Raw genomic sequence first — 72,089 nt, forward strand, 5'->3', positions numbered from 1 at the left:
AAAGGGAGACTGTTATTTGCCCACAAAATGTGTCCAGCCTTCTATCCTCGACTCCCAAGAGATTTTATAGTTTGAAAATATAAACTAAAGCTGTTAAAAATAGTTAAAGCAACAAAAGCATGTCATCAATAGGTTAATGACTATTACAATTATAAATTAATAGAGGTACCTTCTTTTGACCTGCCCCAGATGTCATGTCAATTGAGTAAATGCTCTGAGACAATGAAATGGAAAAGAGACAACTTCCTCATAATGCTTCAGGCAGGAAATATTTTCATTTTGCTATTAGGAGCTCATCTTTATGTCAGTGATCAATTTCATATGGAAAAAAGACACTTTGGGGGGGATGTGGACAATTAGGAAATATCTGCAAGGTGAATGTTAGGTCTGAACTAACCACCCATGTTATTTTCAGTGTTAAGCAGTAGGAACCATAAAATATAGCATTTTCAGCTTATTTTTGTGCAGGCAGAAGAGTTGTTGGTTCCATCTCTCAGGTGTCATGGGCTGGCAAGGTCCTGCTGGGCCAGCATCCACAGTAGACATTGCTAGGAGCAAGTCCTGCAGTGGGTCTTTGCACTTCCACAACAGGGAATACATTGGAAAAGGTGTCAGGGAACTAGCAGATTTTCAGCTACGTTCTCTTGCTTTCCATACTGAGTGTGCAGGGGTGGCTGTCTTCTTGTGGGTGACTTGGCAGCCGTGGACCAGCCTTCTGGGACAGCTGTTTGAGCCTCAGCTTTTCTGTGGTGATGGGTGAATGGGAAAAGGATAATTTCCCCGTTTATTGGAAAAGTACCTTGCCATAAAAATAATAGAACTTACTGTGATAACCTCTAGATAGGAGATGAGAAACCCTGGATGAAAGCAAGGAATACTTTATGTTTGGGTAATAGCTGGCGATAAACTGAAATTGACCACATGCTATAATTTGATCAGATATACAAAAACTGTTTGTCTGGCAGGCAGAACTAAATCCCTAGTCACTTGAAAAATGGACTGTTGAGTGGACCCATAGACATACAATCTCACATCTCATAGCCTGTTAGGTCAGGAAGCTCTTACTTACGGGATCTAAACAACTTTACAGTGGCTCGTGGCTCTGTCCATTCAAGGAGCAGGCAGCACTTTTTTTCGTGTCCCTGGGGATCACAATTAATGTGATATTTAGCACATATGTTTTAGGTCAAGCAGTCATATTTCTCTGAACTTGTCTGGATTTCTGTTCTAGTCATTTCTCATTTTTATTATTTTCTCTATTACATTTTTTGTTGAAATGTGTTCCTGTTAAAGTATGGGAGATCTAAATAGAGCATAATGTTTAAAAGTGTAATGCTGATCATGAGAAAGGAGTACAGAAAGGCATGACTTTTGAATGTCCTACTTTGTAAAACAGACTAATTCACCATCATTTTTTTTTTAGTGATCAGTTTATTGCTGGATCATACAACTAAGATGCTTTGTGCTCACTTATATTAATCAGGTTTAAAAACCAGGAACATCATTTACTTGCAAATACATTATGTCCCAGGCATTTGTTTGACTCTGGAGTCAGCATGTGGTGGTCCTCACCATCCTGGAGTCCAGGGTCAATGAGGGTTGTGAATGTTAATCAGGCAATTAGAATCCAATTGTATTTGTTTTTGTAGTGGAGGGAGATTAGGATGGTAAGGAGTCCTGTAGAAGGGGTATCTGTGGTCAGAGATGCCTTCCTGCAGGAAGTGTTATCTACATTGAGGACTTCAAGGACCCCTCTAGAGTCCAGGGGATCAACGAGAAGTAGCTGACGCAATGGCAGTGTGCCACACAGTCACCCCCACACTGCGTGCCGTACTTTGTTATAACTTTAAAACAGGCGCTCAGTAAGATACCACGTGTTGAGAGACGATATGATCTCCTGGATCTCACTTACTTTATATTTTGCCCTTTAAAAAATTACATTTGGATATTTGTTGTTTTACCTTACTTATTTGTAATTTTAAAAAGGATTTATCATTTTTTAACTCATTACAACAGCTGCAATTGTTCTTTTAGGGATAAGTCAGTTCTTTTTCAACAAATAGGCTTGTTAATAAGCAATTTTCTATTACTATTTTTTTGCTATTACTTTTTTTAATATTTGTACCAGTATGAGGTTCCTTAGGAGAACTTTTAAAAATTATTTTTATCTAGAGATCACAATGTAGAAAAGTACATTATTTGCCAAAGAATTTGAAGCACATGGGCAGAGGTGCAAGGATTAACTGCATTTATAAACTTCATTATGACTCTATAAAATGCACTATCATTTGTCAGTAAATCAAAGCTTATAAAAGTGGCAATTGTACATGCAGTTGGTTGCAACATTAAGAGAATGGGGATTAGGAGTGTAGCTGAGATTCCTTTTATGATAAATTATCTAGCTCCTGGCTACTGTGTATGAGCTCTATTAACTGCCTATAAATTGTTCATCATAAAATCTAGTTCATTCTTGTTAATTAGGCCAAGGCTTTTATGAAGATTTTTTCCTCTTATTTCTGAAAGCCTAAGCTGACAGAAGAGTAGCAACACCAGAACACTGAGGAAGAAAGGCATTCTCTGCTAAGCATGATGTTATGTTCCTTAAAAACTAATTATTAAAAAAGAAGTCCCTGAATTAAAATTAATTAAAATTACTTTGGCTTCTTAAGTGTGAGAATGGAATCTTCTATTGTAGTCACAGAAGAAAGTTAAATACAGCCAAAATAATTGTCTTCTAACTTCAAATTCTCTCAATCAATAACATGCAAGAAAGGATGTATGTCTAAAAAGGACTAGATATACCCATTAGAAATGATTAATGCCAAGCAAGTTCCAAAAAGACAAATAGACACATCAAATTTTTCTGGCATATCATTCCATGTCATTTTATTATGCATTTTTTTCCCATGAAATTGAACTTTTATGCAAAATTATCCTTGAAGAAATCTTGTATTTGTTGCTGATCCCCAGTTTTTTTCCATTGTATTTTGTTGTTTGTGGTGCTCACATAAGTGATCAACTAGCAGTGAATGTTATGTTTATATTATCTCATATTTTGCATTGTTAACCGACTCCCTTGATACCGTTTAAGGTGCATCCCTAATCAGCTATCACATTTCACACTTCCCTTGCCATCTCTGAATTTTATGAGGAATAGACATACTGTGCCCCAGTTCTAGACACCAAAGTGGTTGTGACTTCAGGAAGTCCCAACAGTCAGAGCCACAGGCTGAGTCAAGCCGTGTGATTGCTCCCCTGAGATGCAGTTAGCAAGCCTCTCTGACAGAGGCCAGAGGCAAGAAGCAGTCAAAGAGTAGAAAAGGTGGGTCTGTTTGCATACACTCCCGTGCTTAACACCCATTACCTTGCAATTAAGAATGGTCAGAAGCACTATTAAAATTTGGAAGCCCCAAATAACAGTGCAGGTTGGTGATAAAGGAGAAAATCAGCCCAAACCAAGGAAAAGCAGTGCATTTATATTTTTTAAAAATTGGGTGTTTGCTAAAGCTACTTTCTGTTTTCCCTTGTAAATGCTTCTGCTAGTTAACAATCAAAGAAACTGTAGAACAATTTGGTAAAGTGTGTTTCATTTCCAAGATCTTATGGACACAATGTGTTTATCTCACTCCTTTGCACTTATGGGACCCTAACTTTACAGTCCCCCCCCCACCCCCACCCAGCTTCTGGGTAATGTTGTGGCTCCACAAGACTGCAGTGCATAAGAGCTCATGTAAGTTCATTCTAAATTAGATAGGAAGACAATGCAATTCTTGACACTGAGTAACAGTAGGGGCTCTGCAGGGGGCTTCCTTGGATGGACTGTGGTTTGAAGCAGTCATTTCAACATAAGGCTACTGCAATGCCCTATAGGTTTACCAATGAATGCCTCAGGGGGAATAAATTGCAGCAGGCCTAAACATCTTCCCTTTTTGATAACTATAAAGAGAATTCTTAAGCTGCCTAGTTCAGTTTTAATTGAAATAATAATTATTTTCCCTTTTAAAAGACTAAAAAGGAAAGTCTTTAGAACATGGTATTTATTTTAACAAATTGTTTTAAAGAACTTTTTCTATAAACAAACAACCATTTGCTTTTCATTGTTATTATCACAATCATTATTAGTAGTTTTGTTATAATTTATTATTATATATTGAATTATGATTCATATATATTGCTCTCGGTTTTTACCAGATAATTGAGCTCTATTCTAAGCCCGCCTTTAAGCTTTAGGTAGGCAAATAGAAATTAATAAATATCAGGTTTTGGTGAAAGAATCTTGCTCCATGAACTGAATGTTTATGTTCCCTCAGATACATATATGTTGAAGTCCCAAACCCTGATATGGTGGTATTAGGAGTTGGGGCCTTTGGGAGATTATTAGGTTTAGAGGGGTTCATGACAATGAAGCTCCCATGATTGGATTAGTGTTCTAACAAGAAGAGACAGCAGAACTTCCTCTTTTCTGCCATCCACGGATACAGCAAAATGTTAGCCTTTTGCAAGCCAGGAGGAGGTTGCTTACTAAGAGCCAAATTTGTGGGAAGCTTGATCTTGGACTCCTCCACCTCCAGAACCATGATTGGTAAATGTCTGTTGTTGAAGCCATCCAGTCTATGGCATTGCGTTATAAGAGCCTAGTACACTTAGCTTATGAGAAAATATTCCCCAACCACAAGGAACAGAATACAGCAATGATGAAAGCATGCAAAGGAGAAGAGCCTGGGCAGAGAGGGGAAGAGGAGTTGTGGAGAAGGTGCAAATGCTTTCTAACCATTTCATTCCCCAGATAGCCCATGCCAGTCAGGTTTGGTTTTGTTTTTTAAACAAGAACTAGTTATGTGGCCTCACCCTAATGAAGGTTGATTGGGAAATGGAGTCCCTGACTAGTCATCATTTTTAAGAAAAAACTCTGCACTATGGAGGGGAACACACTTCTTTGAGAAGCAACTGCTTGCCTGTGACACGACATTTTGTATGTTATTTTAAGCTTAGAAAATGATTTTTATAGCTATAAACTCTTTGAATTCTAAGGCCATTCTAAATTATAAGCAACGTTTTTTGATGCCTAAACATTTAGTCAGTTCAACTGGCCAGCAATTAATTAAATGAAGTCAGTACACTTGGTTGTTTATTGAATGTAAAATCATTTGGTTGAATGGGCTGGTTACTTTGGCATAACAGGTTTGTGCTACAGTCCTATATAGAGATAATCAATCACATTGCAGCTGGTAAAAACTTTGTCTTTGTCACTGAATTTATTTTTCTAGACACTCTCAACTTCCTTAATTTACTTTCCCAACTTCCTCTTAGAATGCTCCATTGTCCTACGTTGTTCAGAAGAATGCTACTTTTAGAGCTTAGCTGAGAGAATAATTAGACAGACCAGGTTTGTCTCAGCATCTTTTCAACACAACCTACTTTGCATGTTTTATTTTTGCTGTTAATACCTGATGGGGTTAGTACTAAAGACCTCTCTTTATTTAAAAAAAAAATCTAAAATCCTGCAGATCCCTTGTTTTTAAAAAAACTCTTGTGTAATACTCAATGATCAAACTATTAGCTACATTGAAAAGATGTTTTAAAAACCATAGCACATTGCTGCAGATTTTTCAAGGAATTTTAAAAGTTTATCTCTACTTTATTTCTTAAGCTTTCAATCTGTATTTTTCCAACTTAGATTTTAAGGTGTTATCTCAGGCTTGCATTAATGCCTCGCAATATGCTTTGACAAAGCCAGACTCAATTTGGCAAAAGTATCTACAGTTAGAGAAATCTGGCATTGAACATTTCACATTGATTATGCACTTATAAAAATGTAGGAATTCAATAAAATGATCCATTGATAAATATGAGTGCCTTTTCTAAGCTCTGTAAAGGTTACACATAGAGCTGAGTGATCGCCTCCAAGGAACTTACATGCTGGGACTCAAGCACAGCACCTGGCACATTAGAATTTGGTATGAGGGATAGGAACGTATGTAAAAATGTTACTGAGTAACCAAAGACAGGGCAGATAAGAGCCTAACAGGTCGTGTGAGAGATCAGCTCTCAAGTGATCAGAGGAGACAGGTTTGGTGGTCTGCAGCAGCTGAGAGGGAAACAATTGACCTGTCTTTAGGATGCAGTTAAATTAGGGAGGATGTTGCTTAGATAAGCTCTGAGGTGAGGAGGTGGATGTCTGAGAAAGAGAACTTGGGATCCATATAACGTTTTTCAGTAACAACGAATAGATTTTTCTAAGGGGAACTGATGGTTAGTGAATGATAACAACAGTTTACATGTTGGAAAGATAGGCGGCTGTCAACTTGTGGAAAGCTCTCAATGACAATTTGATGTTTGGCCTTTATTTTAACTCACTGCAGAACCATTGGGGATTTTGAGGTGGTCTGTTTATTGATAGTAACTTGGGTCCTATATTTTTACTAGCTTCAGATTTATCTCCCAAGATAGGATTTTGGAAGTTGTTACAATTTAAAACACACTGCTATTGGTCTCTCCCTGGATCCCACCTTCTGTTTCACATGCAAGACAGAGAATTGAGAAGAATTGAGCTTCTCCGGGGAGATTGGTTTCTCCTAGTTTATCAAGACCAGAGTGATGTTCATTCACTTTTTCTTTGGGGGCTTGTGTTCCAAAAAGAAGCAGAATCCAGGTACAAAATTGAAGCTGAGAGCTGTGAGTAGTGTACAGGTATCTCTCCTTTGAACTTTGAAGGAAATTGTTTGTTATTAACATAAAAATAAGACTTCCAACAGATCATTAGCTTTTGAGAAGAATAACCTAAACATTGTGAAATACTCTGCCTCTTGGACAAATATAAAAAACTGTTTGTGGCCTAGCTCTTGATGAAATAGTGCCCATGGATAACCACCTGCCGAGCTTCTTATACCTGAGTTGTCAGGTATATAGTTGTGTATATAGTTTACAATCGCAGCCATGCGGCAAATGCAGGGGGTTGACCATGCTAATGCTGAGTTTATCTCCCCATCTGCTGTCATCTTGACATCTACTTTCTGGAACGTACCACCCTATTTTTCTTAAGCATGTTCTGTTATTTCTTCCTTTTTCTTTTCATTTCAAGTTAGTCCCACTGATATCTGCATTATTTCATAATATCCAAAAAGGAGACTTTCAGTGGAAAGAGTGGTGAATGGCAGAGATGAATTGTTGAAGAACTCAATAGAAAAATGTCATAATTCATGGACCCTGAAAACTATGTAAAAAGGTAAGGCTTGGAGTAAGAAAGGATGTGGAGAAAGCATGAAAGACAAGGGAGGGTTTAATTTACTATTAATAAAATTATCGAAGGAACTGGCCAAAAGGAGAGGAGAGAGAGGACTGTTTCTGTATAGGATAATGACAGAGCAGTTCACAGAGATTAAGATGGCATTAATATGATCATTAGAAATATACTTCAAATTTTTGGCAACACATTTAAGCAGCAGTAACTTCCATTAGCCCTCTGAAATCAGGAGCTGATAGGCGAGTTAAGGACTTCCTTTAACTTTATTCTTGAATTGCAATCGAGATTCACTTGTATAACCCCCCTTTTTTTTAATTTAGTTGGTTTCCAAAGCACTGTTCCAGTTCCTTTTTTCACTTATCCTCACAAAGTAGCTGTGAGTTAGCTTCTCAGCATCATCAGGCAAATCTCCTGGCTCCCAACCCTTCGCTAATTCCATTAGAAAATACTGACTATAATTGTGTGTGAAAGGTGAAAAAAATTCTTTTAAATAGTCACTAGATTTTTAGAACAGTGGCTAAATATCAGGATGGACTTGGAGTTCCAATAAATAGAAAGCAATGACAAAGAGCAAAAGTATATAATCAGTCTAAGGCAACAGAATTAATCCAGGCATTATTTGAGCTTTCTGTCCCTGCAGCCGTGGGCCAACGATACAGGAATAGACACTGACCTCTGATGAAAGAAAAAAAGCATGGATACTGGTATGGGAGGGCATGGCTCTTTTTCTTTCCATCCCAGATCAAATTTAAACCTGTGATTTGGAGCTTACTCATCAGAAGAGAAATATCATGAGCTATTTGCTCTCTCTGCTTTAACACAGCTCTGGCAAGCCTGGAAGTTGTGTTGAGATCGTCAAATCTATAGTCAAGGACCATCTTTGTGAATCATGAAACCATATGGCACTGGTTGTCTGAATTGGAAAAAAAACAAAAACAAAAAACAAAAACCCCTTAACTCTACACCAATGAAACCAGTGATATGATCGGACAATGACAAAGGCCATTTGACCATCTTACATCTTCTTGATCTATGCATTTTAAAAAACCGCTGCTACTGCCTGAACCATGTAAAATACCAGAACTCCTGTAGTGCTAACAAGGAATAAAGATCTTGTACCAGATGGTGCCTCTTGTCTCCATCTATCTCTAGCCCAAACAATCTGCCAGAGTTTTGAAGAAAAATGCGATGTGATCGTGTTGCAAAGTATATGAAGAAACAGTAAGAAAAGTAATCTGGCTCAAGCAATGGAACCCGGAAAAGAGGGATATTATTATGACTCTCTGAACCTATGATGAGAGAGTATTATTAACCCTGCATTTTAGTCCATAAGACAAATGGATTACACAGGCCCAGCTGGAAGGTATCTCACTGAGATATCTCTTTGTATCTCTGAAACATATTCACATCAGTCAATATGGTCAAAATTTGAGAAATTCATGTGGATATTTTGTTTATATAACATGAAGTGAACAGTTTGATGATTTTTTTTTTTAAAAACTCACTAGCTGTAAAGGGATAGTGCACAGGAAAACTTTATTATTTAAACTTTTGTATTCTCTTTCAGTGCTGAATTTGGCCATCATAGTGATATGAACTTAGATACAGTTTTAGGTCCCTTTTGCAGGATATTCTTAAAATTTTCTCTAATAAGCTAGGGTGAGATTTTGGGGGGGTCATATTTCTGCCTCTCTGTAAGATTTCTGTGGCCACATCTTTTCTAGAATCCTCTTGTCTCCTCATGCTTTGATCGAGGTACTGGTGCCTCTTTGCAATAAGATCTTTGACAACTTTAATACAAGATTCTAGAGGGCTTTCTAATCAGAGGACATTTAATGGGAGAGAAACATATTTCCAGGTTTTTTCTAGGTGCAACTTATCTGAATAGACAATTTAGTTTTATGTTTACGTTTGCTGCTTGAAATGAAATAATGTAAATGGCAAGCCTAGGAAATAATGTGATTTGATAGAAAGTAGCTTATTGGTACTACTCAGAATTGGTCTGCAGACTGATTTAGATCAGCAGACTGATAAAAGTCTATGATAAACATTTATAGAAATTGAGACTCAAAATTTATAAATTTCTATAGCAATTTGGCATAGCTCTGATATACAGGCATGTAATCATTTTTCCAAAAGTTCACTTTATTTTAGTTTACCAAAGTAGCAGTCCATGATCGATTGGATGAAATAAAAACCACATTCACTGAACACATTCAGACGATTTAAGAAGTCTCACTTCAGAGTCCATGATCTCATCATTTTATGAAAGATAGATTGAAACAGAGACCATGGATCCACCCATGAAGAGGAGGTTACAGCAATTGTCTTGTTACATGTTCACCATGACTCGGGAGCTTTAATGGTAGTTGCAGAAGGAGAGGAACACATCACAGGGATGCTACACAGAAGAAGGAATAGGATGTTGCCTTGACTTGAGCAGGCTGTGTGACAAGGAGTCACGTGTGGCCCCAAGCCTGATATCGGCCTGGATGGTGTTGCTATCAGTAGACACAGGGAGGCTTCTCCAGAAAGAGAGCCTCGAAACACTAGGAGCTTTTCATTTTTAGTTTTGACTTCGTGATGACCAAATATCTATTTAGAATTTTGTTGGGAGCTATGGAAAACTGTAGACCTCAACAGAAATGTTCAGGATTAGAAATTTAAAACAAATGGGAAATTCTTTCTGGTAGTTTTTCTGAGAAAGAAACATTCTCCTTTTTGCATTTTCTGATGTTTCAGATGCCACTATTTGTAACTTTTTCCACTCATTATTTTTCTCCTCCATCTCCTTCTTCTCCCTCTCCTCCTTCTTCTTCACAAGGCAGATGTAGTACCTGCAGGCGGGTGAAGGACACGTGCTTACGCCACTCCTACCTTGGCAGGGTGTGGTGGTATATTCCAAGCACTGAAAAATGCTATAACTAGGTAGCCCACAGACAAGTGGCATCATCACTGTTTACTGATGATCTATCCAAGTGATATGCCAAGTAAAAGTTTCTTTGTGCCTCAGATTTGAATTTTGTCAAAGAAATAATATTAAAAATTAGTAATGGTTAGCTTTCTCCAAGCTATCTCCATTAAAGCTTTTCCTTTTTTCTTCTTTAACCTCTTAGGAAAGTTGAAATAATGCTTTTATTGCCAGCAGAAATGATTATCACTTCTAATTTCTAATTATACTATTATTAGTGATATTGTTCAATTTATATTACACTTTTTGTCAGTTTATAGGATTTTTATTAACTGTGATAATGATTCATGTGGACAACCATTTATGTTGTAGCTTCTACAGAAATCCTATTGCAGAGTTATGGCTATAGGAAAGGATGGCACTCCATCTTATTCATAGCACACACACCCCCACACACATAACTTCTATAGCATCTCTTTTGACTCCTTGGTGCAGGTAGCAAAGGAAATGTTGAGACTCAGGTAAAGAGTCATCTCTCTAGGTGTACGAGACATTGGAGTTCACCTGAAATATAACATGGATTCTTTGTTTTTAAAGTATATATTATAGATTTGTTGTTGAAAGAAGATTTTGTCTTTTTGTAGTCTTTTATCAAATACCTAACCTGTTCCCATTTTAGCTCTGCTGCCAAAGGGAGAGGCACAATTTTACTTGCTATTGGACTCAGAGGGGGGTGGGGAGTAGAATGGCATCACTTTCTGAGACTTGGGAAGTATGTTGCTTGCTAAGTGTGAACCTGACATTGAACAAATGGCAGAGGCCAAGACACAGTGTCTGCTACATAATCTCCCTTTTAGCTCATTAATATGTACAAAATATATAGGCAAATTTATAATGTCCATTTTCTTTTTCTTTCTTGACCATCTTTCTAAAACTTCCCATTGCCTCTCCTTTTTGTGTCTTTGTGTTCTTCCCTTTGCATGGGCTTTGTTTGATGGGCAAAGAGTGCCTGCTTACACATTGCAGTCATTTGGGCTGTCTTCTACTGTGCAGCTTATTTCAATGCAATTGTATCTCTATTCATCTACTGACAGAAGTGGCAATGTTGCAGGCAGGGATATTTGTTATCGAAACAAACAAAGCGTGTGGTGTTATAGATTTGTATGCAAAACCTTCACAACAAAACTAAATAGCTATTTACTTTAAATATGCCAATTAACTGTTACTAATGTACAGTGCAATTCTAGGTTAAGGATGATTGATAGGACCACGCAGTGAAATGTTCTTAAACTACAGTCAGGAAATGTAAATGTACAAAATGGAAAGAACCAGCAGCTGACAGCACTAGTTACATGTTTCAAAACAACACTTTCAAATTGTTCCTTTTATTGTTCTTTCACCCTTTCTCTATTCTCTCTTCTGCAGTCTGGTAGCCAACAGTATACTAAGAAAGTTTTGGAAAAGGAAAAATGTTTTAGTACTCAGTAAACATCATGGGCCTCATCTCATTTGTTTCACTCAGGCAGAACTCTTAGGAGCCACAGTGGGAGTTTTGCTTGACTGAAGAGAATAGTCTTGTCTCTTTTAAGTGTCTGACATCAAATCTGTCGCCATTACAAAACTAATTAAAAGGAGAAATGACTTCTCCTTTAGTCACTATATCCTGTCTCCACAGACACTTCTTCATTTGCTGTAGACCAGGACCATCCTAAAGAAATAAAAAAAAAAAGCCACACATGCCAGCCACATATGCATCTTTAAATTTTTAGGAGCCCAATTTAAAAAGAAACAAGTGGTATTAATTGTAATAACATTTTATTGAACCCGATATATGTAAACTATTATAATTTTAACATATAATCAATATAAAAGATGAATAAGGTATTTTGCATTCTTTTCTTCATACTGTCTTTGAAATTTTGTGTATATTTTACATTTACAACTTGTGCAAATTCAGAAGAACCACATCTCAAGTTGTTGCTAGCTTTCCATGGCCAATTTTGACTGTATGGGATGGCAAGTGTTTTGTGCCACCATTTGAGGATCAGTCTACTGTCCTGCAAACATTAAAATGTTTACTTTGGACAGCCAGAAAAAGCTGGATATGCATCCCGAATCAACACAATGATGCAGTTACTATTCAATGCTGCTAATTATTGTTAAAACCTGCCATTTTTGGGGGGGAAAGATTACATTCATAAGCTCAGACAGCTGAATGATGATTTTATAAAGCTACCTGGCAGTTAACTGCTAAAATGTTTGTGTCAGGATACTATATAAATATTATTTTAGTAAAACATCAAAAGAAACAACTATTTAAAATAAAAATACATCAAAGACCATTTAATATGTGCCATTTAAATGTCAGTTGAACATTTTCATGATGGATTTCATGTTCCTCACAACAGCCAAAGTTGTGTGTGGGTTGTTAGAAAAGCAAGCAGTGAAGTGTGGATGTTGTCCATGAACCCTGCAGGAAAGAGACTTAGATCTACCTAACTCCAGTTAAGTTCTTATTAATACCAACTGTAAACTAAAACACATAAAGCAAACATGATGAAGCAGAAATTGTACATCAAACAAGGAGGAGATAATAAAAGAGGAGCTATTTGAGGGAAATAATGGGTTTTTCCCAACTCAACCAATTTGTATTAATTTAGTGTTCTGTGTGCAACACATGGAATTAGTGCCATGGAGGCAAAAGACAAAAGCAATAACAGCAATGGCAACAGTGGTGTCATACTTGTTCAGATTTGGAGACATTTGTGTGAGGAACAACCTCCTAGAACAAAGCATAATAAAGCAAGTGCTATAATGGAGGTAGTCAACAGACTGATATATTCCTTAAGTGTGTGATATTTGAAGACTATATGGAGTTGCCAAAAGGCACTCCACCCCTTCTTGCCCTGCTCCAGCTCCCCTGCGGGCTGCATTTCCCAGATTTCAGCGTCAGCTGTCTCTCCGTGGGTCTAGCCAGTGGGAAACCCCAGTGGGAGAGTAAAGGACTGGAGGATGGGGAAAGCAGGTTATTTTCCATGTTTCTCTGTGTCTAAGGTGGCATCTCTGGAAATGTCCCAAGTAGTGTCTTCTCTGTACTGCAATTCCTACTTACTGAGTATATTCCTCTCACAGTTCTGCTCCCTCTAGGTGACCCCAGCTTCTGGCCCTGGTATCACAGGCTCCTCCCTTTTCTCCTCTGGTCTAGAAAGCCTAGTGACTTCCTGCTGTTTCCAATTGCTGAGTTGTCTCACCACTCCCTCCCTGTTCTGTGAGCCTTTCTGCTTCTGTGTAACCAATTCCCTGCATAAATTCACCCCTCCCCCCATTTTAAATACTTACAGCCCCCTCTCCGCATTTGAATTGTGACTGATAACAGAATGAAATACAGATTATGAAAACACAAACGAGCATAGTTCCAAACAAATTATTAAGCAGATTACTTATTTCTACCCCAAAGTAGACAGTGATCACTAACAGCCAACATGGATTTCTTAAAAACAATTACAATCAATTCACTTTGCCTATTTAATTAGTGATTGAAGAAATGCTGGCTTTAAGGAAGACCTTTGAAGTGATCTCTCATGATGTCCTTGTGGTTAATAGACACCTGTGTGCTGGATGATACAGATTTAGTCAGGTTTATAGGCTGTACTGGAAAATACCTAGAGGGAACCATGTCTGCCTTTCAATATTTGAAGAAGGATTAGATTAAATCTTTCAAACACTAGAGGCGAGAGCCAGGATCAATGTTTGAAGTTCAGGGAATTTGATTTTGGCTCAGTTAAAGGAAGTGCATTCTAAGAATTAGACCCTTTAGAAGTGGAAGGAGTTCTCAGAGAGGAAGATGATCTGTGCCTCTGGTTGTATCTAAACAGATATTACCTGTGAGGAATGGGAGGAAAAGGATTCTTGTATTGAGCTCGAAATAGATTATTCATAGTACCTTCCAATTCTGAAAGCTAAGAATTGATCAGTATGGTCATCCATGCTTGATACTAGTATGGCACAAAAGATAATTCTGTCATTTGGGGTACCTTCTGAAGTCTTAGAAGGAGCCCCAAAACTTAGCTGCCTCTAGGTGATCATTGTTAATATAAATGATAACTGTATTGGTGAAGAACCAATGGAATTTCCTGATTTATAGAATCACAAATATACTAGTTTTTAGTTCAAGTAGAAAAATATTCTCTTATTTTAAAAAATCAGCATAAAAAGGATGGGGCATAAAGTACAAATGAATACTATATAAATATCATCACCAATGGATATACATTTAAAATATAAGATATGCATGCAAGATATATTAAAGATTTTAGTAAGGAATGACATTAGTCTTGTGTGGCTTAGTTATTAGGACAAAAAGACTTAATGGAAAGTTTTTTGTAGAAGATGACAGTTTTAGAAAATATTTTTTATCACTTGTGTTGAGAGAAAACAGCTGAAATTCAGCTATACTCAATCAATCATTCAACAAGTTTTCATCAAACACATGCTATATGTTTAGAGTCAGAGATAGCCATAGACAAAATTTTTAAGCAGAAGTGGTTTTCTTGTCTCTTATTCTCTGTTCCTGTCCATTGCATGATGCCATGTATTTGAAAGATTTCCGATGGTCTCTAGGTTTCTACCCTCTACTTCTCAGGAATGGATCTAAGGAAATATTTTGCAAATAAGACACAAAATATACACTAAGTAATACTACTTGTTGAATAGAGTTGTGAATGAATCAGTATACTCATGTGAGTATACTTGTATTAAGAGGATTTTATTCATCTGTTTCTAATGAGTACCTGGAATAAACAAAGCACTGAATGAATTGCACCTTGTTCCCACTTTCAAAGTCTCCAGGATTATGAAGCTACACCAAGGTACACAGAGCTAATTCTAATACAACATGATAAGTGCTGTGTTACAGCTGTTAGCACAATGCTATGGTAACAGCATACCAAGAGTGTGTGATTAATTTGTCAGTTCTGTTGCAGTGGGGGTAGGGCAAAATTCTGATGGGAGGGAAAGCTTCAGAGAAGCAATGACATTTATTTTATTATTATTTTTAGTTGTTATTGTATTTTTCCATTACCATTTAGTCTCCTTAGACACCCTTCCCCCCGCAATCACCACACTGCTATCCGTGTCTATGAGTCCTTTTTCTTTTTTGCCCCATCCCTCCACCTCCTAACATCCCACTCCCCACTAGCTGTCATTCTCCTCTCCATCTAAGAGTCTGCCCCCATTTTCCTTGTTAGTTCATGTTCATTAGATTCCACATATGAGTGAAATCATGTGTCTTTCTCTGACTGGCTTATTTCACTTAGCACCATGTTTTCCAGGTCCATCCATACTGTTGCAAAGGGCAAAGTTTGTCCATCAGTAGATGAATGGATAAACCAACTATGGGACATTTGCACAATGAAATACTACTCAACAGTAAAAAAAAAAGAGAAGCAATGACATTTAAACTTAGAATAAAAGAAAATAATACTTCATCCCATAGAAGAAAGTACAGAGAAGGGTCCTGTAAGCAGCAGAGCATTTGTGTGGAAGTTCAAAGTTATTTGCATTTTAATGGCTACAGATTTCCACTAGCATCAACCAGGGGTTAAAGTACCATTTTGTGGGAATTTAAGGAGATATTATCTTTAATAGACTTCATGGAAAGTTACTTATTCTTCAGTGTATGGCCAGCCTGGTCCATTACTCTGTTGTACACTAATATATTAACAATGCCTAATAATTACTCTTAGAGGTCTGATAAATTCAATAAGTAATGTACACTGAATTTTTAGGTTTCAAACAAAAATATTCAATATAAGCCTTATACATTAATTCTTCCTTTCAAAAGCAGCCTCTGCTGGCTCATTTTTTAGCAAGGTATTCACTTTATAAAAGTAAATTCATCTATAGCATGACATACATTAATATTAATATGCTACTAATGAGATTTTTTCCTCTAAAAACATGTATTTATAACTTCAGCTGTGGTCTTGTAGCACTCCAATCTTTTAGCACCTGCCAACTTTTATGGCAGCTCACAAAACAAGGGCACCTCCCACAGCTCTAGAGTTGCCTTTCCTCTCTTGGGTAGACACATTGAAAAGAACAACTTTCAGGGAGAAAGAATTGAAGTCAAGAGACTGGTTACTCAGGCCCATGTGGATGTGCTACCCAAAATCAACTTGGAGGATCAAACTGCAGGTTTCAATAGCTATAGCCTAAGGAATTTTTGTAATAAACTAGAAACAATCATTAAAAGCAAGCACTTAGGAAAATATTAATTTCAGCTAGGAAGATATTATAGTCAGAATTTTCCTAGGATTATTAAATCTGCAAATAATTTACACCAAGTTTTAATTTAGCTTTCAATTTTACTAGTGGATCTACTGATTTTTCCATTCCAGAGTCAGTGCCATTTTTAAAGGGTGGTTTTAAAACCAATAATTTAATCCACATTCTGCTAAAACATTTAAGTATGAGTGCTTTACTTAGATGTATTTTTACTTGCTTGAAAAAAATCTGATTTTAATTGCCAAACTCATTTTTAAAAATCAATTCAATGAAAAAATGCTATGGTTTCCCATTGTTTTTCTCCCCACTACTTTTCTCTTAAACCCAAGGGAAAACATGGATGAACAACAACAGAAAGTGCTCTGAGTAGAGCCTTCTTTAATGTCTCACTTTGGTGATGTATGAAATCAAAACCAAATTGTTTGAACCAGCTATAAGGCTTAGTTTGAACTGTAAAGAGTGCTTGTGTTTTGTGGTAATTTCTTGTGATGATTTTATTTTGTTCCTCTCATATGTACCATCATATTAACATATGCTAAGTAATATATATGCTTTGGTTGCTAAATTTGCCTCTTCTTTTGACTGATCAAAAATTATTCTAGAGTTTCTACTAAGAATGTTTAAAGCAGGATGAATAGAAGGAGCAACTAAAGGGGCCAGATGAGACAAATAGGTTTAGTGGATAACTAAAGGCCATCTTTCTTGATTCTGTTTTTTAGAGAAGAATGTAATATTTTCTCACTTGAATATCTTTATAATACAAAATATTTGGACAATTTATTGAAAGCCATCAAAGAACATGAGTCATTTATCTTTGTATGTTAATCGTATATACTGCAATGCAATCAAATGGACTAGTTTCTAGCAGTAACTCCAGTCACCTGTCATATCATCACTACCAGTGAATGAATGATCAGAATAATCTGAATGGTTCAGGGCTACTCACTAGGAAGTGTTTTTAAGGAGAAATATCTTTCCAATATTGTGACTATATTACTTAACTCTGTTTTGGTTATAATAACAGAGATCCATGTCAGATTAGCTTAATTAAAAAATAAGAATTTATTGTAAGGATACTTCACAGAGCACAAGGGTAGGGGATGCGTAACTGGGGCTCCTGAGAAGCTGTAACTAGGAATCCAGGTTAGTTCTCTCTTGCTCTCTCTTTCTCTCTCTCTCTCTCCTCTGTTTCATCTCAAGGCCTGGTTCTCTGGTTCCAGGTACATTTCTGTGTCAGTCTTCTCCTTCTTCTCTACCCCATCTACTGTCCCATAGCTTCTGAATTTACTTGTCCTCTAGTCACCAAAGTAGTTCTTTGTCCAGATTTCCAGGAAAAACAAATCAATCAGAGTGACTCTGACTGAGGAGAAGTGGCAGTCCCTAGCTGACCAGGACAAGATGGACCCTCTGGTATAAATCTAATTGCCAGCTTCTCATTTCCATGGGAAAGAGGAGGGGGCTGGCTTCAGAGAAAAGCAGATGTAGTGACTTGGCAGACCTCTCAAAGGCAACTCATAGGAAAATACAATAAATTCAATTCACTTAAAGACAAACATACCCAGTAATAGGTTATAGTTTTTCTAAAACTACAATATACTCACTGAAACTTTGCTGTCAAGACATTGTGAAGTCTTTTATGTAATATATTTTAGGGAATTTAGTACAGGAAGGCAAGGTATATTGGAAAAAGAATAAGCACTTTAGGGAATGATGTATCTGAGTTTGATATTTGGCTCCCATATTTAGTAAGTTAAGGGGCTGTTAGGTAATTACTGCATTTTCAGGGTCTCAGTTTGTATATCTATACATTGGACATAATGACACCTACCCCATAGAAGTTCTCATAATTAATAATGGTATATGTACAATAGCTAGAAGGGTGTGTGATTCATATGTAAATCAATAAATGGAGCTGTTGTTACTATATGTATATTTAGTGTGATTGGGAGTTCCATAGTCAGCAGTGTAATTTCAGATGATACACGTATATGTTGCTGGCCCAATAGGGGCTAGTTTGAGGTAGCCTCTGAAAAGCTTGAAAACAGAAGCAAATATTTTTTCTTGAAAGCCAAACTATAAAAACACTCAAAATAAGACAGAGAGAGGCCAATCAACTTAAAGCAATCTTTCTCCAACTGCACTTGTTATTCTTTCCACAAATTGGTGATAATCTACACACAACCAAAACTATTGTTTCATGTTTTTCATTAAATGAACTTTATATCAATTCCTTGTTTTAAATTACTTAACCTCATCTTTGTAATGCCATTTTTAAGATTAGGATTTGATATATGGGTTATATATTTTTTCTAATAACCATGATCATAAACACATAACTGTTTATATAAGTACTCATCCTTTTATCAAATAAAATAGAGAAATATTGACTTTATAAGGTAAAATGACTCCAGAGCTTATAAGACTGACATGAACCTGAATGAAGACTTAACCAGATTTAAAGAAAAAAAATAAGGAAAGAAATATGTCAACCAAAAAAAGGGAGAGAGAATGAGTCCCCTCGGTGAAACACCCGCCCCCCTGGCCTCAGCACTCAGTGATCAGCCCACACTGTCAGGTCTTTCCCTCTTGAAGATACACGCCTATCAGGCTGTGGCAGAAAGCCACTTAACTTCCCTATGATTCAGTTTACTCATTTGTAAAATAGGGATATAATATAGTAGTCAAAGTATTGTTATGAGAAAACGTTAAAATAATGTCCTCAATAAAAGTTTTTTTTTAAATTAAAAACCAGATCTCCTGGCTCTTACTCTCATTCATGTTGGGTAGTCAACATGACATGTCAGGCTACCTGCATTATTTTTCTCCTGGAAAACTAGTGAATAATTTGGGAAGGAGGCCTTACATGTCTACTTTATAAAGCGTTGTTAGACAACACACAGCAGTTTCATTAAGTTTAATCAATTCTGATAGTTTATTAACCTTCAACTCCTAGAGAAGACCCTGGTTCATGGTAAATTCACCCAAAGTAAATTCTACATTGTTGTGGATTTCTGGTGACTAACTGACTTTCTCTAAGTATCAGGTACAAATACTTCCAAGTCTTCTGCTGTCTAGTATATTAAACAACTGTTTACTGAAATCCAGTTATCAAATGACATTACCAACAGGGAAATTATCAAAAAAATCCCAGGATCTCAAAGATTTTATCACTTAAGTACGGAACTCATAAGTACATGTGTGAATATTTTTATCTCATAGGTATGAGGACTTCTGCATGTATTTCTTCACAATAATAGCATTTTAAAGTTGAAACAACTGAGTCACAGAGATTAAATGACTGGCTGAAAGTCTGCAACAGATGTTCAATAGTGAAACTAGGACCAGAGTTCAAAGTTCAAGGTTCTTTAGCCAGTGAATCTGACTCAGTTACTGTCTCTAACAATGCAGATGCCCAGGCCCATAGATGTTTCACATTCAGCAATTCCAGGCATGGGCTCAGGAATCTGCCTTTTAATAAAACTCCAGGTGATTCTGATGCAGATCATCTGCTTTGATAAACACTGCATTAGATTATGCAATGTTTCCACTAAGGAACTCGAGAGCATTTCAAAACAACACGCCAATCTGTGTAGTATGCTAGAGTATTGAGTTATGTTGGGATTCAGAAGCTAAGGGTGAGGGCTGGGGGAGGGCTGAGATCTCTTGTACAGGCCAGTCCTGGCTAGGTACCCAGAGGGGACATTTAGGTTATCCTGGGGGTTCCTTCAGTGACTTGGACAAAGTCTGCTCATCGCTACATTCAGTTCACACAAGAAATCCCAGGAGCATTTGCCCTGGAATCCTTCTTACTCCTCTTTTTATTTTTAAATAAAAACTGGACTCAAAATGTCTTAAATTAGGAAAGAATTCAGCATCAAATGTTTCTTTTTTCCCTTATATGGATTTTTCTGAAAGCTCTGTCTAAAATACCATGTTCTTTCTATGTCATATTCATTGTGAACACAGGCAATGGGATTCGGCCCTTGGATGGCTTTCAGGGGAAAAGACAGAACAAAACAACAAAACACTTTATGTTTCTTTTCAATGGCACAGATTTTTATCATGTTAAGGTCACGGTTGAGTTCAAAATGTTGCTCATTTGGGAGTGAAGGATTTCTGTTTCTCAGATGACATGAAAAATCATGGCGTTAACAAAGCATAGGAAAACATTCACAGCAATTTATAATGATTGTGAATTGAAAAACTATACAGATTGCATTACATTTGAATGGACAGTTAAACATGAATACTTACCTTCAATTCATGTCTAAACCCCTATGAAGGGTTTAGGCCTATGCCTCCACAAGGCAAGCCTTTGTTTGGAAGCTTGACTTTCCACACAGCCATCACTGTGCACTGGGAGCCAGCCTGGGACTGCCCCTCAGGGATATGGCAAGTGGCAGGAAGTGACCTTTCAATCAAGCCATTGTCTAAGGAAATATCCCAACCATCTTTCCCTCAGCCCACTTGGTTTCACGTAATCAACACATTTGTGCAGCAAGGAGGGACCCCCAGTAAGGGTTGTCCTTTGCCTCACAGCTCCTCCTCCTTTGTTACTCTCATTGCCTAGCATTCCCATAGCTTTATGAAGTCTCTGTGATTCAGCACTTATGTGAATGGTTATTCCCATTTCCCAAATCATAGTTTCCTTTGCCCACCTCCCAGCATATCTAAGCTTATTTGGCAAGACACAGGTAGGGACGTTTGCTATGCATGGCCTGTGTTATCCTTTATGTATTCCCTAGTTTTAATAAACATGCTACTTTTCTCTTAAGTAGAGTGTATGTTTCTGGAGGGTATACACCATTTTCATAATTTTGAAATGGTTTTTAATTCAGAATTCTATACTTAGTGACCCTTCAGTAAATGAACACATAAATATGTTTGGCAGTATCAGTAATTATCATCAGTGTCTTCCTGCTTTTCCTCTGTTCTGTCCTCCAGGAGGACTTTTGAGAGACTTGTCCTTGAAATGAGTCTGGCTTAAGCCTCGTGTCTTTATTTCTAGCATAACTGCCATGATATTCCTTATATACATAGTTACCTTGTCACAAGATAGAGAGACAAAAGTGCTTGAACTAAGACAAAGCCAAGATGCTGGTCAGAATTATGAAGAAGGCAAGTTTTATATTCATTATCATCCAACATTTCTGCCTAAGGTCATAGAATCCCTCCAGGTGGTCTCTGCTTTGTCAGGGTAAAGCTTTTACCATATTTACCAAAATACTCACTGATGTTAAGAATAGACCATATCCAAAATTTTCCTTATCTGTAATTTTCAGAACTTACTTACCTTGTATTTCAAATACCCTCTTACCTTGCTGTTTGTTAGGTGCAGTGCTTGGTGAAAGAAGCATGAAATAGACAAACCTTTGCTCATGTAAGACTAGCCAATATGGTGACTTTCTCAAGAATCAAAGTGCCTTAACTCTGCACCACATCATATGTTATCAGGAAAATGCAAAACAACAATATGACACTACTACACACCTATCAGAATGACCAAAATCCAGGACACTGGCAACACCAGATGCTGGTGAAGATATGGAACAATAGGAACTTTCATTCATTGGTGGTGGGAATGTAACATAGTACAGCCACCTTGGAGAACAAGTTGTTGGTTTCTTACCAAATGAAACATATTCTTATCATGTGATTTAACAATTGCACTCCTTGGTAACTTACTCAAAAGGAGAAAAAATTTATGTCCACAGAAATACCTGAACATGGATATTTGTAGTGGCTTTATTCAAACTGCCAAAACTTGGAAGCAAATGAGATGCCCTGTAGTATAAATGAATGGAAAAATAAACTGTGGTACATCCAGACAATGGAATATTATACAGCCTTACAAAGACATAAGCTAGCAAGCTCATTCCAGTAGAGGAAAATGAAATTCATATTTCTAAGTGGAAGAAGCTAATCTGAAAAGCTACATACTATATGATTCAAACTATATGACATTCTGGAAAAGAAAAAACTTATGGAGACAGTAAAAAGATCAATGGTTGCCTGGGGTTAGAGAGGAAGGAATAGGCAGAGCACAGATTTTTAGAGCAGGGAAACTGCTCTGTATAAAACTACAATGGTGGATACATGTCATTATACACTTGTCCAAACTCATAGAATGTACAGCTTAAACAGTGAATCCTAATGTCAGTTACGGACTTTGGGAGATTGTGATGTGTCAATGTTGGTTCATCAGTTGTAACAAATGTTCCATTCTGGTAGGGGATGTTGAAAATGAGGGAGGCTTTGCATATGTGGGGGCAGGGGGTGTATGAGAAACCCCTCTCCTTCTGCTCTATATTGCTGTGAACTTCAAACTGCTCTAAAAAACAAAGTCTATTAAGAACACCCTACCTCAGTCTAAAGGCTCTTTAGAGGTCATGCTAAGTATATCGATTTGTTCTTACAATCTCTTAAATGTATCCCTTTTTTAATGTTTGTATTGGTACTGTCCTTTTTTCAGCAAAAGCCTCCAAAGTGGTTTTTTTGCCGCCTCTCTTCAGCAGCCTATCCTATGATCTGTTGCCAAATTAAACTTTTAAAACTTCTCTTTTACAGTGTCACTCTTTGGATAAAATTGCCCTCTTAGATCTCCATTGTTTACATTGCTGGGATGGCAGACATATACCATGTAAGCCACCTCTCTCTTTCCTCCTGGCAGACATTAATAATCATGCTCTGTTTTCCTGAGAACCAGTGGCCTCAGAATCCTCAATGGAGAGTTCTAATGAATCACTGTCAATTGCTAGGAGATAGTTTTCCAGATGAAACTTCGTTGTCATACCTGGGTTATAATAAGAAATTCAAAGTGAAAATGCACATTCAGTGAAGTCAACATAAGCTGACGCTTTGTCTTTCACGGGATGTTGGTGTAAAATATTCCTGCTTTGCTCCAGCAAAATTCAGAACCTGTCTACTGAACATGCTCTATTCTGTCCAGACTTGGACCACTGTTTCTGAAATTTCTCTGCTGATGATATGCAGTCCACTGCTCTTGTCTAGTCCAAGTATGCCCAGGTTTTAAGGCTCAGCTTTCATCCTCCTTGCTCCAGGAATTCATAGAGCATGCCAGGTCATAGTTCTCTTACCTCGCAGTGACTGTGCCACTCATTTAATCACCAACTAATAAAGATTTGGGAAATGGCTCTTATGTGGCTGGTGTTTTCTTGCTGAGAGCGTGTCTTCTCTTCCAGCTAGCTTTCAGAGCACAGAAAGCAGATTCCTGCCTCCTCCTACCTTTCATAGTGCTGGTTGACAGCATCTCACAAAATGCAGGCACTTACTGCTTGATTTCCCGGTGGCAGATTAGTAAAAGAGAAATTCAAAAAAGTATATGAGGTCAGTCCAGAAATAATCCAGCCACATAATATGAAAAATAGAGACATTTATTGAAGAAGATACAAGATACAAGAAACACTACACAGGACTATGATGCCTCTGTCCCCTTCTAACTAGACACCTTGGGACCTCACACAGTTCCACTAATCACCATCAGATTTTCCTGGATCTCATCAAAGTTCTGAATTCTGTTCCCTTTCAAAGGTGATTTTAGTTTTCAGAAAAGCCAGAAGTCACGGGGCTCCAAATCTGGGCTATGGAGGCTGAGTCACCTGTGTTATTTGATGTTTTGCAAAAAAACTCTGTGTGAGATGTGATACATGAGTGGGCTTCTTGCCATGATGAAACTGCCAATCACCAGTGGTCAATAGCTGCAGTCGTTTTGGGCATATTGTAACAGGGTGCATCCAGGGCCCCCCTAAAGGGGGATTTGTGACAGGGTCCAGAACTCGGGGTGTCCAAGAATATAGAATATCTCCACCCCAACAAGTCTGGCTGGGGGATGGGACACATGGAGCAGGGCCATTGAGACTTATTTTGCATATTAATAATAACAGGCCAGCTTCATACCTGATATGCAAAAACCGCTATTTTGTATCTCAATAACGGCAGACTTATCTTCCAGCCTGAATGAAGTCAGACGGTATGCATAACTGTGACCCATGACATAACTGAGAGATAGCTTTCCCTGGTTACAATGCCTTCCTGAGAGCTTGGAGATGGTTTGCTCAATGCCAAGGGGCTATGCCTCCCTGGACTTACCATGAGAGCTATGAAGTGGGAAAATTGTGGGAGTGCTGGCAGGTGCAGCTGATTGTGGGGGGAGTGGGAAATGGGGTTACGGAGGACATTCCTGGTATTTACATTACAGGCAGGCCAACACCAGGAGAGAAACAACAGAGACATGCAGGACTACACAAGAGGACGATGTGAGACTATGAGAGCGGGAAAGGGGTGAAAGGACTCTTGGTGCTGGGCCATAAGAAGGTGCCACATGCTTTAGGATTAAAAACTGGAGATCATGGTGACACTGCTGATGGTGCTGGGGACTTTGGGAGACCTGCCCCAATGAGCATGGATTACTGAGGGGAACTGGGAGACGTAAGCTGCAGACTTCTGTTCTTTTTGTTCTGGAGGGCTGTACTTTTCTGATTGGCATGTTCTGAGACTGGCCTGACTGGGCAAAGGGGGGAGAAAGGACTGTGTGGGTTTGTGGGTGTTTTAAGGGACTTTGGGATTTTTAATGGTGACATTCTGCCATTACTCTAAATCTGTATAACTTTTGAATAAATAGTTCCTTTTCTTTTCACCCAACACTGGCATTGAGAGCCACAATTCTTAACCTGGTAGCAGGCAAAGAACCTATAGTGACAGAAAGACCCCTGGGGAGGTAGCTTGTTTTGGTAACCGCATCTGGGCTCTCTCCCATACCCTATGGATTTCTTTCGGTAACAATATTGTATCTCTCAACTGATGAAGACCATTGTGGTAGTACTCCTTATTAATTGTTTGACCTGTAGGGGTATACTTGTGATGGACAACACCTTCCCAATCAAAAACTACACTTAACATGGTTGTGATCTTGCTGCAACTTTGAAGTGTCTGTGCCAAACTTTTATTTGTGCTGCACTCATTCCATCATCCCTGAAAACCTTCTGAATCATCTAAATGGTTTCCGCAGAGGAATGTTCAAGCTTAACTTAAAATTTGATGCAGATTTGTTGCTCTACTCAGTCATTTTGAATGTGATGGCCACACAGTGCACATGCTCACTCAACAGCATCTACCTCCCCCACTGACTAGTACAGTGAAGTCTTCATTGTTTGGCCATGAACATTCCAGTCCACTCTCCTTGGCTGCCAGGTTACATTGGTATCATGCAAACAGTTCTCTTTATATTAACAATGGCTGGACTTTTTCTGGAGAGACCTTGCATGTGTATGTGTGTATGTGTGTGTGTACCTGTCCATGTTCCATGTGCAGTAAAATAAAACATTCCTGAAAATGAAATGGTTTAATGTGATAATAATCCTTGAACTGCAAGTGAAGCCTGGGGATGTAACCCTCAGTTAATCAGTTGTGCATGTTTTTGGTTTGTAGCTAATATTTGTTAAGATTCCATTTACCAGGCACTGTGTTAAGGGTTAATTATACCCAGGCTCTTGTTTAATCTTTACAACTACCCTGTGAAGTAAAGACGATCCGATCTTCAATTCGTATGTGGGAAAAATGAGGCACAGGAAGATTGTGTAGCACACCCAAGGACACTGAGCTGGAATGTGGCAGAACTGAGATTTCCACCTCACTGTCTGCAGTCTGATCATGAGATCTTTATTCTTCACCACCAGAAATCCAGCCTTTTGTCTGGAGAGCCTTTTTTTTTCTTTTTCAAGACTGAACTGGCCTCTGCTTTTATAATTTTTGTAAGTAACATAAAATTTCAGAGGAAAGTGATAAATGTCAGGATGATTCAAAAGAAAAAATATGATTGTTTGGTTTGTCATAAGTGGGTAGATAAATACTTACAGATTGGGTTAGTATTTTGTCAGTAGAAATATGAAGTAATGGCAACAAACTAAAAGGGTAGAGTAGAGAAAGGAAGAGAGGGTCTTAAAGGTTATCAATGGTAGTTTTGAGGAAAATAAGGAGAAGAGGCTCAAAGCCTTCTAAAATAAGCTATCACAGAGAAAGGAAGGAAGAAGGATAGAATAGACAGCCTGTTTTAAATGAGAACATGCTAAGGAGAGAGCAGAGTGTGAAAATGGGGGATGTGAAATGACCTTCTCGGCTTAAACAAAAAGAGTGTAGTTCATACCTCCTGTCTTCTACACTAATAAAGCTGCTGTTTCCTAAACTGCTTTTGCTAAATGGCAGTGGCTGAGAAGACAGAGAGTTGGGGAGAGATCAGAAACTGTGAGCCCTCCCTTTGGTGGGAGAGATTTCTTTCAGTTTTAAATTTTAGACATTTGCACTTCTGAGAGAATGCTGATGTGAACCAGCAGTTGTCAAACGAGAGAGTGACAGTTGAACCTCCCAGTTTAGTCTTAGACCACAAGCCCTCAAAAGTCCTCCTATACAGATATTACTGGGGAGGAAAAGGTGAAGACATGCCTCTTCTTTGTACCCCGTAGTTTTAATTGAGCCTCAAGTGAATTTCCTTAGAAGTCAATGGTGGCTCCATGTCCCAGAAGGGACAGGGGATGTGTGTGAAACAGGATGAGAGGTGGAATCATTATTTCCCAGAACTCTTCTGACTTCTTTTTAGACCCTGGTCAAGGATAGAGCTGTTTGTTGTAATAGAATAGCCAGTAACAGGAAGTTGAAATGAAGGTTATACTAAAAAAAAAAAACAAAACAAAACAACAAAACAAACCCAAAATAAAAAACAAAAATCTAAAATGAAACAAAACAAAAACCATGCTAATTTTAGCTCCATTCAAAACCCAGGAAAAAAACTAATGTTTACAAAATTAAGATTAATCAACTGCCAAAATTCAATTCATTAGTTAGCAATACTACAAGGTAGGGATAATGTTTGTGCTGGTTGGACTTAAAGGGAATTAAAACTTTATCATTGGGAATGCTTGTCCTCTCGCATTTGGCTTAGTAATTATGTACTTTTGTACTGCAAGCCACCAGTTCATCCGCTTCATTTGACATGGGGGGAGGGGGTTGATCTTGTTAGAATATATTGAATGCTGAAGATCATGGTTATTATAGCTTAAGAGCTTTTGCAGGGATTGATTTAACCACTCCTCATGTAGATGAAATAATCCCAGATACTGGAAGGAGGTGCACCAGGAAAAAACAAACACTGAGACTTCTTTTCTCTTTGACAAATGTGAAGCCCTTTTCCTCCCATCAGGAAGTGATGTGTTAACATGAAGGCCGTGGAAGCCCTGAGGGTATGGTTGGACTAGTTGGGTCTGCTTGTGCATAAAGGTCTTGCCTTGTACAGAACTCTTCGCGGGAGGGACAGGAGGTGGGCATATGCAAGCCGGCCCGAGGGGATAATTCAAGAACAGAATGAAAGGCCAGAGTGTGTTTACAATGCTAAACCAAGATAACACATGTAGAAATCCTGAGCTGAGTGTCTGGAACAAACTAAGGACAAAAGTGTTCATTTGGTGTTTCTGTCATGGTAATTATATTTATTTATTTTAGTTCAACTTTTAGAATTGCTTTATACCTTTGCAAAGGAATTTTAATTTAACCTTCTGACTGGTGGTCAATATATCAGAAAAATGATATTTTATTTCATGTAAATTTTATAACCAGCATTGACCTACAAGATCTCTCTTGATTTCAGAAGAAAAGTAGTAAACATGTGTCTTTGAGAATTCCTGTGATGTCCTGTGAAGTGTAAATCTGGGTATCCTTGGGTCGGATTCCTCTACCTTATATCTGCCCAGAAGTTCGCAGTTGGTTTTCAGAGGAGCAAGTAGGAGAATTTGATCCTTTGCAGAATCTTTATAGGTGTATGGAGTCTTGAAGATCCTTTGACTTAATGTTCGTAAGAAGAAACTGTTTTCTCCTAAATCATGAACTAGTTAATGGCAGAGAAGTGATTAGAGGCCATTTTTTTAATTTCTGGGCCAATATTCTCTTTCCTTACTAAACAAAGATTTTTATTTCTTATCTGAGTCTATTGAGTATTCTTTTCAGACCATGTATACTGGAAACTGGATGACGTAGGTTCTGAAAGGATGCCTCCCCTTACAGGCTGGTGGGAGAGAAGCCAGTAGGAATGAGTGTGCTTTTATTGCAACTTCCAGGCCCGCTTGCTGACTGTCATAGGCTAACCCAGAAACATGGACAGCTGTGCAGTACTGAAGCACCTATAACTGGTCCCTCCTGGAGCTGTCATAAAACTACAGGTGTGGTTTTCCTTATACTGCAGACTAGCTACCAAGACACCACTCTGAGTGCAAACACCATTCCCTTGAGAAGTTTCAGAAAGGTTGGGGAGGACAGCTTAGGAGTTCTCAGAGACAGCACAGTCACAGTGCTTCTCCTGTCTTTGCCCATCACCAGTCTGCCCTGGCTTCCAAGACTGATACACATAGGATGCAAAAGGAAGGTCATTCCCCACAATCACCCCTCCGTGTGATTTTTCCTATTATTCCTATGGATAAAATTCCTATATTTAAAGCAAAGGTTGGAGGGTTTGGCTGGGAGAAAGTGAAGAATTCATAAATAGAGAGGGGAGAAAAGTAAATAGCTCTAGAGCTAAAAATAAGTTCAGGTTGCTAATCACTATAAAGTTGATTAATTTAAAAGAAGTTAAAAGAACACACAAGATCGTGGGTAGTTACGTTGTCACAGAATCTTTGAGACCATAGTTTCCAGTCACTAGATGTTACCAGAAGAGTTAATTAGCCCAAACCGTGGCTGCTAGTTGCTTTAGCTGTCTTCAACTTGAAGTTTTGTGCTTTTTTTTTTTTACGTGTAAGTTTTAAAGCTAATTAGGATACACCTGGGATTCGTGGCTAAAGCCAATAATTTCCCCCAGGGGGTTATATTTTTATATAACAAAATTTTTTAAAAAGGAAAAATGTGAGAGGTAAAACATAATCTTTAGGTTCAGGGGAAAATGGCATAACCATTTCAGTTCAGCAGACAGTAAGGCCAAACAAGCTTTGGCTGGAATTGGATGCTGTGTGCTTCTGTTGAGAGAAGAGGATGCTTCCCAGATGTGCCTGGGGGACTACCTGCCTCATTCCTATTTATCATCAGCTCTAACACAGGATGTGGTGTCACTGGCTGGTAATCTGGAAATGGCCTGTTTATTTTTACAGATCTGTAGAAGAGATTCAATAGTTGTAAAGGATGGAAGGGTACAAAGCAGCTTGGAACTCACAACAAAGGAAACCAGGAGGCAAAAAATTAGATAAAACAACTTGTGACCATGAGATCTGCTCCTTGTGTCTGTTGAACAAAGGTACCAAATAGATTTTCTAGTTTCAAAGAAAAGCCAGTTCTTCCCAACCCTGCAGACCATGGTCTTAAAACATCCACATTTTTTCTTTTTTTTAAATTGAGAGAACGTTTGTGTGTTTTCAGATATGAGGACTGGCTCCTTTATGTGTTGCACAAAAGAGAGAGATTTTGCTCAGCAGCTGTGGTTCTCTGTTTCCATCGGTCCTTTCCGGATAACATGGCTCAAAAGAAAGCCCTGCAGTGGGCTGGAGAGGGGATTCTCCAGTACGTGATGGGGACAGTGGTGCTGCTTTTCTGACTCTGCTGAAAAGTTATCCTCAGGGTAAGTCTCCTCTCTCCTGAGAAGAGGTATGTCTACGTTTTCCCAGGGACCTCTTGTCTGCCTTCTAGAAGCTGTGAAAACTGATTTCTAGTTGAATTCTTTTAAGGACTGAAAATTGCTTGCTACAAATTATTGTCTTCTAATAAAGTCAGGGCTGCAGAAATTTGGGAGAATTACTTTATATTTTTTGCATCTTCAGGAAACAAACAAATAAGTTCCAGTGCCTTATACCCAGAGAACTACAAGATGAAGAACATGGATGGGCAAAGAGAGCTAAAACTTTGGGCTTGTGAGATACAGACCTGGAATCAAAACTTGGGTCTCTTTGATTCCAATTTCATGATCTTCCCTACACCCATGAGGTGCCGTGTGGCCTCCCATGTTGGTACATGGTAGTCAAAAAAGAAAAATTCTAGGCAAAGCAGGACAGAGCTGTACTGTTGAGAAGCTTTGCCTTGTGTAAGCACAGTTGGCTTATATATGGTTGACTTTCCCCAAGAGGGAATTGGGGGAAGCCAGGGTGTATTTATCAGCTCTATCTTCTTCTCCCCTGCCTTTCCCACCCCAGAACGAGGGCATGTGGTAACTCCCTGGCTCAGGGAATGCTTGGGTATGGTGGACCACCCAGGCTGAGTAGCCTGTGACCACTGCAGAATCACCACAGCAGAAGCAGGGAAAATAGGCTGGCTTTGAAGTTCAGGGATGGGAGCATCAGGGGTATTTTGGGTTTGGCCTGAGGTAACTCACATTTGGGTGACCCCTCCCCCAATATTTGCATATAGAGGACATCATGCTGCACGGACTACATTAAAAAGAAATAAAAACCCCACAAATCACAAAAAGGTAATTTGCAGTGTGGGTGTGCAGTAACCCTAATTTTTTCTTGCTCCTGATGGAGGTGTTGGCAGTGGGGGACAGGAGCAGTTAGTAATCAATCACATGTTTGTGAACTTCAGATCTCTGCACCATCTCAAGGTGAGCAATTTATTTCCCAGGCAGACCCCTTAGAAAATGTTGGCCAGTCTTCACATATTGCAGCAATAGGAAGCTTTCTAAATTTCCCAAAGTGGCAATACAAATATACCAGGAAATTTACCTCAAAGTACAGCAGAACAGCACCCTGTGACCCTGCAGCAATTAAAATGCAGTTGACTGAATCAGGGTTCCACTATTTGCTAACTCTGTGACCTTGGGAAAGTCCTAACCTCTCTGTCTCAATCCCCTTTCTGTGGAATGGGGCTAAAGCTGGCTGCCTCGGCATGTTCTTGTGAGGGAGGGTTCAATGACATCCTGTGTGTAAATCCCTAAGCACAGGGACTGGCTCATAGAGCTCACTCAGAAATGCTGATTTGTATTACTCATTAGGTAGGTAGCTTTATTACATATTAAGCTTTTTGTGAGAGTGACTCTTAATATGTGGAAGTCATTGAAAGTCCAGCCAAGCTTGAGACCAACCAAAGGGATATGGTTTGGCTCTGTTATCTAAGCTCTGAGCCAAGCCATCAAAAAGGATTGAACACATATTAGGAGAAAAAATATATTAAATGATGAGGTGGGTGTGACTGAGACCATAAAGAATCGATGCCACAATATTATTATTGGTTTGGCTCTTCTTCATTTATAAACATTGAGCCTGGTTTGAGTGGTTCAATTTTAGCCCATTGACAGGTTCTTCATTTTACTTTTAAAGTCTTGGGCACATTAAGGAAAATATTTACACATTTTTGTGCTCTATTTTTGTCACTCGGCATGGCTCATACATACTCTATCTTTGTCCTGTATTTTGTGAGGCATCTACAGGTTTTTAATCTAATAAGCATTATGCTGTTTGAATCAAATACAGTTTGAGATTAATTTAATGACAAATAAGGAAGCGGCTTTATCATATTACACTAGGAAATCAGAGAATGGAAGTTTTGCCCAGGTTCTTTTTTCTGTCCTTAGGATTTGAGTTCTCTGAGGGGAGCGGTTGCCATGAGCTAAGTAAGATGTTCTCTTTGTTCATTTGGGTTCTTTAAGAAAGTGCAATACCCTAATGAAAGAAATCCTAAAACATTCCTGAGGAAAGAAGCATTGCATTTGTGGTACTTAGAACTGAAACGTATTCTAGGGCTATGCATGTCTTTAGGGAAATAGTTCAGAAGGTAGTTAGGAAAAAGAAGTAAAAGTGCCCCTGGGTGGTGTGGCTGTGTTGGTTGGAGCATTGTTCCATAACCAAAAGGTTGCCCTCCGATCCTCATTCTAGGTGTGAATGATCCCGGGTTCCAGCATGTGTGGGAGGCAACCAATTGGTGTTTCTCTCTCACATCAATGTTTCTCTCTCTTCCTTCCTCCCTCCCTTTAAAAGCAATGAAAAAAAAAAAGATCTTGACCTTGTAGGAAACTGAGGCTGAGTTTTTGACCAATTAGGCAATTTAACATGGTGGAGAGGAAAAAAGAAAGACCCACCATCACATTAAGAAATTAGAAAAACAAAGATATTTGAATGATTCTGCAGAATATTTATTTATTTATTTATTTATTTATTTATTATTTTTAAAGATTTTATTTATTTATTTTTAGAGAGGGAAGCGGGGGGAGAGAGAGAGAGAGAGAGAGAGAGAGAGAGAGAGACATCAATGTGCGGTTGCTGGGGGTTATGGCCTGCAACCCAGGCATGTACCCTGGCTGGGAATCAAACCTGGGACACTTTGGTTCCCAGCCCGTGCTCAATCCACTGAGCTACGCCAGCCAGGCTCAGAATATTTATTTTTATTTTTAATGTCTTTACTCAAATTTCTCTAGTTTTCACCTCTTCTCCTTCGGTGGCTGGAGGGTCTATACCTTATATCTGTGAGTGGACATTTGTAAGGCAGGGTCTATTTCTATTTGTGTTTGTCTAGAGCACAAGTTCAGTGCCTGGTATTACCTAATTCTGCAATAACTTAGTGGATAAGATCACTTTTTGACTGATTACAAATAAATACTCTCTGGGTAGTTGTGGGATTTGGCCGTAGCCCTCAGTCCTTGAATTCTGAATCAACTAAAACATCTTAGATGTTCACAATTCTATATGTTTTTTCGTCTGCTCATGCTCTCAGCATGTTTTAAAATCATTCTTTACCAGCAAAAAGCCTTTCTAACCATCCTTATTCTTTTGTAAGATTCACAACTTTATCTTTTGTTTTTATTTTTAGAGGTGATTTAACATATCTGATAACTTGTAAGTATCAGGCCAACTCATCCGTCTTGCTTCAGTTTAGAAAAATGCTAGCACCACGTTCCCTTGCTGCCAAAGAATAGATTTCATGCTGTTCCACAGTCGTTCCTACCAAGGGGAGAATATGCACTCAATTGCCAACGCTCCACTGGGACTCCTGACAAAGGAATTTTATTATACCCACTTTCAATTGGATGCCATGAAACCCTTGCCAGGAGCATGGCCGTGGCTACTGCTCATGCTCCAGAATTGCTGTGTGGTCAGGTCAGGGCTTTTTTTCTTAATACACATTGGGTCGGACTTTCTTGTGGGTTTGTGTGTGGGAGGCGAGGCAGACAGTGTGTGGCAAGTAGAGGCCCTCTGCCTCTTGTGTAGGAAAATTACTGCCACATGAAGGCAGGGCAGGGAGCCAGGCACTAGCCCATAGCCTTCTCCTTGGGATCATTTGCCCCCTCTCTTGTGTGCAAGAGCACTTGTGCTAGAGTGAGAGAAGTGTGTTCCTGGAATACGAGCTCCCGACTGCTAACCACTCACAAGTTGAAAGTTAAGCATTGCTGGATGCCTCATGAAGTCATGTATTGTAACCAGATTGCAGGAAGGATTTCAACTCTTAAAAAGTTTGCCTAATTTAGCTGCATATTTAAGGTATCAATCGAAATTAGGACTAAATGTTTCAAACAAATCTAGTCATCCCTTCCTGGGCATACAGAATCATTTTAGTAGGAATTGTAACTACTACTACTCATTCAGTGTGAACGTATGTGTGTTTCTGTTCAAACTGGAAAGAACCTAGAAGCAGCTGTTAGCGCCCTTCAAGGGATGGTAAAAGTCCAAGTCCATGTCATAAATACCCATACATGTGGTAAAGACTGACCAGATCAAAGACTTTTAGTGCTAATTTCAAAGGAGTATCCATGCTAAATATAGGCTTAATACCTGAAGGTAGATTAAATACAGAGCTAATTATACATAATAATTGTAGCTGAGGCTTACATTATACAGAATAACTAGTTAATAAACTCAGCAATTTATTGGATCAAACTGACCAACTATTTACGTGTGAAAATAATTACCCTCCTGCTTGAGAAATCACAATTTTCAGTTTGGGAATTTAAGAATCATTTGCCAAGAGTGAAAAATATGCATTTAGCAAAGAAACCAGGCGATTTTCATTGTCCTTGTGAACAATGCTTCCAACCCTAGGTGATCTGATTTTAAAATGATAAAGGAGTGATAATAATCAGATAGACTCTGCATTAATGGAAGAATCTTGAAATTAAGAGGGAGCTATGTAGAGGATTTCTGCTGCTGTAGAGAATAATTTTCTCTGCCTTTGCATTATTCATATCATGTAAATTTTGATAAAGTTCATCACTGTGATTATTATTTCATTTGCCACATTTTATATGTTTATAGCACAAATTTCCACAGTAGGATCTTTTTCCTCATCTAGATTAATATAAATTTGTGTGTTCTTTATGGAAAAGGGAAACTTTATAAAATCAGATAACTGACATACATTGCCTAGCTCACTGCTTAAGAATCTACTACAATATGATCATCCTCAGGATGTCTAGAAGTGGGCATTTTAGGCTGTGATATCATTGTACCATGTACTTATACACCTATCACAATTAATATCCACTGCCCATACCAGGAAATATAGAGATGATTTTGTATGTTGATAACTACCCTGTAAATGGGAATAATCCTTAATTTTATGACAGATTCTTAGGTTTTTTGACCTTCTCCATAAATACAAGTAGTTGAGTGGAAGAGCCAAGATTTTGAACCAGGGCTCTCTGATGGTGGGATCTATGTTCTTTTTATGATCACATTCACCAAAGAGGGAATTCAGACTCCTTAAAAAAATCTTGGGCTTAGAAAAGACCAAAATGAGGATACGCCTAGTTGGCATGACCTTCTGAGAGTATCCTGAAATTATTCAATGAACACCCTTGGCACTCCCTCAGCTGAGCTGGTTTTGTAGATTCATACAACTTCAGCACTGGAAGAGGCTTGAAGGTCATCTAACCCAGCTCCTAAGGGGTCACTTGGGTGCTGCCTAGGTTTTTTTGAGGCAGTTGGTCCACTCTTCTGGGGACTACACAAACTCATAGAATGTTCTTTATGTTTAGCTAGACACCTTATTCCATGATGCTTCCATAAAAATTAACCCTTATCCACCTGCTGTTTAACAGTCCTTCAGATATTTGAAGGAATTCCACGTCTTTCCCCCCACCTTTTTAAAACATTATATACTGCTTTCAACTGTGATCTTTAGGATATGGCTGTATTTCCCCTATGACCCTATATTCTCTTTCCTGAATGCTGTTCAGTCTTATAAGGGAGCAGTAAGCTTAAAGAGTAAATCCAGGACTGATTTAACTACTGTATATTAGAGTGGGACTATCATCTGGGGATTTTAGAGAATATACATCTAAAATTACATTCAGCAGCCACACAAAGTATTGAGATTTCAGTCTAGCTGAGCTCCCTTCACACTATCCCCTTACCTCAACAAATGCAAGTTTCAGGCTCCAGCCAACCTGGAGCATTTTGAAAACTTGTCATAGCTTTAGGAAAGAACCCTCAGGGAAGAGAGTCCAAGTACACGCTTTTGTTTGCAGAAAAACATGCAAGGAGATGGAAGGCAATTTTTAGCATAGTACGGGTTTGTCACTTACTCTGGTGCTCTGAACTTGTGTCTGAGTTTTCATGGAGATAAGCTGTGGAGTGATTGGGTGGAAGCAAAAGAATAGAAATTGTATCTCCCCAAATGTCTGAGAGATATTAAGAAACAGAAAGCAGTGCTTCTTCTAACAGACTCTGATTCCGACGTAAGGGTCAGTGATGTCACTCCTCTGTTCATTCTTGCAGTACCCTGGGACATAATTCACTATGGCCAGGGTGGATTTGCGGTACATAGGAATGAACCTTCTAACCTGTCATGTACATGAGTATGTGACAATCTAGGCTGGAGCTAAAAAGAATTATATCCTGTGGGTTCGTACTCAGAAAGTTGGGTATATATTATTTGTGTCTTTTGGAGCTCATGCCTGAGTAATTATTGACATTTATGAATTTTCAGTTCATTTTGTGAAAATATAAGATAGTATAAAATAATTTTCAGAAGTATAAATTGAATACACAAAGTGTATGTTATGCCTCATTTCAATTAGCCGAGTAAGTATAAAATTTGCATGGAAATATAATCAGATATTTATCTGTTGCATTCATTTTAGGTACTCATGATAGACAGCTGCAGGTATTCAGCACTCTCTGGGTTGGATATGAATTACTGACTGAGCTGTATGCATTGCCCCCTCACCCACTCCATGATCATCAAACAGATCTTTGTATGTCAATTTCTAGCATATTTAAAGAAAACAAATCATATTTTTATTTTAAAGGATCATTTTAATCTTATAAAATAGGATGCCTTTTTCAACATTTTAAGAATAAATGTAAGAAAAATACTTAAAAGTACTTTAAAACATCTGAATATGAGATGTCAATATCTACACACACACACACACACACACAGATTTGATCTCTTCCAAGCTGTATTTTAGATGGGAGATAGAAAGGTATACAAGCACCTGTTTTGCATTCACAGATTTTAACAGGTACTTTATGTGGGGGTAAATAATTGGACCCATTAAAAAAGTTGATATGTTTCTATACTGAAAAATCCTACAGTGTTTCCATAACCGGCCTTGCCAGAATGCCCGTATTTTCCATGTCCTCAATATAAACCAGACTCTTGCACAAACACTCCTGTGTAGAAAAATCCTGAAAGAGAAAAAGTTTGAAAAACAGAGAACAAAGAGAGAGGAGACCTTTAACTGTAAAGCTGTAATTTATTAAGTGTCTTTAGAATTCATGTAAGGGGGCTCTCTGTTTTGGTTCTTTTCTTGTAGGTCTCTAACTCTGCTGATGACAGGAAAATCTTCAGTGGTTCCAGAGACAAGCTGCTGGAAACCATGCGCATTTATTTTCTAGGAGGAAGTGGGCTGATTAGGAGAGTGATCCCTTCAGAGAGATCGTCTGCTTAAAAAAGTTTCAAAGATCCCATATGGAGCCATATTCTTTTCTGGGACTCTACCTGGCTCAGGGGAGCCAAGGGCCACGTGCTTCATGCTAGGTGATTTCAAAATCCTCAATAAAGGTGGTGATGGGGATATGAAAGAAACTGTGAGAAATTCCCAAGTAACAGGACACCTCTTTAGTTCCAAACATTTTGTTTTCACTTTGTATCTTTCAATTAAAAAAATAAAATGTGTCTTTTTAAAAAATGATATACATTTCTCCATTAAAATTCACTACTTCATATCTGAGAATGAATTCATCATTCATTAGGTCTAAGGTAGATCACAGCCTAAATTATAAATTCAAAAGTATAAGTCACATCAACTCAATTGCTCAAGGCCATGTATTTGCAAGTTAGAATATGCACTGAAAATTTCCTGTCTTTGGACTGGTCTGCTGGACGATGCTGCTTCTCTATAAAAATTTGTTCATATCTTCAATTTAACATAATATTGCTTATCAGTTGCAAATGTTAAACCTACATCAACTGAAGTAATGTGAAGTATAAAATTAAATCAATGATCTAGAAAATTCAAGGTACAGTAGTTTAAATCATTTGGCTCTTTCTAGAAATTCTGATTTTTTTTAACCTGGAAAAATAGGTAATTACTCGATAGATTTAGCTCAAAAATATATCTGACAGGTTATTTTTATTTGTTTGGTTTTCAGAAATCATACCCATGTTTTCTACTCTGCAGCCTTTAGGAGAATGAATCAAAGCCACTCTGTACCCAAAGTTAACACCAGTGTTGCCTATTTTTTTTTTAACACTGCAGGCTTTACCTCAAGTGCTGTGCAGTAAATTTAGAGGGAAAGAAAATTTTTATTAAATTATAACTGAGAGGAGCTGATTTTTTTTTATATAGCAAACAAAAAATTCCTTCATGAAAGGCTATAAAACCCATATTATTTACCAGAGAGACCTTTCCTGTCTCCCAGGTAAACACTTACAGTGTGTAGACTTGTGTAAATACATATTTAGGAGTGGCTAAATATGGCGAGGTATTTTTAAAGGTGTATTTACAAAGCTGAATACATATATTGGCATTTTGGTATGTGTGAGCTGTGTATGCTGCTCCACTGTCTATTCAGAATCCTAGTAGGATTCGGGAAGATATACCTTGGATATAGTGACTGAGTTTCAAAACATTCATCTTTAATCAAAATTACTATGGACAGGTCCTTAAATCATTTCAAAAGGGTAAAAATTTTCAACTAATGGAGTTCAAATCTTTCTTGCCAGATTGACTGAAGAAAAATTTTCAGAAATGCAGACAACATTCATGGAAGTAAATCTCCTTTCTGAGCATCTTTGTGCCTGAAATAAGCATCATGTCACATGCAGTTCAGGGTATTACCAACTCCCCAAAGATACAGTCCATATGATGACCGGATCAACCAACCAGGGAAATTTAACCAAGGGGAAAATGCTATTAAGAAAAACCATATGAAAATATAAGTGATAAAATCTAGTTGTTATTAATTTCAATGCCAGGAAGCTTCCTACAATAATGTAGTGAAACTTGGATTCATGCTGTCTGTTTCTTCTTCTCTTCTTGGTCAATGCATTCTCTACAAGAAAAGAATGAGATAAGAAGAGAGAGGCTGTGAATGGACGAAAGAGCACTACCCACACTCTTGCTGTCTGCTATACATCAGAATGCAGGAGGATCCATTTGTATAAAAGCCCTTTTTAAGATGGAGAAGTTGAGACTCTAACTCCAGAGCTTGGGCTAGCACAGGAGCCTTTAGCTGAGAAGTCTAAATACTTCTATTTCATTTTTTTTAATACAGCATGCAGCTAAATGTTCTAAATAACCTGTAATGGAATAATTGAAAATTTTATTATGATAAACCATATGTGGCACAAAGAATATTTATTTAGTAAAATAATTTCTCCAAATTTGCACTGAGCTAAGATTTTTAAGTTTGCAAAATATATATATATATATATATGTATATATATATATATATATCATGCATACATATTTTTCTAAGGTACAGACACCACAAATCTTGATGGAACATTCTAGCTTCTAAAACTTTAAATACCATTTTAGTTTAAAATCTATGTCAGTGCTATAAGGTCTCTGGAATGTAGACACTCCTAATACAAGTGCCGACACAATTTTAGCTTTCACTATGAATGGATGTACTCTATATATATTACTTGTACCGGTATTTTTGACTTGGAAAACAAACTTTCCCAGCAGAAGACAATCCATGTTTAAAAAAATTTTAAGAATATGAGCAGGCACAAACACCTTTGCATTACAATTTTTACTAGTTTTATCCCATCCTTAATTTTACTCTGTGGCTAAGTATCTCATTTCCATGTAAACTTCCATTGGGAACACAAATTGCTGACACCACATCTACTGACAGAAATGCCACAACATAAATTACGCCGAGAAAATGCTGCTTTGGGTGGGGGACAGGGCAGGAGGAACTAAGCTAGATAAAAAGCCACTATGCTACTGCCCAGCCTGCAACCCTGTCCCACTGACCACTGATAAAATTTATCACAGAGTCACATACGGGAAGGCAGCTTAAAGAAGAGTAGTTTGCGGTAAAATGTGTAACAGCAGAACAGCTAATGGAGCATTACGACTTTATTGGAAAGCAGTACGCCTGGATGTTTCACTTTTCTAGCTTTAGCAATTGTAGGAATTGTTCTTCTATATGCAAAAAGGCTGAGACAAAAAAATGTTGTTGAATTGTGAATGATAGCAAGAGGCATCTCTGGGCTTACCAGTTCACTACCCTCTGCCCAGTATGCTTAACCAGCAGAGGTATGAACCAGTTCCAACAAAGTTAACAACTTGGGTCTTCATTCTTAAAACAATGCTGATCTGTAACATTCATGGTCTATTTGTAAAGAAGCAGTCTTATAAATTCCAGGCTAATATTGTTATCAGAATTCAGTACTGGCATTAGTAGAAAGTAGAAATATCCAAATTCCACCAACAGAAGGATTCTCATTTACCAAGAAATTAAAAACTTTGTCATTGGATGAGGCTACTTTTTAGGGATTGAAAGAAAAGAGGTTGGGTAACCTTGTACATGGACTCAGTATTCACAATTAGATGGTTAGAATGGTTGCAAATAACCATGATTAAGAGCACAATATCTTAAATGCTAGTGAAGACAACATTTCAAAAGAAATGAAGGAGATCAATTGTATCACATGCTGCTGTGAGAATGTCATCACCAAAATGGTGACATAGGTCATTCTGACTTTGCTTCTCCTCACAAGAAGAACAACTATCAACTATTCATGAACCAGACATCACTGATACAGTTGTAGAGCATGAAGATGAGGCTGAAGCACACACCACCCCCCAGACCCTGGGATCACAGATACCAGGACAGACTGTGTTAGAAGGGTAGGAAGAGCAGTCGCACACTGGTCACATTGCCTTCCCCTAGGCCAGGGCAGCCATGTGGAGTTCTCTCTCCTGAGCCTCTGGTTCCTCTGGTGGGAAAAATGATTAGCATAGTCCTCATCATCTTTGCTCTCCATAAACTATGACTTAAAGAGATACATTTGGACATGGAAATTGCAGCTGTATAGGCATCTCAGCGTCTGAGCTCTCCCCATTCCTACATGTTCACTGAAGAAGTGGGGATTTTGAGAGACTGTCTCTAGTTACATGAGAGAAACTGTGTTGTTATCTGTTGGGTCACTTTATGCTAAATCTGATAATAACTGTAAGGACATTAGTAAGAGAGCAAGGTTTTCATCTCTTATTGTCACCCTCAGAAGCTGGGAACCTCACATCAACCTTCTTTCCTTTTTATTCAAGTCCATTGTTAACATATTTGTATATTCTCTTATGAAGTTTCTTATGTGTCTAGCCTCTATAGTTCCTTAGGCTACTATTTCATGTTTACCATCTGAATTTAAAACAGCACTTCATTTTATTTTCTCCTAAATACATCTCATTCAGTCTGTTAGGGAAATTGTTGTAATATCTAAATCACCTAGGTCTGGTGAATCATAATAGGTACCACTTATTGCATGCTTCATATATACTAGGCACTGTTTAGGAGTTGTAATATGTAGTCTTCCAACATGCTAATGAATATAGCTATTATTATTAATGTTTTATTATTAACCAACAGACATTCATGCAAGTCCCTTAACCATTTTTGGCCTCAATTGCCTCAAATGTAAATATGAAAAATAATCCTTTAACAGTATGAAGACAGAGGAATAGATCTCAGTAGGTTTCTATGGATTCCTTTTAAATTTTAAGATGCTTATAAAATGACAAAGGAGAAAAATTCATATCTGTGTCAGCATGCAAAGCCAAGACACCCAAAATTTCCCTGTCTCTGACACTGATCTTACTACTGTAGTCAACAATATAACATAGTGGTTGGAAAACAGTTGCTTTATATAAATTGCCAAAGCAGCCTAGGATAAAAAGGGAAATGCCTAATGAACCTGCAAAGAATGCCCATTATGAAGGAGTCAGCATCAGCTGACTCTGGAGTCTTTGGCAATGTGCTCACCAAGTATCTTTGAGAGCCTCTGTTTAGCAAATGGAAGGAGAAATTGATGATGGAATATTTAGCTTCTGTGAGCCAAAATGGATTATTAATTGTCATTAATGAGTAAAGAATGTAGACTTCAGGGTACTTGATGTCTAGTTGCATATATCACTACTGAAAAAAAAGTCAGCCTTCATGCCAACTTTTATTGTAAAAACTAAAGCTAATTTAGGATTCTGAAGAAAAATCCTGCTATGGAAGATTGATGGTCATTACTGAGAAAGCAAAAAGGAGATTGCTCCACCAACATAAGAAGAAGTAGATGAGGAGTAGGAGGCAAGAAAGCTAGATAGCAAGCCCTTATTCATCAAAAACTAACATACATACTTGTTTCTTCCTCCCCCCACCCCCATTTTAGTGTTCATTGTGTTCTTTTGTATTCCTCTGCAGCTTGGCCTGAGACACAGGGCTTCAGTCTTTTATCAGCCAGAAGAGAAAGAGAATGGGAACAGAGTGGAAACACGTGCTCAGTGAGGATACCTGATTCTAGAATGAAAATGGTATAAGAGGCCATTTTTATTTGGTCCCCAAAATAAAGCAAGGACAGTGCATGCAGATTGCCCATGTGTTTTAGGTAGTGAGAGTTCATATGAGGCAGATGTGCACTGGGTCATTATGCTGTAATCCAATGGTAATTGTCTGAATCAAAGGACTTATGTACAGATATCATCTGACCACATAACCACATAACAACTGCAGCATTTCACATTTAAGAGGAGAAAGTTTAAGACAAATAAGAAGGAGGGAAGAGGTGGTTAAAACACTGAAAATATTAACAAAAATACTTAGTAGTAGACAAATAAAGCAAAAAGAAATCACAGAGGTTTCCCCTTTCATTATATTAGGACTTTTCTAACCCTTCATGGCTTTATGTTTTTAGAACAGAATCTGGTGAGTATCCCAGTTACACCACATGCTGGAAATAGAAGGAAATTCTTCTTCTCTCCTAACCTTCTTCCCACACTTTCAATATTCTGTGAATTTGACCCATTTATCACCTGAAAGTACAGTTTCTTATTGAGAAACGTAAAGGATCTTATGAAAGGAAAGTGCAGTCAGCACAGGGGAGCCCTCATGTCTCATTCTTCCTATAATTCGGGAAAGGTAACCTTTGAAAATCAGGTGTCCAATGCTAAAATAAGGTCTGCAGTCAAACACAGGGCTGTTGTCATTGGAGAAGGGCAATATAACCTCTGTCCTAGGTGACATGGTAGACTTTGTGTCTTGTAGAATGGTGAGGTTTGGAGAGTTCCACCCAGGAATACAAGGGTTGTTCTAGGGGCAGTGTAACTTTATTTTAACATGACCACTGTAACATATCAGAATATTGGAAACAAACTTACTTTCTTTTAAAACTTTGGCTCAACTAAGTATTATTATGCCTTTTGTGGTTAAAAACAAGTCATTGTCTTTCCCAGTTTCATGTTAGTTCTGTTTGGCATCACTCACATTCCTAAGGGAGGGGGGATAGTTTGTCTTTGTCTTTGGCTAGTCAACCTGACAATAAAGTTTATGGGACTGTCATTGGCAAATTCAATTGTGGAAAATAGGCAACTGTGGCCAAAGAAAAATCTTGAGACAACTGAAAATATTATTGGATTTTTTTTAAATGAAACATTAAAAAATGAAACATTAAAAAAGAGAGACAGACAGACAGAAAGCAGACCACCAAATTGAAAACAGGAATCGGAATTATAAGGATAATTGAATAGATGGTGTCTTAAATTTTCCAAAAATTGCCAATTTATCTAATTTTAACATTTTTACCTGTTTCTTTTTTAAACTATTTTAAACTACAGAGATCACTTTGTGTTTCTAAATCTGATTTCAAAAGATTTTCTCATTATAATTATGCTTTTACTCACACAATATTAGAACTGGCATGTAGAAGAGTGTTAAATCCTGTAAATAGCAAATACTTCAATGTGGTTTCTCATCCAACAATGATTTACAAAAAGGTCTTAGTAGATGATGAATGTGGCTACATAATATCCTCAAAATACTTGAAAATGAAAATAAAATTATGAAGGAATTTCTTGTCTTCCACACAAATTAGTGGTGTTTCTTCCATACAAAGAAAACTCAAGTTGTTTGACAATTTATCATTTAACTCTTGTCTCAAGGTTGAGCAGATTAACCAGTCAGTCAGGATTTATAAGGATGTTTCTGGAAAAATAATGCTCTAAACAGACAGTGCCTGTACATAACAGATACTTCATAAAGACATACTAATAAATTAAAACCCAGTGTTTGAGATTCTAGTTGCATTGGTAGATAGATCCATGGGGAGAATTTTTTTTGGAATGATTCTTGAAGTAGATCCAGGTGGGATACACTTGAATATGAGGTTTAAAAACCAAAAATAATGTGTTGTTTTAAAAACTCAAGGAGATAGTACATATGAAAAAATTTTTCTATGTCATTACCACTATTACTCAAACACACAAGATTTTAAAAAAATATAGAATTTATTGGGGCAACATTTTAAAATAAATGTATACAGGCTTCAGTGGTACAGTTCTATAATATATCATCTGTATATTGTATTGTGTGTCCACCACTCCAAGCCAAGTCTCCTTGCATCACCATTACGGATTTCTTAAAAAGTACTTGTTACCCCTTGAGAGTCAATCTGCAATTTGGGTAGTATATACTAGATAGCTTAGATCCGAAAAGAAGACAATCCTCTCACAATGATATTGCTGGTAAGAGTTATCTGCACTCCTAATTTTTATTCCTTGACCTCCCACTCAAGTCCTTAACCTATTTCAATTTCTGGCATTTCCATATACGAGCTGTATAACCTTGGACAAATTGTCACTTCTTTGTTTCCCCATTTTCTTTTCTTGAAAAAAGCATAATAATAATACCTACCCCATAATGTTATGGTGATTGAATATGTGTGTGTATGTAAGGATACCATACCTACTTATATTTATATACACGTATGTGTATTTCTATATATACTAATAGAGATAGTCTATCTTCTATGTCACTAACCAGCCTATACGAGGAAAATGGACACATCTTAGTCTTTGTATTGTTTAACTTCTTGGTCATATTGTACACTGTTGAACAATCCCTCTTTCTGAAACTGTTCCTAATCTTCCTACTTTAATCAAGTTTTCTCTGACATCTCTTCCATAGTCCCTTTTTGAATGCTCTCTTTTCTTTCATTTATTGTATGTTAGGCTTTACCAGAGCTCAGCCTTTGGCTCTTTACTCTTCTTGCTCTCCCTATTCCCCTTGGCTGTTCTCCTTTGGTTTTAGAATTTGAATTATTGTAAAACCTATAAGCTGTGACTTCCAAATTTCTATTTCTAGCCTGGACTGCATTACTGAGTGCTCAACATCTATATCCACCTGCTTTCTAGGCACCCTCATCTCACAGTCCAAATGTACCTTGCACTCAACAAGTTCGAAATTGGACTTGTCAGCTTCTGTGTCTTATGTCCCCACTCCCATTAAAGGGTAGCTTCTTACCTACTTTCTCACCAAACTGAGGGTAATATTTATTTCCTTTCTTCCTCCCTCCAACTCATCCACATACAATATGAATCTTATACATGCTTCATCTTAAGTATTTTCTTAATTTTATTTTATTAACTGTCCCTACCTTAATTAGTCTCTTGCCTGATCTACTACAATGACCTCACAGTTGATTTCCCTACCTTCAATTCTGTCCTTAATTATCTGCATAAAAGATAGAAAATGGTCCTACAAAGCAAATCGGATTATCATCTTTCCCAATGTAAAAATATTCAGTCTTCTTGGTGTGGTATATAATGCTTTATGAACTAGTCTTTGCTTGTCTCCCCAGTTTCCCTGCCTCCATAGTATCCATCCTTCTCTACCCTGGCATTCTGCAGATGCTATTTTCTCTGCCTAAAAACACTTTCCTAATTTCCCTTCCCTTTTCTGACTCAGTCGATAATTATACTTTAGGTCTTCTCTTAGATTTCATTTCCTCTAGGAAGTCTTTCTAGGCATCGATTTCTCCAAGTCATTTCTTTTGATGTTTCTCATGACACCTCTAGTGTCTCCATTATAGCATGTACTTCATTGTTTTGCAATTGTCCCATATGTCCCTGTACCTATTAAACCTTAATTCCAAAAGAACAAAAATTTTGTCTATATTTTTTTACAATTATATTCTAGTATCTAACTTAATGTTAGTCATTTAGAATGTATAGAAGAAAATATATGAGTGCATGTATATTAGGCTATGGCTTTCAAGCAAGAGTAACTGAGAAAAAGGTTAAAGCTCATAACTTGCTTTTTGTAAAAAAAGGGAAATAGAGAATTTTATTAAAACATTAATACAAATAAACAGAGGACACTACCAAGAGTAAGGCTTACAGAGCTATGTGGCCTTTGCTTGATACCCTGTTTAATTACAACACAATATAAGTTAATCCTGGTGTCATTCTCTTCACAACATCTAGGCATTGGAAAGCAAACCAAGGCTTGTCTGACCTCAGTCATGCATTTTATATTTTATTTAGCCAATTAACTTTAGTAAACACATGTATAAAGTCTTCCATTATAATATTGTAGTTTGAAAGGGAGAATTTTTTTCAGTTCTGTACTTTTTTTAAATATATTTTTTGCATGTTATGGCCTAATTATTTTAGCTTATGCTTTAAAATATTTGTTCATCCCTTTTTTCTACTGCTTCACAAGTTGAAACTCACTGGTACTATAAACTCCCAATTCCATAATCTTTTGTTTCCATTTAGAGCAAGAGTTCTCAGATGAGATGGCTTTGAGCTAGTGGTGTTATTATTCTGTTTGGTTGGTTTACCATTTTAGTTAGTTTTATTCTCAGTACCCTCACTAATTAACATAGAACAACACCTTTTTTCCAGCATTTAAGAAGATGTTTAATTCAAAGATTCATCTATTTAGCTACTTGTTTTATCTTCCCCTTTCAGCAAACTAAGTTATCAATCAAGACAGACTATTTTTCACATGTTAAACATTTTGAAAAGAACTACTTAAAAAGAATTACAAGAGAAATCCTCCCCACACACAGTTATACAAATTGTTTGACCCTCAAAACATTCCATTTACTCTTGAAAGTATTATTTTTTGTCCAAAACTTTTAATGGAAAATATAAGATTTGGTAATTTCTATTGGATGCATTCCATAATGTAAGCAGAAATATATATATATATATTTTCACTGATTACTTGATCAATGAATATATACTGATTAATATATATATATATATTCACTGATTACTTGATCATAAACAAGTTCTGTCCACAAAGAGTCGAAACATTGTTAATACAGCAAGAACAGCTTGGGTGACATGAATGTAACCAGTTAGACAAAGAGAATGGACTGGAATGCACATGTGCGAACTATGATGACTTCACTGTACCAGTCAGTGGGGGCTGCAGATACCAATGAGTGAGCATGTGTACTGTGTAGCTATTGCATTCAAAATGGCTAAGTAGAGCAACAAATCTTCATCAAATTTGGAGTTATGTTCAACATTCTCTGCAGAAACTATTCAGATGGAATCAGAAGGCCGCAGCTATGGGCAACTGGTAATTGGAAGCTTCATCATGACAACATACTTGCTCATGCATCACATCTCATGCAGAGCTTTTTGGCAAAACATTAATTCACTCAGGTAACTCAGCTCCCATACAGCCCAGATTTGGCAGCCTGGGATTTCTGGCTTTTCCCAAAACTAAAATCATCTTTGAAAAGGGAGAGATTTCAGACCATCGATGAGATTCAGGAAAATATGATGGGGCAGCTGATGGCAACTGGGAGAACTGTGTGAGGTCCCAAGGTGCCTCCTTTGAAGAGGACTGAGGTGTCATTGTTTCATGTACAATGTTTCTTATATCTTGTATCTTCTTCAATAAATGTCTCTATTTTTAATATTACATGGCTGGATACCTTCTGGACAGACCTCATATATTATCTTATATTTTATAATATATATCATATAAAATTTATATATAGACATACACATACACAGAAATATACTATTTTCTATTTTTATCTATACTATATTTATGGTATATGTGTTCATGTATTGCATAATGAATATTTGTACTGTTTATATCATATTTAATGCAAACTATATACATTGTTTATATGTACATATATATTGTAGTATCTGAAATAATTTATAAATAATTCTTATTGAATAAATTTTATTCTGAATTAACAGTATAATGACTTTCTTTAGAAAAATTGAGTAAAAATTGTGCCTGAAAAACAATGTTAATTATAATTTACATTGTTTTTAGAAAAAAACAAGCTGCTATGTTCAGTACAGTGAAGAAACAGAAATTTTAGTGTAATATGTATTAAAATTTCTTTTAGATAAGGGAAACCACATACAATGAAAGACATTGAATTATAAGTCTTCCTCCATCCCTAGCCTATCTTATGCTTCCCAAATATGCTTCTTAAATCATACAATATTACTTGATATTTCTTGGATGCATCCCACATTTTTGTAGCTCAATAATTTTATAAATGAGGGTTTGCTTGTGTGACGAGCTGCTACTAATCTCCCAAGTATTTTCTCAGATTTTCTTTGCTCTGTGCAGTGATGTTCTTTGGCTCCCATTACACTTTGCACTTATATGTATTATTTACTTGCCACATTGTTTAAGTTCCCTAGTGTACTTTTCTATCTTTCCCATTATGACCAACATACTTAAACATCATAGGCAGAGGACCTGGGAAAAATATTGGAGACTCTAGAAAATATGTACATTAACTACATCAAAATTAATAACTATTAAAATGCCTATAAAATGATCTCAACCAAATGTAACCCAACTCAGATGTAGTTGTATGAATTATGTTAATGTGAGATGTGAGTGCACTTTAATGTTTCATATAATGACAAAAGGATTGAGAACACTGAATGACAAAGCTCAAGGTGGCTCTGTGGCCCCTCTATGTTTTGAGAGCAAAAATTGTGTTTTACTCACTTTTTATTAATTTTTAAATTACGGTTACATTCAATATTATTTTTTATTAATGTCAGGTATATAGCATAGTGGTTAGATAATCAAATACTGGGTCTTCCCAGTATTTTAAGTACTCACATGACACTTTACATAGTTATTACAATAGCTATGACTTTATTCCCTATCCTGTACTTTACATTCTTGTGACTAATTTGTGACTGCCAATTTGTATTTTTCAATCCCTTCATCTTTTTCATACTGTACCCCAATATCCTATCATGAACATATGGGTGCATCCTGCAATGAACATAGGGGTGCATATATTCTTTTGAATTAACGTTTTGGGTTTCTTTCAATATATACCTAAAAGTAATTACTGGGTCATAAGGCAGTTCCATCTTTAATTTTTTGAAGAACCTCTACACTGTTTTTGATAGTGGCTGCACCAGTCTGCATTCTCACCAACAATGCACAAGGGTTCCCTTTCTCCTTATCTTCACCGACACTTGTTTGTTGATTTATTGATGATAACCATTCTGACAGGCATGAGGGGATATCTCACTGTGGTTTTAATTTGCATTTCTCTGATGATTAGTGACATTGAGTATCTTTTCATAAGTCTAATGTCATCTGTATATCTTCTTTGAAGAAGTGCCTATTCAGGTCCTTTGCTTATTTTAAATCTTCACCTGAGGACATTTTTTCATTGTTTTTAGAGAGAGAGAAATGGAAAAAGGGAGGATGAGAGAGACAGAGAGAGAGAGGTTGATGGGAGAGAGAAACATCAGTCGATTGTTTCCTGTGTGTACCTGGATTGGGTATTGTATGTGTCCAGACAGAGGATTAAACCTATGTATTTGCACTGACCAGGAATCAACCCCACAACCGTCTGGTGTACCAGACAATGAATGCTCTGACCAAGTGAGCCACATCGGCCAGGGCTGCTCACTTTTTAACTGGACTGTTTTTTTTGAGTGTGTGTGTGTTGAGTTGTATGAGTTCTTTATAAACATTGATTTTAACCTTTTATCAGACATATCATTGGTAAATATGTCCTTCTGTTCAGTAGGTTGTCTTTTTATTTTAGTGAAGTTTTCCCTTGCTTTGGAAAACTTTTTAGTTTGATATAGTCCTGTTTGTTTATTTTTTCTTTTGTTTCCCTTGCCTGAGAAGCAAAGTCAGAAAAAAATATTGCTAAGAGAAATGTCAGATGTCTATGTTACTGTCTATGTTTTCTTCTGGAAGTTTTATGATTTTAAGTCTCACATTTAAGTCCTTAATTCATTTTTGGTTTATTCTTGTGTATGGTATAAGAAGGTGCTCTAGTTTCATTTTTGCATGTATCTGTCAGATTTACCTAAGACCATTTATTGTATATACTGGTATTGACCAATTGCATGTTCTTGTATGTTTTACCCACTTCTATAATTCCCAAGGCCAATGGCAATGACTGATATACAGCACACACTTAAATATTGATGATGAAATTCCTGGAAGTTATAAATAATCTGTAATTATCACTTGCCTGAATAAAAGTCTATATGAAATGAATATAGCCCAAGAGGCAGTATATCTGTCCCCTCAAACCTAAGTTTGAGATGTGGTTCTGTCACCTGTTAGAGGGATGACTTAGGGTTAGTCATGTATCTCTTTAACCATCAATTCTTTCCTCCACTAAAGAGGAATGTAGTAACTGTCTCTTAGGATTTTATGAGGACCCAAGGAGATAATACATGTTGAACAATTAACATTGTGTGTGGGTTATTGTTATTATTGCTGTAAATCAGGCAAAGATAGCTTTAGAGTAAATGGCTGCATCTATAAAATTTAAATCTCTAAATAGCCTTATGTCTTGTTAATCAGTTTAAGCAGAGTAGATATGAAAGAGATCATAGTGTACAACTTTCTAAATTCTCAATTCTTACCAGCAACAGATTGTAAAAAAATGCTGGAATAAGTCAAATTTTGAGGCTCTATGTAAATTTTAAAAACGTGATGGTGATAAAAGCTTTCTTATTCTCAAGATAACATGCATGAAAACAATTTGTGATTCAGGATAGCAATACGGGTATGTCTTTAAGCCAAGTAACTCTTTGTGACACATTGTCCTTGCTTTCTAAAGTAGGCCTCATCTCACTTTTAATGTGTGAAAGGAGAGATTATTCAACACAGTGGTAGACACATTTTTGTTCTCAAGAACACTGCGATATCATTAATCTTCTGGCACGCCTGCAAAGGCGGGTTATGTGAATGCTAGTCTTTTGCAAGGCTATAAATAAAGTTTAAAGAGAGAAAGAGACAGAAAGAAAAGATGTTTTCCTGAAGCTTCTATTCCCACAGTACGGACCACATTAAGGGTGCAATAACTTACCGGTAATAACACTTTTAAAATCCTCTTTATGGGTTTTTAACATCTGTCTAGAAAAATCCAGCCTAAAAATAGAATGTGATCTTGTAACACAGCTTTCTTAAATTGGGTTATCCTAAACACCCTCTTCATTGAATAATCACATATGACTATTTCAGAGCCACATTTCTGGGTATAGCAATGCTTTATCATGTTTATCACATGCTTGGCATACCTGTGAGATACTGCTGTATTAGGCTATGTGTGAGTGTGTGTGTCAATGAGAGAGAGAGACAGAGAGAGAGAGAGAGAGGGAAAGAGAGAGCAAGAGAGAGAAGTGGATCCTCATAGATGGAAAAGCTTCCATAAAAATAATGTTTTGCCTCTTTGGGTTTTGAAATATACAGCAAAACAAAGACATGGAATTTCTCCCATCTTTATGTTAGGAATTTTATTCTATTTTTGAGTCCAATAGACCTAAGTTTTATAATTGTACACATTAAAAAGTTGAGTCATGTTTGTTTTTATTTGAAAATACTCTAAGGAATAATACTTTCATGCTAAATGCTATTAGAGCATGCTCATCAACTATTGTTACACATAATATGGACTTTGTTTTTCTATCAAGTTAGAGTGGCTGGTAACATTTTTTGGTTCTAACAAAGGCCTCTTTTGGAGAGGTACTCAATTGGCAAAACTCCTGCTGACTTCACGAGAATATCAAATATGAAGCAATTAACATGCCAAAGATTGTTTAAAGGTTTTTTATTCTGACCTATAGAACTAAAAAATTAAAAATTAATTAAAAAAAACCCAACTTGCTTATACACTAATTATGTCTTGCCATATACCCTTGGAACATTTTTTTCCATAATGTTTTGGAATGTGGGACTTCCAAATAATTTGTATGTGACAAGCTAAAGACACTGCAATTAGAACCTCTTTGCTATTGGTATGCATTGCTGATTAAGCATCAACATCTCTGGCAGTTTTTCAGGTTGAGTAAACCTTTGGGTTTGGGACCGTCAGCTGACACTGCACACTCATAACTGGGCTTCTCATGGCTCTTTGCTGTGCCCCCTGAATTTTAGAGGTCTCGGCTGGGAGTTTATGACAAGAGTCATTTCTCTACCAGTCTTTGCAAGTGGCTCCACTCTCACACAGTTCACATCTGGGGAGCTCATTACATTCTGTAACAGGTTAGTATGGAACAGCCCATTTGAATTCCTTATCCAAGAAGCACACTAGTTTCTCTGCCATTTGCTTAAAGAGTTAGGAGCCAGCCTGGTCTTCAGAAACCAGGTCTCAACCATCATGAGGATGGTGATGTTAATTAACTATTAAATAAGATTTCAAACTCATTGTAAATATGGATTTTAGGGGCCACATTGTGTTTCTAAATTGCAGAAAAATATAAAAAGAAAGGGAAAATAAATGGGACAATACTTAACATTTGTGAAGTTCTTATGTATGGTTAAGTACACAATTACCTCATTTAGTACTTAAAACATGTCCATGAAGGGTTTTCCTATTGGACAGTAAAGGAAGCACACTATTGAGACAGGTTAGATAACTTGTTTATGACTCCACATTTACTAAGTGGCAGAGACATGATTTGAATCCATGTTGGTTAGATCTTAAAGTTCACATTTTTTACTCAACCAGGATCGATAGGATTGACCCAGGATCAAATGGTGAATGAAGTAAAATTTCATTTCAAGGGTTCCTCCCTTCCTCTTCCATAAACTTCTCCTCCATTTTGCTGGTACCTATTCCTACCTACTGTCCCATTCTCACAGATTTCATTTCGTCAATATCCTTGCTTACTTCCAACATAAATCTTAACTGAAAATGATATTAGTTGATTATACTTGTCTGATAGGTGGTTGTATTTTGGTAAAAACAAAATACACTAACATGCTTTAAGATAAGAAAGAATGTACTTAAGACATCAGGAGAGGTAGAGACTGTTGGGGAACATATATGGGCTAAAGAGCTGGGTCTTCTCAGAAAGGGCCTTGGAGCCTGAAGAAACTCAGTGTTTTCTCCTTAGGTATTTTCATACATATAAAATCAGTCAACAAATGAATACCACAGCAGATTGGAAGGCAAAAAACCTTACAAACTGTAGCCTAAGGGGAGAAATATCGTCAGGGCAGGGCAGAATAATTCCCTTGCTTCGTGACATCAGGGTGTTCTCTGAGGTTCTGAACTGACATTTGAGATTCTCTTTCACCATTTCCACTTCATTCCATTCCACTGAAGACTGTGTAGCAAGACGAGGCTTCAGAACACTTACCCAGGATCCCATTTCTTCTCACTGCCCTTGAATAGAGCTGCTTCCTGCTCAACAGCCTTGCATCTGTTGCCTGCAATAGACAGTTACAAGTGAGCTTGAGATGGCATCTGCCATGCTGGTGACCACAGAGAACTCTTTTTTTAAAGCTAGTATTTGCTGACACAGTATGTTAGAGAAACTTAATGTAAGCTTACAAAGTTTTTAAATATGTAGAGAAAAAAGTCAAGACATAAAAAATAATCTGTGAAAAAAGTTTGTAAAACAGCAGAAAAACTATTGTTTATAATCTCACTGTTCCAAACATACTAATTGATAATATGTTATAAATTTTCAAGCACTGTTTTCCTGTGAATATTTATTAATGTAATTGTACTCATAACTGATTTTTAAAGTTTGTTTTTTTCTCTTAATAAGTATTACATTGTCATTTTCTGTGCCACTAAGCATCCTTCATTAGTTAGGCTATTTTTTTTTTTTAGGGAGAATGGGCTATGTCTTCATTTTTTGAACAGCATGAATGGTGTTCTAGTGTACATCTAAATGCATGACTTAACTCCATGTAGGCATTGCATAAATACCAATATAATCCAGCCACAAATTTTAAATATTGCTGAGTTATATAGATGTTTCATTTTAGCTCTCAGAGAACTGTTAACCGCATTTCCTTTTTTAATGTATTACAATTCTACCATTTGTTATACTTAAAAATTGGTTGATCAACAGTAGTGTTTAGAAAGAAGAGAACAAGTACAATTGACATAAAACATTGAAATAAACAATCATTAAGTTTAGATACTTTTTTGAAGGTTGCTTTGATTCCTGTTGTATTTCCTTTACCCTAGACAATGTCTTTGCGCTGTCTGCAGCTGCTGTGGCCTGTCCTGGCCCCATTAGGGGAGATCTGTGGAAGAGAAGGAGACAAATTGTGACGCTGTCTCTTATCAAAAGACCACACAGTGGTTCACCACTTGGACTCCATGATGGATAGTTATCTTGAGGTTTTACGGATGTAAGGCTGAAAGTTTAGAGGGAAACAGTGCAGATGCCCAGTAGCTCCTTGTTATTGACACTTAACTTGATAACGTGGGGTTAATCAATCTTATCTATTGCTTTTAGCTTAAATTATGTTTTCTGTTCAAACTTCATTTTTTCCACCTCCTCAGACTGACCTGCCCCCAAAAAGACTTATCTGAGGGAGAAAAGATAAGAAGAAACTCCTTTCTACATTATTGATTTCACCAAACTTTTGAGTGCACATACTGTAGACAAATGCATACACATTTTCTGTGTATAATGTGTATACACATATATATGTTTTTAAAGTTTTAATTTAATGAAATGACTGGAGGAAAAAGTAGATTTTGGGGGGTCAAAAGTTGAATAATAATCTTTACTGCTCTCAAATTATTTTGTTTGCCTTTTGAGAAGCAGCACATTATTGATTATTGACCATTCCACTTCTCATATTTCCTCAATATTAGTTTAGCGATGGCCAACCATTAGTTATCACACTGAAATATTCATTTGAATATCTAATTGAATTGCACATATAGCAATTTAGGGTGAATTAATATGGTGAATTTATATTCACTTGCAAGACACTGATGAATTTTTATAAGACCTTTTGATTCTTCCATGCCTGAATTTTGCAATGAAGAATAGAGGAGAAAAGTTTTCCTTTTATAAAATTTTCATGGAATTTTGTTACCCCAATTAGTTCATGGTAAGGCAGAAAGAATCAGAATTCTTGCAAAGATTTTTTTTAATATTTGAAAACCTCTTTTTGTCAGCTGTACTGTGCTGTAACTTACATAAAATAAAATCCACCAATTTTGAGACTGCAATTTGATGAGTTCTGACAAATGTATACTGTTGCATTACCATTACCACAATTATGATAGAAACCATTACTATTAGCACTCAAATTCCCATTGTGGCCCTTTGTAGTTATTTAGTTATTACCCTCCCCATACCCTGTGGTCCCTGGTACTCTGAAAAATACAGAGGCCATGCTAAATATTTCAACACTGTTCCCATCACAGAGTTGGTACTGGCAATGTGAGCCCTCACAGAGTTTTCAGAAGAAAGATGCGCTGTATTTACATTAGTTTGTAAACTTTTGATAGCATTCATTTATTAAATCTATGTTACTTGCGATAGCGGATTAGAACTTCATGAACACCTTGGACACGGAAAGTCAGCAATTCCCTGGTTTCAGGTCTGGCACATTAAAGCGTAGTATTCGGGATCCTGCTAGCCTCATGTCCAACTCAGATCTCTTTTTGAAGAAAAGATGATGATTAGCTTTCTTAGTCATCTTTTATTTTTTTAAGATTTTATTTATTTATTTTTTTAGAGAGAGGAATGGTGGGAGAAAAAGAGAGAGAGAAGAGTGTGTTTTTGCCTCTCGCCCACTGCCTACCGTGGACCTGGCCTGCAACCTAGGCACATGCCCTAGACCGAGAATTGAACAGAGAACACTTACATTCTCAGTCCAGCACTCAGCTACTGAGCCACACCAGCCAGGGTAAGTCATCTTTAATTTTGTTATCTGAAGAATACTTTAGTTGCCGAGCTATTGAAACAAAAAGTTGATTGATTCTCTGTCTCAGCTAACTACTTTGTTACCTTAAAACAATAAAGTTCTAAGGCTCAAAGAATTGTTGAAATACGGTTTTTAAGTGTGGAAGAAAAAAGAAAGGCAATTTAATTTACTTTTCTGGTTTGGAAATGACTACAAAAAAGGAAACAATAAGTGCATGAAAATTGCTGTATGTACTCATGGCTGACAATTTTATTCCATTATATGTGAAGAGATATTAAGTGTAAGAATATTGTTCAATGTGTACAAATAAAAAACATTCTTATTTTTGGTCACTATCAGTATACATACACTGTGTGGATAATTTTAGCCATAATGGATATAACATTTTAGTTATTAGATTGAAGTTTTTTGCCTTTTTTAAACTAAGAATGGGTGAGCATAAATGACATTAGAATACATGTATGTTTCCAAAGAAATTGGAAATAAATGAGAATCTGTTATAAATATTGCATTGTACTCTGTCTTAAAGTCTGATAATATTTGGTTATTCACATTTGATTTGGTTCTTTTAAAGAAACTTTCTACTAAGATACCATATTTTTTCAGACTATAAGATACACCTTTTTCCCCGCACCCTATTCCTCCCAAATTTGGGAGGAATAATGATTGTTAATGCTACTGTTGAATTCTGTTAACATTTACATGGGTGAAATATTATGTTATTTATGTTATTAAACATTTTACACATTTTTTGCTTCAAAATTTTTTTTGTATTTTCCTCCTCTAAAACCTAGGTGTGTGTTATGGTCTGAAAAATATGGCAATATGAAAATATTAGTAAATCAATAATGAAATATTAATAAAATATGGATATTTTATAGGAGGGACTTCACAACAAATCTAAAGATGCATCACTTGCAAGACTCAAGTTATTTAGGTAAAGATGTGAAGGAGCTTTAGGTAGAAGCAATAATTTTTGAAGAAAATAAGTTTTTCACCTTCTGTACTTTTAAAAAAATTTACATCTACCTCTTTGCCACTATTTATAAGCTATTCCCTGCAAAGAACCCTTAGAAATCCACACCATCTCCTTGGCAAGCACAAATAGAATATGATAGTTAAACAAAGTGAAAACCTGTATTGCCTTTCCTGGAATTCTAGGAAAAGGGGTGAAATTTGATTTGCATTCCTCTTTGCTTACATGTTGGAGAAAGCTTGCTCCCTGAATCTCTCAGAACTCAGTGTTTCTACTGAGACTCATAAGAAACTCAAAGTGTTTGAGAATCCCAGAGAAAGCTGTCTCTCACTATTTTCCCATTAAAATGCAAGAGCTCAGAGGTATGTGTTTTTATGCAGATAAATGCTGGGTAAATATCTGAACTTCTGGGCATATTTGAACCTACATTATGAATCACCCACAGTTCTGTCATTCCTGGTTAGAAACCAAAGTATTTAGCTTTTCATCCATATGATTGTCTTTCCAGTCTCTTTGTCTTTTCTTTAAGCTCACTAAGCTCAGCGGCACACAATGTAATCAAGCTCAGTGCTGTAAAGAATGAGAACTATGGAAAGGTGAATGTAACTGCTAATATTTCACGCAGCACTTGCCCTTTGTGATAGCAGCCGGCCACCCACATCAGCAGGATGGGTGTGAACTACATCTGTTCTGTCAGTGTCTTTCCTAAACCGAGGGGTGTGCCTGTGGTTTCTGCTGCCACATGACTGGCATTGTTATTTCATAACCTAAAGGCCTTATTCCCCTCTTTGCTCCTGAAACCTTCACTGCTGCGTGTTTTCTTTCCTTTTACCCTGACTCCTTAACAGCTGAACTACATAAATGCCAAGTAGGGACATGAATTCCTAAACAGAAGCTGCCATAAAACCACGCTGCTCTAACCAACAAACACACATGTAGAGGCACATGACTGACAGGGCTCAAAAGGCAGGTTTTAGTAAATGACAAGTGTGAAGTTCTCATTGTTGCTCTAGTCGAGAGAAGCTCATATTTACACAAAAAAATTATTCACATTTCAGAACAATTCGGAGTAACTGGCAGCTTGGGAAAGAAAAGACTTAAAATCTCTTAAAGATAAAGAAGACAGGAAGGGTACAGAATCCAAAGCATTCTCTCACTTTGGAATATGTTGGCATCTTTTGATTGGGTTTAAAATTGGGATTTTTGGAGAAGAAGCAGGAAAAGTTGAAATTATAAATTATTTTTGTTAGGAATAAGAAAGAAGAAAATGAAAAGAGCTGTTCATCTTTTATTTATTCTAAGCATAATTCCATTCAGTGTTAATTAAATAAAAGTCTAAAGAAGCACATTATCCTTTTGTATATTCTCATTGTCATCACTACAGCAAGATCTGTGGCTATCTAGAAAAACAGGAAGGAAATACCATGTGATGTCAATTCACTGTATGCGAGCTGTGTTATGATAATTGCTAATATAATGTCATGAAATATATAATTTGAACATTGCTTTTTATCAGTTAAAATAATCTTATAAAGTGTTGTCTTAAGAAAGGATATGGCATTATTCTATGTACAATATGTTCTCTAATAAATTCTGTCTTCTACTATATTTTCTGCTACTACTGGTCAATAAACCACTTAAATAACAGTAACATAAAAACTTAATAAATAAATGGAATCTTAGAAATTACCAAATCTGCACCTTTTATTTAATAGTTGAGAAAACAGAGTCAAAGAGAATAAATATACATTCCTTTGGTATTACAATCTAGTTAGTTGTTCATCAAATTCTTTTCTTTCCCTCACTTGCAGTTAGGTATGACCTTGTGACTAAGTTCTATTCAATAAAACATGGGCAGATATGATATGTTTTACTCCCAGACTAAGCCCATCAAGACTCTGCTTGATTGTCCAGGCTCTTTACCTGTCTGCCAACCTGGAGTGAAGGACTCAGAGGCCATATGACTGATGTAGCTTGAAGAGAATGAATTCTAAATCTCAGAATCATTGTGGGCAAGGCATCTATCCTGCAGCTATGTGGTACTGCTGTATGCATGAACAGTAAACTTATTTCTTAGGCCATTGGAGTTTTCAACTATATCTATTACATTAATTAGTGTTACTGTCTCAAAAACATGCATTTGGAAGAACAAGCTTTTCTTTTAATGTCAAGGAAATGAAATCAGAGTCTTATAAGTGGCACTTGCTCCTAACCATTAACCTAGTCTTGGAATGGCAATTGCCATTCTTCATCCTTGTCTGACACATATTCAAGTGTTTCCTCCTTTCCAGTCTCACTATAACAATACTATACTAGACTTTTATCATTTGAACTTTGATTGTAGCAAAAGCCTCTTAACAGGTCTCTGAGTCCTTAGCATACCTTTCTTCTAATTCTCATCATGTATGGACAGGAGAGTAATCCTGCTCCAAAAACCTCTATTGACTTTTGTCTAGAGCTGAAGTGAAGAATTGGAGGCCTTGGGATATATATGAACTTTAGGGAGGTTTTGCTTGACTGATGTGATATGCTGTCTTTAAAAACAAAACAAACACAACAACAAAACGAAAACTTGTTGTCAGTATTTAAAAACCTAGATAGTAAAAAAATCTAGCTTTTTGGCTTCTCTTGACAAATAAATGGTTTGGCAGGGTTGGGTCCTCATTCTCACATGGAAACTATCAACTGGAGCCAGGCATGCACTTTACAGTTTGCCCTAAACTCCACTCCACTGTATGGTTAGGATTCTCCAGAGACTTGTATGTGTGTATACAAGTATACATTATATGTATAATCATGATATACATGCTATACACAGAGAACTATTATAAAGATTGGCTCATGTAATTATGGAGGCTGATAAATCCCAAGATCTGCAGTTGGTAAGCTAGAAACCCAAGAGGATATAGTATATGTTGTAATTTCAGTCCAAAACCCAGAAGGCTCAAGACCCAGAAAATCTGACATTTGATTTCAATTTGAAGGGCAGGAAAAATCCCTTGTCTGAGTTCTAAGGCAATCAGCGCAGCAGAAAGAATTCCCTTTGAGTTGTTTTGTCTATTCTGACCTTAATCTGATTGGATGAGGCCCACATACATTAGGAAGGACAATCTGCTTTACACAATCTACTGATTTAAAGGTTAATCTCATCCATGGTACCCACACTGACACACCCAGAAAAAAGTGTGACCGAACTGTTGGCTACCCTGTGGCCCAGTCAAGTTGACATAAAATTAATCAGTCTACCACACCATGACTTACCTTGCCTACTTTGCTTACTTTTGTTACTTCCTAAACCTCTGTAGGCATAAAGGTGTGAGAATGAAATATAAATTTCATGATGATATTTTTTTCACTGCTGGATCCCTAGCATTTAGAATAGCACACAGTAGGTATTCAATATACATTTATCAATTAAATCAATAAATAAACATGACTGTTGCTTTATAATAATTATATTATTATATTTCACTCCAACTAAACACCCCAACTTCTCCAATATGAGGCATCAATATACTTTTACAACCTGATCTCCCAGGTGAGAAAGAAGAAGCCAATCAGAGTAAAGAATATCCTAGGAAAGGCCATATTCTCTTCTACCTTTGTCATTTGCTTTTGCTGCTTAGCCTACCCTGAAGGTTTTAGTCACCCTGCCCAATAATTAACTCTTCCCTGCTAAGTTCAGCCATTTATTTCTCTTCAGTAAAACCTTCTTGACCATTTAGACCAGAGTGATCTCTTGTTTCTCTAAAATCTCATGGTAAGTTCTATTTGAATCACTGCTACTGCTTTTTGGCCATATACTGTTTTTTATTGCCACTTAACTTCCAAGTGAGTATTCGAGCTCCATTAAGGGATAGTGATGAATATTTGCAATTCCTTGTAAAATGCAGTGCCTTGAATGAAAATAGAGGTATACTAATTAAGGTGTACAATCAAGATAAGTGAATTTGGGAAAAATGTAATCTATTTACCACAATTTCATTGGAGTAATATTTGTTGCTTCCCAACTATACACCAAGCAGTATGCTAAAAGCTTTGTACACATTATCACATTTAACCTCAAAGCAACTTTTAAAGAAGTTAGTATCATTAGTCCCATTTTGTTTTGGGGAAAACACAAGCTTGGAGAAGGCAGGTGACTTGTGTAGGGTTGCAAAGCTAGAAGAACATGACTGCGTTGAAATCCAAACTCAGGTAGTGTGACTTTAGAGCCCAAGATCTTAGTTAAACATCATGAGAAACTGTCTCCCCAGATGTATGTGTATTTTATAAATATGGCAGAAAATAAGTAAGTCAAAATTTCAGAGATAGCAATAAAGATAGCAAAGGAAGAAAGGGTAGAGTATTTGCAAAGTGAATAGTCAAGGTTGTTAAATGAGTAGAATTGGGTAAAAGCAAAAATCAGGAAATTACACAATACCACAGTAACATACATCATAGGACATATTAAAAATACAGCACACAATCATTAGCACATAGGCTGGAATACAACACAAGAGAAGATAGCTGAGAAGGGGGGAAAATTCTTAATTACAGGGAATAAGTTATTGCTACCTTAGATACTTATCTGTTATAGGTATAGTTTCTGATGCATTGGTTCTTAGAGGTTATCTAATCATGTTCATAGAGTAAAAAAGGCCAAATACATCAAAGCATAGTATAGTGCTATAAGATACAACAGTCAGTATCTGCCACATTGTAGGTACTCAAAAAATATTTGTGGAAGGAAGTCAGTGACCTCATAGGAAATGAAGACAGTAACATCAAGATTTTCTCAGATAAATTTCTTCACATATAGATGGAAAGTATGAGATGAAGAATCTGGGTTTAAATTTATAGAGGTCTTATTACTGACAATCTGAACATTAAATAATCTAAATGTTGGGTGCTTCATATTTGATAAAATGTGGCTGCTTGGAAGTGACTGATATTTTGCAATTTCACAAATGTTTTATTTTATTCATCCAGCTCCAAAATCGATATTTGACCTAATGTGGACATGTGTGGGAAGGAATGTTATTATGTTGCTGTCAGATTAAATCTAAAAAGTGCAAAAGGCCATGGTTTATTTTAAAAGGGCATCATTTTCTTTCCCACACAGTACATCAGGAATGTTGCCTTTTTTAGTTCTGGGGGAGGAGTGATATCTAGTGAATTATTCTGTCTTGTAGAAGTCTTTCCTAGCAAATCCTCCCCCCCCCCCCGCCCCAGTTCACATCTGTCTCACAAAATATATAAGGCACTTAATCGATTGGAAAGTTAAATATCATAGTCCCACCTTCCCTGGATTTTATAGTGTAGCATTATTATGTATGAAACAGTGGGATGCTCAGTGATAAGGTCACAGAGCTTGGGGTGGATGAAAATCTGTTCTCTAAGCAGTGAGAAACCTGGTCTTATCTGGTTTCAGTGACTAAAGCTGCATCTTAATCTCAGTAAATAGAGAGCAGAACCTACTAACATGCTGAAGTTCAAGACCATCTTACACTCCATACCATTTAAAACTGTGATGACAAAAGTTCAAACTTTCCTGTTTATCATGTATGTGAAATGCATAGAAATATGCTAAGAACTTAATATTGAGTGCAAAAAACAAGTCTTTAGAGATGCAGGCAGTACAATGCTTCTTTATAAAGTTCTAAGCTAAGTGAAAATGAACAATTTATTGTGCAAGTAAACATGTATGTGTTGATAAAGCAAATGAATGAGTCAGACACAGTTCAGGATCAGGGTGATTTCTTAGGAAAGGATACATCAGGGCTGGAGAGGAGATTGAACATCCCAGTGTAAGTAAATATTTGCTAACATTTTATTTTTTTGGTTTGAAGAGAGACTTTGTAGTTTTCATTTATATACTAAATGAATAAATGGGTGATAAATACCAAAATTTAGAAGGGTCATGAACAAATAAGTGATGGTAGTACAGTATGAATAAAATATTATGGTTAATCTAATTCTGTGTACCTCAGGTCCAAAAACAGATGAACGAAGAGAAACAAGGGTACCCTGATGTAAAAAACGTATATTGCTTTCTAAAATGGCAGGTCTGAAGGGAAAACTATCATTTTTACTCAAAAAAGAAAGAAAAGTCAGTAGTACTCTGTTGTAATAAAAAAGGTTAAATATTTTTAAAAGCAAAAGAAGAAAAATAAAATTACTCTTCTCCTGCAGCAACTGGCTCAAAACATTTTTTTAAATAGTGGTTCTCAAGATGAATATGTACATGTACAAGTGTGCAGACATAAACACATGCATAGAATCATTTGCTGTTTTTTCTCTGTTTATATATTTTTCACAGAAAAATGTGTAATGCTGATGAAATCTGGCACAGAGTTGGATAAGGTAGCTCAGATAGATGTTAGATGACCAGGCAACACCCCACAGAATCTTGAATTTGGTGCTGAGAACAGTCAAAGTGGATGAGATGAGGCACATACAAGGTTGACAACTGTTACATTATGGCTATGTGGACTCCCAGATTGAACTATAATTAAAAGTTAAAACTAATTATATTGGTTCAATATACTATCTAGTCTATATCTTTTATTTTTGAGCTTTAGTTTTTAATTCTACTGGTAAGTTAAATATTTGAAACAAACATTTTTGTATTGCATTTTGTAGCACTGGAGGTATATTGGATTAAAATAGGGATCTTTTGAAAAACACCCTTTTCCTTGTCTTAAAAACAAACAAACAAACAACTCAGCCTGTATAAATAGCCACAGTAAACAGCTAGTATTTTGGAGCATGTCTGTGCTTTCTGAACAAAGAAAAGACAACTTGTAAAGGTAAAGGAAGGAGCACTTTTCCTTGAATGGCTAAAACACAAGGGAAAGGGAAAATCAGAAAAACTAGGGCACTGATGGAGATCACAGCACACATTTGCCTTTCACACAGTGATGGCGTAATCAATTTGCTGGAATAATGGCCCAGGCAAAAAGGAGTCATGCTGCCTCCTGACAATTTTCTACAGGGCTGGAAATCATGTTGCAGGTCGAGTAATCTATTCCTGAGTTTATATGAAACTTTGAACTTTCTTTTCCTGAACTTTTATTTCAAAGAGCTGAAATCCTGACGGTGATAAAAATAATGTGGTTTTAAGTTCATCTTTATGTAATAATAGCAGCCATTAAAAAAAAGAAGCTTTAGAACCCAGGAATGTTTATCTCCACTGAGTGATTGGATTATCTCCTTGGAAATTGTGCAATTCAAATATCAAAATGCATATAAATCATCATCTATTTATATCCTATAAATATTGAGAATAATTTAGAATAACTTAATGGAGACCTAATAGAATCAGTGAATGGATCTCTTTTACCAAAATATTTGACCAAATTTAACTAATCCCATTAAAAATTTATTAATTAATTTTAAAGCATTATTCACCATATTAGTTAAATCTCTTGGATCTCTAGTGCAGCTTTTTAATTTGAAACTTGCTGTTCCTCAGGAGCAAAGACTAGAATCTAAACAAGGTAAGTTCATGTGTAATGGCATGCCCACTAGAGTTCAGAGGTCAGTGTTTCGTAGAAAGCATTTGCAATTTTTCTTTAAAAAGTCATTTTAGTGTTATTCTATATGTTAATATAATCGAGAAAATAGTATAAGTAAAATAGCACCAATGGAAATGCATTTTTTTCTGGACACTTTGCATATCAAACCCAAAAAAGTCTTCTTTCAGTAAAAAGAACATCAAGTAACATGAGATGTGATATATATATATTTTCCCTTTTCAAGTGGTAGAATTTTTACTGATTCAAACTCTTATAGCACTATGAATTTGAGGTAGCAAAACATTTATGGTGGCATTTAAGATTCGTATTAACAATATCTGCAAAGATTGTTCTCCATATGCTTTATGCTCACTTTATATATTGCATGCTTAATTATATGGTGATTTATAATGGTGCAATTTTTGATGTGATTGTACAGTCCTATTTTTCAGCCAAGCCAGCCTCTAATTTGTGGAGTCCCTTTCCTTTCTGTATGAATGGGTTCTGTATGAAACACCATTTCTCATTAAAGGTTTCCATTCCCTTTAGCAGTCAGGAAAAAATCTCTAATCAAGCTTGAGGAGAGAGCCACAGTTCAAAGATGTCATTGGGTCCCCAAGCTGGTCTTCTGTGGCTTTGCTAAAGGTTCTCAGGCTTAACATTTGGTCTGTGAAGAGAACTGTCAGAGTCAAATACTACAATCAACTGTCAAATAAAGCACATTAAATGAGCAAAAAAGAAGAGTGAGAGTTTTATAAAAGAGAACATAACATTTCAATACTTGTTCGAGTCTTTCACTTTTAGCAACTGCTCCCTGTGAACTTTCTGATGAGTACTTCAGGATATGTCATCAGGATCCCATTGCTTTTGGAAGCATCAGTTTTTACACCTAGTGACCTCTTCTTTTCTTAATATTTTATTCTTCCGCATCTTTCCCTCTTCATTTTCTCCTTTCTACTTTCTTTTCTTATAGGAAGGACTAAGTTTAGGCATCTTGTGTGGGGTAAAGAGATCTTAATTAACATATTTCTACAGGATTAATGCTTTCAGTATCATTTTTGAGAATGTAAAAAGACAAATTCTTTCCTGAGCCCTCAGAAGGACAATGTAAAACAGGCTTTGTGATTTCGGATGAAGTTCAACAAAGATGTATATTGCAGATGTCAAATCCAATATTTTGCTCCTGATAAGTATGTAAGACTCCCAGGAGCCTGTTTTGTAGGAGGAAAGAATAACAGGCTTAAGTTCCATAATGCAAATGTGAGAAAAGAATTTTGCCCATAATTTTAGCTTAACATTTGAGGAAGGGAGCTTCAATTTAATCTTAGAAAGTGGATTCTGTCTGCTCTCTTTCCATAAAACAGCAATACCATCGTGAATTACATTTGACTTCATAATGGCCACAATGAAGTTTCTTGTTTTTGATATGTCCAAGTGCAAACAACAGAAACATTCCTTGAATATTAGCACATTTGAATTTCATATTCCTGAATGATAGTTAATGCACTTTTACTGATAAAGCATGGCCATAATTCATGGTGTGTAATTCGTTATGATGTTCACCATCACCACATGCTTTGTCAGTGGTCTTGACTGCATGAATTGACCAGATTATGTTTCTTGAAAGGTAAAATATTTTGGTTATCTTTGTCCACAGTTGTTTTTAAATATCAAATTGCTTCAGTAAATGGCCCAGAATTATTCATCCCAGAATGACATGAAGAAGCATTTAACCCTTGCTTTTATTTCTGATGTCAGATTCTTCAATGAAAGTTTCCCTTTGTAAATCAAGAGTCCATCTATTACCCATAGTATTTGAATGAGTCAAATGGCTTGTTTACAACATGTTTAATGTTTTGTGAATCCTGCCTCCTGATTCACTTCAAGTACTTTGTAATTATATTCCTTGAAAACAGATGCTTTTAATATTCAGCTTGAGCGCTTTACAAGCTATACAAATATTTTGTTTGTGGTATTTTCTGGTGCCACAGCCAAAATATGCTAGTCAACTTTGCAGATCACTTTATTATGAAGGAACCTAGGGCAATTCAGCTTCTGAAGATTTCCCCCCAAAATGGGATGTCATTTTTAAAATATGTTTTACTGCAAAGGACCAGACCCCGGCATTTTAGTTCTTTGAATAAATCATGAAAACATTTTGCCAGATCCTGACCAGCAATTTCATAATGTGATAATGTGGCTCTTGTCCTTGTGGCTCTTGTTCTGGTTCCTCCTTCCTACTGTCATTGGGCTGAAGAGTTGTTCCTCAAGCCTTCTGAAGAAGAAAGCCCAATTAAAACCATTCATTCTTGTGCCACTAAAGCCCCACACAATTATTGAAAAAATACCACTAATTTGAAGCAGTTAATACAACTGCAATTTTATTTCTTGAACATTGCGTGTTGTTAGGGTGCTGCCAATCTATGAAAACAAACCAGTAATAGCACCGTTTGAGAACCACCCAGGGTCAATTGTCCTCTTTTCTTTTTTCTAAATAACCTATTAAAAGACCCCCAGCAGCTGTAACAATAACTACAAAACTAGCAGTGCCAATTACGCCTGGGTAGTAGTAGAGGTAGCACAGCACCAGTCCCAGAAATACTCCAAACCGATAGTCTAGCAATTTTCCTTGTCCAGGATACTGGATCCAAGAAATATGTTGGCTGTTTCGTTGAAGAAGAAGTGTAAGGTTTTTATATATATGATTTTTCAAGATATGAACCTTTAAAGACCATTTCTGTCTACTGCCATAAGCCTTATAGTTTGGTACTAAAATTGAACTAAGAGTGAGTTGTACAAAATTTTGAAACATGTTGGCATGGTGTGCGTACATGTAGATATTAAATGTTTGTAAGTTACCAAAATTTTTTACAAGTATTTTTTATTTGAAAGCTGCTACTTTTGAAGTAATAAGACAACTATTTCAAACAACTATTTCCTCCCCTTCCTTGATCTGCTGATCTCATATTGTTGATATTGCTAAGGTGTCATGTTTTATTCTCTAGGTGTATATTCTATAGTGTTTTTTTTTCTCTAGTCCTTCATGGGAAAATGTGACTGTGTTATAAGTTTCTGGAGGAAAGAAACGCTGAATGCCATGTGTTGCTTGGAGATCCTTTAATACTTAATATATTACAAGGCACACAGTAGACACTAGAAATCAATACATAAGTTAAATAATTCCATATTTCTAAGATTTTTAAATATTAATGGATGTGCACATAATTTTACATTTTAGCTATTTTTGATCCATATTCTAATATTATTCTCTGTATTTTTAGGGCATTGTTATAGAAAAAGGTAGTGTCTGAAATGCTTATATTATGCATTATACTGTTTAATCAAATGTTCTGACTAATAAATATTTATTCAGACTATTATTCATGGATTAATAACCTTCAGGAAATTTTTCTGCTATGACATGTATTTAAATACTAAATTTAAGTTAAACAAAGTTAAACTTTAATGATTCAAGATATATGTCTTGAGCCTAGGTTGACCAAACTAGTAAAAGCAGTGAGTATCTGCTGATAGAGACTTCTTGGTTGTAGAATGACATATAAGTAAGCTTTTAGTTATGTGAATTAATTTAAAAAGCTGTTAAGTGATATAAGAGAAAACATCCAAATATGTGGTCATATTTATATTTAAAAAGTCTAAGAACATGAAATTGATAGTCTTTAATATCGTTCTAGAGTAAACAAGTAGTCCAAAGTTCGGAGCTGCCACTTTCTGCTGTTGGCAGTAAATCTCCTTCATACATATAATTTTTAGTTTGTCATCATATCTTCCTCCAGTTTGCATACTACATCATTCCTCTGTACTCTCCACTTCATTTTTGAGAACAGCAAGCAAGAGGTAGAAAAATATTACCTAATAACTTAGTTTCTATGGACAGACAGAAGTCTAGAAACATCCTCTGTGAAAATGGAGACATTCTTGTTGAGCCTGGCCATCCTGTGACATAGTTCACCTCTCGGAGACGAGGTGTCTGGACCCCCTACACATTCTCTCCCCATCCACTTTCAAACTGTCCTGAGTCTCCTGACTGACAATAGAGAATCAAACTGACTCAAGAAGTTGTTCAACAGAGCTATAAATTACCTCCAATATTTTTTCCTGACCATCTACTGTACTCCTGTGGGAACCTTTTATGAATGAAATTATCCCAGGAATTACTATATCTGAAAGTGGAAATAACAGAGGGATATTACAATGCAGACACACGCAGATATTACCTATAATATTGGCAGGTTAAGTCAAGGTTTTCTTTCTTTAAAGCATAGAGGGAGGTGGATGTATAATCTTATTCTGTCAAAAATGCTGAAGATTTTCATACATCACTGTGTTTCCAAATAAATTACATGCATAGTAGTGCTACATTAAACCAACATCCAGCACTGAATAGTTTCTTCACTGAGTTATGATGCTTTTTTATCTCTTGAAATAAGAAACACATTTAACTTGGTTTCTGTGATCATCTTGAAAATAATGCTCCCTTGTTTTGGCATAAAGTTGAAACATACATTTTTAATCAAGAAGTATGCTTTTCAGTGAGAGAGGGGACAGCCGGCACCTCGTGCTGACTTTAAAGCGGTTTTGTGGAGTTGTGGAGGGCGGACGTGGCCTACTTTGTCCACAGCTTAATGTCCTGACTACTGACATCAGGGCTGGCTGAGACAAATGTTACAGAGTGAAGTTTCACTCACTTCTGTCAAGCCTCCTCTCCCACCTCAGGATGAAAAAGAGAAATGGCATTTCTTTTAAGCATGGATGCCATGTTCAGACTTATCCCACAGGATTTATTTTTTACTTTTACCTCCTGCACTGCTAATGGGAAATTGCCAAAAGTGTTGACTCTCTCTCCTACCCCCATCAGTTTTTTAGCTAAATATATACAAAAAGTTTTATTGAAATTTGCCAAGTCCCAGCTCAGTGTTCCCTGATACTGTACAAAGTGAGTCGCAATAAATATAGCATTAAAATTCTGAAATTACTGAATGTGCCCATTTCTAAAGTTAAATACCATGAAAGACATAAGGGAATTTACAGTATGCTTCAAAGAAGGGAAAAACACCTCCTCCCAGTCTAATAAAATTTGGTAGCTCGGGGTCACTTCCTAATAGGTGCTACTTCCTCTATTTTAATAAAGGTATTTTAACACCTGAATTCTATGCCAGATACCATTGTCATTTTTTCCACTGACTGGCTCAACTAACTGCTGGTGGGGGCCAGACACTCTTCAAACACTGTCGCTGAATGCCAAACATAACTAACATGCATATGGAAGAAGCCAGGGAAAGCAGCACCCCCCTAATTATAGCCAAAGGCTCACAGTCCGGAGAGCTCACAGGAACTTCTGGGGTGGATGGGGGTCAGGAAGCTCCTCGACCACGGATCCCTGAATTGGCAGCTATCCTTTCCCACCCCATCAACACACAGTCATTTTTTGCCTGCCAAATCCTTGTCCAACCCCAATTCAAATCTATTTATACTTGCCTTTCCTATTTCTGGGCTCAGATGTTAGCCCATACGGTGTGTTGACCGGCACTAAATGTTACTGTGAGAGACCAGCGTTTGCCAGCTTCCTTGGTTGCTGACAGCAGGGAGACAAAGTTCTGAATATCTGGAGGGACCTTACTTAATCTTCTTAGCATAATTCTGCCTCAGAGGAGTGGCAGTGAGGTTCAGTTTAAAAGCACCAAGTCTCCTGAAATTAAAGAATTTAACAGGTTAAGAGTTGGTGTAAGCTGGACTTTTGGGGATCCCCACAGTGGCTCTCAAATGGTAGTGTGTACCAGCATCACCCGGGGAATGTGTCAGGGGTGCACGTTTGAGGCTGGCCTGCAGAGATTCTGATTCAGCTGGAGAGGGATGAGCCCAGTAATCTGTTTTCAGTAAGCTCTGCAGGTGATTGCAATGCGACTGTTCTGAGGCCCCACTTTAAGAAGCAATCCGAGGTCTACAGTGTTCTCACCCCAAAACACTGGGCCATGTTTCAAGAGTAAGGTGATTAGCAACCTGATTTAAACACTTGAGTGTTGGAGTGCTTCTTTAATTCAGATTTATTTAAAGCTTTGGAAAGCTGAACTTTGTTGGAGAAGCTTTATTTAAAATTCTGAGGCAGAATAACCCTCTTTTCTGAGTTCAGTTTTAACAAGAAATGTTATTTGAAGACTGTGGTCCCCGGTTTGTGAGGTCTGAGCATAAAAAGAAAATAAAACCCTACAAGTTGGACCTTCTTATGTAAAACTAGACCTCATTCTTTTTAAGAGGTGTGACCTTGGATCATTAAAATTTTTCTGAAGAGAAGAAATCTGGGATAGATAGCTTTCCTGATAAAATGTGCAGTAGAAATTGTAAGCAGCTTATATAGTTCTCTATCCTTTATGCTGTTTTAAGGGAGTACTTAAATGAAAAGGAATGTTTTAAAGTTAACTCAGCTGAATTCTGTGTAGAACAGAGTGAGGAATCCCCAGGGTGCACGGCTTTTGATATGTTCTCTTGCTTCACTATTTATGGATAACTTAAGAAAACATTGCCACCTTCCCTTTTGGGGGGATTGGGGTTTGGGCTTTGCAAGCACAGGTCAAAAGACAGAGTATATTTAAATAAAAAATAAAATGAGTGAGTTTTATTCTTATGGCAATGCCAAGGAGAGTGAGTTCTTTGTTTGTCATGAGTTTGTGAGTCTGTGTTTTCAGAGTAGAAAAACACAAAAACACACACTAAAAAAAGGAGCAAATGTTGATTAGATAGAGGGGAAGATGTGTGAGGATTTGAGCAGAACAAACAATAATGAGCTACTAAAGAAGAGCTTATGTTTAGATTACAGTTAAACCTAATGGTTGCTTTAGGAACTTTTGTGACTATGAAAGGCTATGTAAGAATATGTGAGGTTATACTTTTCAGAGAGAATAAGCATTTAGATTATCAGAGATATTAACTCACATGATTCAAATATTGTTTTTTGGATACATGCAAAATGTTAGCAGTGGAACAATAGTACAAGAAAAAGGATTTTGAGAATGAACAATACTCCAGTGTCTACACCAACCTGTAGCCCATAGACTGTGCAGCACAGCTCCCTTTCTCATTCTGTACATACTCATTGGATTTACAAGACAATGCAAGGTGCTAATCTGTTGATCCATGTATTATATCATGGGATGAAATTCGGTTGGAGAACAAGGTGCATAGAGGTAAACAGCACTGTTAGAAGAAAGAATAGCATATTTACTAACAATAATAATGTAGAGTCTTCACTTAACTATACTAACATCAACTGAAGTCATAAAACTGAAGACTTATAAATATTTTTGTTAACAGAAATGCTGCCCACCCTAAGATATGGATATGAAATAAATAAAATAAATGGCCCCTTGGCTTCTTAGTAGTTTTAAAGAAATATTTTGGATGATACTGTGTTATATGTAATAAAAACATCTTATACTTGATTATAATCCAAAATTAAACAGGTTTTCTTTACTCAATGCTAGCCTATACCAATGGCAATATACACGTCACTGCTAACAGGGGTTGTCCACTGATTAATTTATGGATGCCAATTGCTTTTCAT

The 72,089-nt window shown here is 36.8% G+C and overlaps 1 long non-coding RNA gene across 1 annotated transcript; it reads left to right on the top strand.

The window, feature by feature from the left end:
* The first annotated feature begins 7,085 nt into the window (after positions 1–7,085).
* Positions 7,086–8,178, top strand: LOC118499314. Its single transcript, XR_004901836.1, has 2 exons — positions 7,086–7,225; positions 7,985–8,178. It is a non-coding gene; the product is annotated as an uncharacterized LOC118499314 (long non-coding RNA).
* The last annotated feature ends 63,911 nt before the right edge of the window (positions 8,179–72,089 follow it).

Source organism: Phyllostomus discolor, chromosome 3, assembly GCF_004126475.2.
Source record: "Phyllostomus discolor isolate MPI-MPIP mPhyDis1 chromosome 3, mPhyDis1.pri.v3, whole genome shotgun sequence".
In the NCBI taxonomy this organism is placed as follows: domain Eukaryota; kingdom Metazoa; phylum Chordata; class Mammalia; order Chiroptera; family Phyllostomidae; genus Phyllostomus; species Phyllostomus discolor.